We start from the raw sequence: 72,089 nt of genomic DNA on the forward strand, positions 1-72,089 counted from the left end.
TCTATCTGACATGGGTGGTGTTGAGAAGATTGCTAAGGCTGAGCAGGAGGCTCCATCAGCTGAAGATCGTCATCCCATTCAGGATCATTTGTAATCTCTTTAGTTCTCAGACCTGCAGTCCCAATTTGTTGATGACACTTAACCTATCACACAAGATGAAGATGTGACACTTCAACTTCTTCTAGGGGATGAATGCAAGAAAAAAAATATAGCAGCCTTCAAGAGGGACAAGGCGGCCCGCCTATAGAAAGGTTTTAATGTTTCTGAATCTAGTGATCTTGTAGAGCCCATGCTTGTGCATGTGTTTGGTGCTGAAGGTGATGTGGCGCGTGGCAGTGATAACTTGGTTGTCCCTGTCAAGAAGAAAATCAAGCGCACTATAATGAAGAAGCATATCCTTGGTGAAGTTACTCCTCGGAGGAGTCCACGTGTTTCTAAAGTTGCAGGTGCAAGTGTGGGTAAACTTCCTGAAACTAGTGGTCAAGCTGCTGGTGTTATCCCACGTCGTAGTCTTCCTGTTCTTGCATTTGTGAAGCCTTATTCTTCATTGTTGAACTTCTTGTATATGTAACCAGAAGTTATACATTATTGAAGTCCTGGATAGACATGATTGAACTACTTTGTTCTTCATTGTCGAACTTCTGGTATATTATTATTGTTAACATGGTTTGGTCCATAAAGAAAAAAGTGTAGGACTCATGGTGACACTTCATCATAGAAAAATTGAACTTCCGTATATTCAAGATTGAAATACCTTGTTATGCATTGACGAACATTTGGTATATGATTTGGTATACATGTATATTTTTTTGCCTTGCTCTATTTGTTTATGTAGTTCTTCCTTATTTATAATTTGTTGAACTTCTGGTTTATTTTAATTAACACATTTTCTGTCATTTGTTTGTTACTTTTTGCAATTTTTACAATATGTGCTTGTGAAAAGGCCTCTAGGGAGAAAAAGTAGAGCTACGACAATGGAAGGAGCTACTCAAGGAGAAGATGATGCAGAATGTTTTAACAAGACGGTTCTCTTCTTACAAAAAGAGGTGAAGGTGTGTGCAAATTTTCTATAGCCTAGGTACAAGGAGAGGGTTGACAAGTCTAGTTTTGGTTGTGTTTTTTATTTGAAGATTGATTCAAACATCTCTCGTCCTTTCATGGGCCACATTTACACCAAGATTGACCCTTCCACTATGATTCTAGACATTCGCAAGCCGAATAAGAAATTGCGCATTACAAGTTATGCTATCCACCATCTCTTTGTTTTCCGTCAAGGTGACCGTACCCCTCCTAGGACCTCAGAGGATGGATTCGATGATGTTGTTATGAGGTTGAAAGCCAAACTTGGCTATAAGAGTAGTGACGATATCAAGACAAAGGATCTACGGAATATCCTCAATGATCTTGTGAAGGTTGATAAGAAAGATGATTTAGATCTATAGGTGTTTTACGTGATTCTTTTCATGAAGGTTGTTATTCCTGGTACGTCTACACGGGTTTCCAGGGAGGGAGGAGTGGCTGAGAATCTTGTTTCTGAGGATATGGCAAAAATGGACTATTGCGAGTTGCTTGTTGATGATCATAAAAGCGTTGTAATTAGGTATCAACAAGGGATTACTAGCGGAAAGTTGTTAGACGATGTGGCATTTTGCCGCTTCTTATGTATGTGGACTACCTTATCCTTGGCAAGAAGGCTGTTGTTGATTTGAGAAATCCTTGCATCAATTTCATGGACCAACACAAGCTTGCTAATGCTGACTTGCTTAAGAAGGGTGATGATGACCTAGACAATTTAGTTTTTGGGAATATGCCTGTGAGTCTTATTATGCCTTATTGTTTTCCCTTGTAGTATAACTTGAACAACTAATATTATGTTCACTTTCGTTTATTGTCCCTTCATTATTTTTTTGACCCGTTTTACTTTTATTTTTGTGTAGTGGAAGACAGAGGTTGAGGTTGTGTTCTTTGTGCATATAGAACGATCTATTCTTACCATTCCCCGTGCCACCGGTCTTGCCAGTGAAGGTGACCCTAGAATCGAAACCTCCTAGGATGTTCACACTAGTGCTCCCCATGAAGTACATGGAGGTTCTTCTCCCATATGAATGCTTCAATTGTCATTTCTTTGGAGCCTGTGAAGGGTTTGTTCAACGTTGCTAGTGTTTCCGTTGGTAGGATCGATGGTCTTCTGAGCACTATTTATGGTTAGATTACTCGTGTTCCGACGGCGGTTGAGCGTCCTAGTCGTGTTAATGGGATTCTTCCACCCGGTCGTGGTTTTGATGTGGAGTGTTCGAAAGAGGCTTTGTCAATTGAAGCTGAAATTCTTGCGGAGATTCGTTAGAGCTTGGTCCAGCTCTGTACCAGCTTTGGATTGTTTAAGCAGTTGCAGGATGCTCATTGCAAGCCTTTTGAAGATGAGGCTAGTGTTGTTATCAGTTACATTGAAAGGCTTGATTCTGTTTATTTGCGTCATGATGGAGGCAACGAGGATCCTACTAAGAGGTTAGGTTTCTTGATATTGATAGTTCTTTGATTTAATGTTGATGTTAGTGTCTAGTTTCTAGTGCTTTTAATAGGTGGCCTTCATATTTTCATGTATTTCAACTTCTTTTTGGTAAGTATTAGTGTTAATATGTGACCTTGTTTGTTTACATTATCTAAACTTCTTCCTTGACAAGTAGTGTTAATAGTTGACCTTCTATATTTGATGTATTTGAAATTCCATGATATGTTTTGTTGTCAAACATTTACCTTCTTTATTTAGAGTATCTGAACTTATTTTTTAGTGTTATTACTCAAAGTTGACCATCTTTGTTTACTGTCTATGGACATTCTTCATATGTGAGTTGTTTAAAGCTGATTTCCCTTATTTAGAGAATCTAAACTTCCTCTAATTACACATTGTTCTACCTTGCCTTCTAGTGTTTTTATTTTTTATGTTCTGTATGGTATTTGTAGGCTGTTTAGGATGGTGTTAGAGACAATATTATTTTACCTAAAAGTGCAACTGCTCTTCTTCAAGAATCTGCTCCTCCAAGTGATTTCATTGTGGTTGGCATTGATGAGAATGTTCCTAAGGTAGCATCTTACTTGTTGATTTGTTTCCTTCCTTCTTTTTAGTTATTTTTTTGCTATGTGCCCACTTTTATTCATTTTTGTTGTTGTTGCAGTTTGACGATGTTATTGTTGATTCTGAAAAGCTTGCAAACAAAGGTGTGTCACGCATTGGTTGCTCTGATGTGTTGGATAGAACTGAACATAATTCGTCCATTGGTAATGGGTTTTTTTATGCTGAGCTTGGCAAGTCAACCAGAGGTGATACCATCGTCAATGCCAATAGTCCTGAGAAAGATTACACTGAAGCAGTTGTTGAGCCTCACAGTACTCAAGCGGTACCTCTGAAGCCTCTTGCAATAGAGCGATCGGTAGTTTTTGGTGCTGATTATCCATCTCATGTTGCTGCATCACAACCAACCATTTTTGTTGTTTCAGACTTGCCAGGAGCTACCGTTGCAAATGAAGATGATAATACAATGCATGTTGGAGCTGGTGATAATTCAGATACTGAAACTGATAGTTTCGGAAAGGAGGAAGATCTTTCAAGTTCTGGTACTTCTTTAGGCAAGAATCCATAGAAGATAGGAGCACACTTCTCTCTTCTTTCCCCATCCCCATGCTTTTTTTGACTTGTAGTATCCCTATGTATTGTTTGTGTGCAACAAGTTGAATTTCTGGTTTGTCATATAATGTGAAATTGTTTCATGTGAATGTGAATAAAGTGAAGTGCACTTGTTTCTATGTTGTGGAATTTGTGTATTGCATGGTGTTGTGATGTTTACAATCTTTGTGGTTTATCTTTAATGTAGCAGCTGAATTTGTTTGTGTTGTTTTTAGCTCCTCTTATGATCTGTGTTTGAAACTGACTTTTGTTAGTTGTGTGCATGGAAAGATCGCCATCTTAAGGTAACACTTATGTCTATTTGTTGTAATTTTTTCCCATACCTTTACCGGGAAATCATTTATATTTCTGTGTATACCTATGCCACAAATATTTTTTGTTGTATACCCAACCATTATTTCCTAAATCATGTGTATATTCAACCATTATTCCTGTGTGTATTCAATCTCTCTGTTTCCTTGTATGTATTTTAATTATGTTTGTATGTCGCTCTTATTCTATTGTTTGCTGAGCGGAGAATTAAATTGCGGCTTTCAAGAAGAAGGTTGATGACTTTATTTCAGTGTAACTAGGCTTAGGAATCATCATACTAAGAGATGAGTCCAGCCTTTTCGGAATTTCAAGGCATCTAACTTATGAACTGTCTGAGGTTTTATAGCTGAACTTCTTGACTTCTTACGTATGTACTATCTATTAGTTATTAAAGCACACTATGAATATAATAAGGGCATATAACTTATGAACTTCCTATGGTTTTATAGCTGAACTTCTTGACTTCTTACGTATGTACACTCTATTAGTTATTAAATCACACTTTGAATATAATAAGGGCATCTAACTTATGAACTACCTTAGGTTTTATAGCTGAAAGTTTTGACTTCTTACATATGTACGCTCTATTAGTTATTAAAGTACACTTTGAATATAATAAGAGCATCTAACTTTTGAACTTCGTGAGGTATTATAGTTGAACTTCTTCAATTCTTATGTATGTAGCTCTATTAGTTATTAAAGCAAACTTTGAATATAATAAGGGGAGCTTCATAGTTGAATGAATCCACATTTGATGTCATTTTTTTGTATTTAGATCAAAGGTTATGTTCTGAAATAGTGAGTGTGAAGCTACTATTGAAGATGTCACATCATCTTTGGTCCTCGTGGAATGCTTCGATCTACTGTCGTTGAGGTTTCCCTTTATTGGCTATATTGCAAATACCAGGGGTCAGACAACCTTATCGTGTCGTATTGGGTTTGTGTAAGTTAACCCTACAGTTTTCTATTTTCTCTTTTTATTTGCTAAATTAGTTTGTACTTGTCGGTCTCATTATATTTATATGCATCTCTTTTTATTGCCCCTTATGTTTTATTTTGTTATTATCTTTTTATTAGGACAATATTTTGAGAGCGCAATTTGATTCTCGTGTAAGGAAGGTTTTCAATGCTACAGGTCCTGATAGCATGGATGCTCATGATTTTGTAAGCAATATTATGTTGATGCTCTCTGGTTTTTTTTGTTTTTTGGTGCCCTTTATATTAATATTAGTTTTAATGATTGTTTGTGCGTTTATCTTGCTTTAGATTATTTTCCCTACTTTTGACCCACCTGATGTTCCTACTCACATGGGTGGTGTTGGGCTTTGGGTTTATATATTTCTTGACCTGAAGCATGAAAGGCTCTAGCTTCTAGACTCGCAATATGGACCAAGTGATGAATCTGTAGTGTGTCTGTTTCGGCAGATGAATGATAACATCAAGAACTTTGGAGCGATGCCAGCAATGACACGGATGCACCATTCAGTCCATTGTCTATTGACCACTTCCCCTTGGATTGGATTGATGTTCCCCAACAGCATAACAAGTATTCTTTCCACCTTATCTCTATCTCTATCTTTTGTTTATATGTGTGAGTATGTATGTTGCAACATTTTTTTATTGCTTGTATTTCTTTTCTTTTTACAATGTTGCTTTGTTTGATTGTAGTATCGACTGCTGCTTCTTCATGCTTACGTACGTTAACTCATTTCATGATGGGGTTCTTACGATCTATTCCCATGAGGATATCTCCTATATAAGGAAGGCATGGTTGTATGCAATTGCATCTTCTAACCTGTTTGAAACAAATTTCATGGATCTTTTTGGCTACTATACATGTAAGTCTTGAAACTTTTAGTTTTGGCTACTTTATGTCTCTTTTTATTATTTGTAACCTCATACATTGTCATTTACATATTTACCAGTGTATATTGTCTTAGTAGGTTTGCTTGTCAATATTTCCTTGAACTCTAGCTTTTATTACACTTGAAATTCATTGATGATACCTTGTGTTTTGGTCGACGAACTTGAATAATTTTCATGTCTTTAGTTTTTCTTGAACTGTACCTTGTGTTCCACCTAAACTTCATTAGTTTTTAAATGCAACACTTTCTTTTAGCTTTATTTTTAAATTTTTGTAGATAAACTTGAATAGCAATCTTGTCATATATATTTGTTAGACGGAAGCTTGTGTTGGGCCTGAACTTCATTTGATTTTTTAGTCTTTTTTGAAAGTGATGAGTTGGATGTGGCCGACTTCCATTACGGATACCTCATGGGACAATATTACCAGCCTAGATAGGAATTGATGCGTACAAGTCGAAAACATGATGCACGTGTGATACATCTCCAACGTATCTATAATTTTTGATGGTTTCATGCTATTATCTTGTCAAACTTTGGATGTTTTGCTTGCCTTTTATTTATTTTTTGGGACTAACTTATGAATTCAGTGCCAAGTGCCAGTTCCTGTTTTTTCCATGTTTTTGACCCCTTTCAGAGGAGATTTTGAAACGGAGTCCAAATGGAAGAAAATCCCCGAAAAGATTTTTTCTCGAACGGAAGAAGATCGGGGGACTTGGGAGCCAAGCCAGAAGAGCCCCAGGGGCCCCACAAGCCCCCACCCCGCGGCCAGGGGGCCGCACCATGCAGGCTTGTGGTCCCCCTGGAGGTCCCCTGACCTAGATCTTGCGCCTATATATTCCCAAATATTCCCAAAAAAATCAGGGGAGCATCGTAATCACTTTTCCGCCGCCGCAAGCTTCTGTCTCCGCAAGATCCCATCTGCGGCACGTCCTGGTGCCCTGCCGGAAGGGGGATTCGGACACGGAAGGCTTCTCCATCAACACCATGACCTCTCCGATGATGCGTGAGTAGTTCACCATAGACCTACGGGTCCATAGCTAGTAACTAGATGGCTTCTTCTCTCTCTTGGATCTTCAATACAAAGTTCTCCATGATCTTCATGGAGAACTATCCGATGTAATCTTCTTTTGTAGTGTGTTTGTCGAGATCCGATGAATTGTGGATTTATGATCAGATTATCTATGAACCTTATTTGAGTTTCTTCTGATCTCTCTTATGCATGATTTCATATCCTTGTAATTCTCTACGAGTTGTGGGTTTTGTCTCGCCAACTAGATCTATGATTCTTGCAATGGGAGAAGTGCTTGGTTTTGGGTTCATACCATGCGGTGACCTCACCCAGTGACAGAAGGGGTAGCGAGGCACGTATCATGTTGTTGCCATCAAGGGTAAAAAGATGGGGGGTTCATCATTGGTTTGAGATTATCCCTCTACATCATGTCATCTTGCTTAAAGCGTTACTCTGTTCGTCATGAACTCAATACACTAGATGCATGGTGGATAGCGGTCGATGCGTGGAGTAATAGTAGTAGATGCAGAAAGTATCGGTCTACTTGTCTCGAACGTGATGCCTATATGTATGATCATTGCCTTAGATATCGTCATGACTTTGCGCAGTTCTATCAATTGCTCGACAGTAATTTGTTCACCCACCGTAATACTTGCTATTTTGAGAGAAGCCTGTAGTGAACACTATGGCCCCCAGGGTCTACTCCACACCATATTTTCAGCCTTACACTTTTTACTTCGTTGCACTTTCCGCCTTCAGATCTCACTTCGCAAACAATCTTGAAGGGATTGACAACCCCTTTGAAGCGTTGGGTGCAAGCTTGTTTGTGTTTGCGCAGGTACTCTAGACTTGACGAGACCCTCCTTCTGGATCGATACCTTGGTTCTCAAACCGAGGGAAATACTTACTGCTCCTGTGCTGCATCACCCTTTCCTCTTCAAGGGAAAAACCAACGCAAGCCCAATCTCCGTCAACGTGTCAATTTCTGGCGCTGTTGTTTGAGAAGTAGCAGAAGGATTTCTCTCGTCGTTGCCGGGGAGGAAGATCAAGTCAAGAACTCATCCAAGTAAGTGTCACAAACTCATCTCTTGCATTTACTTTGTTTGCCAGTTGCCTCTCGTTTTCCTCTCACCCAGTTCACCAATTTGCCTTTTTCGGTTGCCTTTTTCGTTTGCCTTTCCTTGCTTGTGTGTTATGTGCCTTCAATATGCTTGCATCTTTGCTTGCTGAAAATCTAGTGATATGGATCCTCATCCACTTGCTAATCTCTTTAAGAGATCCAATTATGTTGATCCAATTGCTAGTGAGTTGAGTGCACTTGACTTTCTCCATGGAGTTTTGCTTGAGATGCGTGAATCTGAAAATCATGATGAAGAAATTTATGAAGTGATTCACGAGGGCTCCTTGAATGAAAAGCATGATTGCAATTGTTTCACTATAAATTATATTAGTGACAATCATGCTAAAAATATGCAAAACCTTAAGCTTGGGGATGCTAGTTTTGCTATGTCCACTACTTGTTGCAATGATCGTGATTGGGGTAATGATTTTTCTTATGATCTTGAAAATTTGTTTAAACCTCATGATGATTATGATATTTGCAATATTATTGAAAGTGGGTTGGGAGAAGTCATGACTTTAGTTGATGATAATCACACTATTTTTGAAGAGCGTCAACTTTGCATGCATGTGGATCATGAAAAGAATATCCTATGGGATAGCTATATTGTTGAATTTGAATATGATCCCACATGTAATTGCTATGAGAGAGGAAAATATTGTGGTAGAAACTTTCATGTTACCAAATTACCTCTCGTCATGTTGAGATTGATATTGTCTCTTTCTTCTTCCTTGCATATGGTAACTATTGGTTGTCTTGACAATCTGTTTTCCTATAAAATGCCTATGCATAGGAAGTATGTTAGATTTAGATGTAATTTTCACATGCTTCATGATGCTCTCGTTGTGCTTCAATTCTTGTCTTTTGTGTGAGCATCATTGAACTATCAATGCCTAGCTAAGGGCGTTAAACAATAGCGCTTGTTGGGAGGCAACCCAATGAATTTATTTATTTTTCTTTCTGTTTTGTTGCATCCACACTTTCATAATTCTGTTGTGATTGTGTTTTTTGTGTTTATTTTTGTGTTTGAGCCAAGCAAAGCCTTTATGATTAGTCTTGGTAATGGTTGTTTGATCCTGCTGGAAAAAGACAGAAACTTTTCGCTCACGAGATGATTTTTCATTTTTATTCAGAAAGAGATTTTGAGTTGATTTTTTTGCTGATGATTGATATGCTTTTTCCCCATACCGTCGTAATTGTTCAGTTTTTTGAGCTAACAGAAGTATACGAAGTATACAAATTGCTACAGACTGGTGTGTTTTTGACAGATTCTAATTTTGTTGAGTTGGTTGCTTGTTTTGATGAAACTATGGTTAGTATCGGGGGGGGGGGGGTACTAGCCATGGAAAAGTGAGAATACAGTATCCCATCATCAATATAGATGGAATTCAAGTTTGCTACAGTACCAAAAGAAGTGGTAGTTTGTTTTCTTGTACTAATGTTATCACAAGTTTCTATTTAAGTTTTGTGTTGTGAAGTTTTCAAGTTTTGGGTGATGCTCTCATGGACAAAGACACAAGGAGTGGAAAGAGATCAAGCTTGGGGATGCCCAAGGGACCCCAAGACAAATTCAAGGACACCAAAAAGCCTAAGCTTGGGGATGCCCCAGGAAGGCATCCCCTCTTTCGTCTTCAATCCATCGGTAACATTACTTGGAGCTATATTTTTATTCACCACATGATATGTGTTTTGCTTGGAGCGTCTTGTACCATACGAGTCTTTTCTTTTTGTTGTATCACAATCATCCTTGCTGCACACCTTTTTGAGAGAGAGAGACATGCACTCATCGTGATTTTGCTAGAATGCTCATTGTGCTTCACTTATATCTTTTGAGCTAGATACTTTTGCTCATTGTGCTTCACTTATATCTTTTGAGCTAGATACTTTTGCTCATTGTGCTTCACTTATATCTTTTGAGCACGGCGGTGCGTGATTTGGTAGTTGTCTTATGCTATGAAAGTAGTCCCATGTGCTAGGTACCCAAAGAGGATGCAAAAACGTCCATCTTCATGTGCATTGAGTAGAAAGAAAAGTTTTGATTCCTCTCAATTAGTTTTGAGACATGGATTCGGGAATATTAAAAGCTATGTTAGTAGGGTGTTGTGAATCTAGAAACACTTGTGTTGAAGTCAGTAATTCCCGTAGCATGCACGTATGGTGAACCGCTGTGTTAGGAAGTCGGAGCATAATTGATCTATTGATTGTCATCCTTTGTGTTGAGGTCGGGATCGCGCGATGGTTTACACCTACCAACCCTTCCCCTCGGAGTATGCGTTTAGCACTTTGTTTCGATTACTAATAAAAACTTTTGCAACAAGTATGTGAGTTCTTCATGACTAATGTTGAGTCCATGGATTATACGCACTTTCACCTTCCACCATTGCTAGCCTCTCTAGTGCCACGCAATTCTCGCCGGTGCACAAACCCACCAAAATTCCTTCCTCAAAACAGCCACCATACCTACCCACTATGGCATTTTCATAGCCATTCTGAGATATATTGCCATGCAACTACCACCGTTCCGTCTCATGACTTGTGTCGTCACTCTCATATTGCCATTGCATGATCATACTAGATCGTTGCACATCCCGGTACACTGTCGGAGGCATTTCCTATGGGGTCATCATCATTGTGATCTTTGAGCTGTGAGTAAATAAAAGTGTGATGATCATCATTATTAGAGCATTGTCCCATGTGAGGAAAAAAAAGAGAGGCCAAAGATCCGAAAAAGAAAAAAAAGAGAGAAAAGAAAAAAAAGAGGCCTAAGATCCCAAATAAAAAAAGGAGAGAAAAAGAGAGAAGGGACAATGCTACTATCTTTTTCCACACTTGTGCTTCATGTTAGCACCATGTTCTTCATGATTGAGAGCTTCTTGCTTTGTCACTACCATATGCTAGTGGGAATCTTCACTATATAACTTGGCTTGTATACTCCAATGATGGGCTTCCTCAAAATTGCCCTAGGTCTTCGTGAGCAAGCGAGTTGGATGCACACCCACTAGTGTTCCCTTTTGAGCTTTCATATACCTATAGCTCTAGTGCATCTCTTGTATGGCAATCCCTACTCATTCGCATTGATATCTATTAATGGGCATCTCCATAGCCTATTGATATGTCGAGTCAATGTGACCATCTCCTCCTTTTGTTGTCTCACAACCACTACCCCACTCTATTCCACCTATAGTGATATATCCATGCCTCACGCTCATGTATTGCGTGATAGTTATAAAAAGTTTGAGAAAGTAAGAGTGCGAAAACAATTACTTGGCCAATTCCGGGGTTGTGCATGATTTATATGAGTTGTGTGAGGATGATGGAGCATAGCCAGACTATATGATTTTGTAGGGATAACTTTCTTTGGCCTTGTTATTTCGAAAGTTCATGATTACTTTGCTAGTTTGCTTGAAGTATTACTGTTTTCATGTCAATAGCAAACTATAATTTTGAATCTTACGGATCTGAACATTCATGTCACGTGAAAGAAGTTGCAAAGGACAAGTATGCTAAGTAGCATTCCACATCAAAAATTCATTCTTTATCACTTCCCTACTTGAGGACGAGCACGAGTTAAGCTTGGGGATGTTTGATACGTCTCCAACGTATCTATAATTTTTGATGGTTTCATGCTATTATCTTGTCAAACTTTGGATGTTTTGCATGCCTTTTATTTACTTTTTGGGGCTAACTTATTAATTCAGTGCCAAGTGCGAGTTCCTGTTTTTCCATGTTTTTGACCCCTTTCAGAGGAGATTTTGAAACGGACTCCAAACGGAAGAAAATCCCCGAAAAGATTTTTTCTCGAACGGAAGAAGACCGGGGACTTGGGAGCCAAGCCAGAAGAGCCCTAGGGTCCCCACAAGCCCCCACCCTGCAGCCAGGGGGCGCGCCATGCAGGCTTGTGGGCCCCTGGAGGTCCCCTGACCGAGATCTTGCACCTGTATATTCCCAAATATTCCCAAAAAAGCAGGGGAGCATCGTAATCACTTTTACGCCGCCGCAAGCTTCTGTCTCCGCAAGATCCCATCTGCGGCACGTCCTGGTGCCTTGCCGGAGGGGGGATTCGGACACGGAAGGCTTCTCCATCAACACCATGACCTCTCCGATGATGCGTGAGTAGTTCACCATAGACCTACGGGTCCATAGCTAGTAACTAGATGGCTTCTTCTCTTTCTTGGATCTTCAATACAAAGTTCTCCATGATCTTCATGGAGAACTATCCGATGTAATCCTCTTTTGCGGTGTGTTTGTCGAGATCCGATGAATTGTGGATTTATGATCATATTATATATGAATCTTATTTGAGTTTCTTCTGATCTCTCTTATGCATGATTTCATATCCTTGTAATTCTCTTCGAGTTGTGGGTTTTGTCTGGCCAACTAGATCTATGATTCTTGCAATGGGAGAAGTGCTTGGTTTTGGGTTCATATCATGCGGTGACCTCACCCAGTGACAGAAGGGGTAGCGAGACACGTATCGTGTTGTTGCCATCAAGGGTAAAAAGATGTGGTTTTCATCATTGGTTTGAGATTATCCCTCTACATCATGTCATCTTGCTTAAAGCGTTACTATAGTCGTCATGAACTCAATACACTAGATGCATGCTGGATAGCGGTCGATGTAGATGCAGAAAGTATCGGTCTACTTGTCTCGGACGTGATGCCTATATGTATGATCATTGCCTTAGATATCGTCATGATTTTGCGCGGTTCTATCAATTGCTCGACAATAATTTGTTCACCCACCGTAATACTTGCTATTTTGGGAGAAGCCTCTAGTGAACACTATGGCCCCCAGGGTCTACTCCACACCATCTTTTCAACCTTACCCTTTTTACTTCGTTGCACTTTCCGCCTTCAGATCTCACTTTGCAAACAATCTTGACGGGATTGACAACCCCTTTGAAGCGTTGGGTGCAAGCTTGTTTGTGTTTGCGCACGTACTCTGGACTTGACGAGACCCTCCTTCTGGATCGATACCTTGGTTCTCCAACTGAGGGAAATACTTACTGCTCCTGTGCTGCATCACCCTTTCCTCTTCAAGGGAAAAACCAACGCAAGCCCAATCTCCGTCAACGTGTCAATTTGTGGCGCTGTTGTTTGACAAGTAGCAACGTGCTCCAACTCTTGTTACTTCCATGGTTGGCAAGAAGCCTATTGGTATGAGAGTGTCTTAAGCCCTAGGGACTGCAGCTCCAAAGACCCCTTGCACTAGGAAGGTGGATGTTGTCCAAGCTAAAGAGATTTCATCTGATTCTGATTACAAAAAGATTGTTAGCAAGAGGAAGGGTAAATCTGTTTTTGTTGCTGTTGCCGTGAGAGGTGGCAAGAATGATGTCATTGCTAGGAGGAACATGGTACTTGAGTCTGGAAACATAACCTCCTCAAAGAGAGCAGCAAGATTGCCTCTCAAGTGGCATTATCCTATATGTCCCCTAAAGAAATACACATTCCCTTATCTACCTGAGGCCCGGAAGTTGAAAGAGTTTCTGCTAAGTGAAAATGGTCCGAAGAAGTACATGAAGTGAGTTTTCTTCTTCCGTTTTGCTCGTTGATATGCTCCTGTGTGAACTTCTATTGTTATAATGCGTGAACTTCTGTTCATTTTTTAATCATGTTTATATGTAGTTGTGCTTCTAATATTCTCCCATCCTTTCTTTTGCAGGAGATACTGCATGTTTAGTGTCCCTAGTGACAACGTATTGGACCTTATTGGACGTATCCTTTTTAGCCTTTTTGTGAGGGGGGCACATGGAAGGAGACGTAACGGATTTACTCATAAACTAGTGGAAGGATATGCCGGAGATATTGGAGATCTTCTCTTGTAAAGACACGGTTCTTCTGAGTCCCTACTTCATACAGGTTTTTGATTTTGTAACCCTATCTCCCTATTTGGCACTAGTTTTGGTTAAGGGGTATTATGAGCTATTTTTATTTGTCGTGTTTTAATGTTCTTATTTTTTGTCGATGATGTGTTTGTAATGCAGTATTGCATGGATTACGATGTGTTATCTTCACCAATGCAAAAATTTGGTGCAAAAAATCGGCGGAGCTATGGCTGGGAATGTGCGTTCGTAAGAGGGTAGACCTTCTTAATTTAAAGCTGGTTAGGTTTTTATAACTATTGCGTTTTTATTATGTATATACTTTCCTGAGTTTTCCACAAATTTATTTTTCATCTGTGTTGTTCACTTCTTTATGGTTTATAGCTTTTTCTCGCCGTGTTTTGTAATGTTTGTAGGTTTTTTGCCATTTTTCAAGCTCATCGAGGAAGTAGGGCACTACAGCATGTATGTGCTGAATAGATATCGCGGGAGCATTGACATCCTTGACTCACTTTCTTACTCTAAGAAGGGCATCTCACGAACCCATTTCCATGAAGACTGCACACATATCATGAATTCTCATAACTGAACCACCCATCAGAGGCTTTTTTGTCATAAACTTCATTCTTCCTTCCTTTTACATACATTTTATGAATGCTTGGCAATACTGCATCAAACTTTGTGTGTTTGAACTGAGTATCATTTGACACGGAACTTCTGGTATCTTTTAGTTGGACTTCTATGCAAGTCTCAATACATGTACCCGAACTTAGCTATTTGTTCAATATGTTTATGATTTTAGTGTTCATATCATGTCTTGCAGTTCAAGAGATTTGTTGGGTTGCTGGAGGAGTTATACGGCAAGGTTGAGCACAAAATAGGAAGCAACCAAACTAGGTGTATATTGCAAAGAGACCGACATTTTTTGAAGTTCCAAAGCAACACGCAAATGAGTGCAGTTTCTTCTGCTTGAAGTTCTACTTTACATATGATGGCGATGACCTTACCAAAGAGTTTGGTGATGTGGACATATCTTTTCTACTCATTGTTTTCTTGTCATCTTTTCCTATTTTATTTGCTTGTTACCGCCCACATGGTCCTATTGTGTTTCAATTTGTGTTATTTTTATGCTTACACCTCTTTTCAGTCTTGATTCTTTAGTTTTGCAACCTCCCGTCTAGATGATTGGAAGGTTGAATACATGCTCAATATAGTATTCTTCCCAAAGATTGAAATTTTGCGTGAAGACCTTACAGCAGAGATACGAGAGTTGGCGCAATGAATTTCATATAGATTTGGCTTAGTATATACATTTGTTTTTGTAATTGTTGGAGCGACTTGTTTGCGTGAGCTATTGAAGATTGGTTTAGTAATTTGTATGTTTTATAACTACATTGTTTTTTTGTGATTGAGGACCAATGTATCTGGAATAAAAAATGTTTGGTTTGTTATTTTGTTGTTATCGTATGGGTTCATTACTATTTCCACACAATCTCGTGTGGTTTTCTTTGCCCCCTATGTGCATTTGAACTTCTGCCTACTATGTGGTTGGGCTACTGTTTTATCAAAGGGAGTATTTTGTGTGTTACAATGTAGCGTTCTCTCTTATATTGTTCTTCAAGTCATTCAAAATGTATATTTTTTGCATAGAAGCTATATGTCCTTTTGCAATACTTGAACTACATATAGTATTCATGTAGAACTTCACATAACAAATATTGTTATACACTCCTTTATGGATTAATATTTTAATTAATTTTTGTAGGTGTTCTAGTTGAACTTCTCCACGAGTCAAAATAGAACTTAATGACTCCATGCATGACATTATGTTTCCTAACTTATTTTAGTCGGCAGTGCCATTTTTTTGTGAAGCATATTTATTCTCTAAATCGACCTTTATAACACAACTTCTCTAGTAAGAATATTTGAACTTCATTGTTTTTTATTTTTTCCTACTTACTGTTTTTATGTAATATAGCACCTCGTGGTATACCATAACTTCTCCAATGGGAATATTTTGAACATCTACAATATTAGACTTTGATATTTGAAATTCTAAATGTTCTCTGGTTGGACTGCGGTTTTAGCCCACTCGAGAATTTTGTGTTGTAAGATGTAGTGCTCACTCTTTTATTGTTCTTCAACTCATTCAGGTTGTAGCCTTTTGCATACATTTTATATGTCCTTTTGTAATACTTGAACTGCATATAGTATTCAAGTAGAAATTCACATATAGATTTCTCTTGCATTCCTTTATGGTTTAATCTTACAATTAATTTTACGAGGATTCTAAATACGAGGAGTCCAAATAAAACTTCATAACTGCAAGTAGGACATTTGGCACTACCTTTTTGTGTCAAGCATATTTTTTCTCTACATCGACTATTATGCCAACATTTGTACAGTAAGAATATTTGAACTTCTGCAATATTAACAAATGAACTTCTCGAGACATACTATTCAGTAGTGAAATAACAGAACATGTGCTAACATGTGCTCCAGACATGTTAGTACTTGAACTTCTCCATATATACTATTCAATAGTGTAATAACATAAAACATGGTATATTGTCTAGTATAAGACTTTTTTTTGTTTCATGATGTTGTTTAATTGTTCATCAACCTTGCACTCCTCCTAGGTTTTGCTGCTTGCGGTTTATTTTTGGCATGTACCTATTCCTTTTACTCTTGCTCTTTATCTTCTTCTTTCACTTCTTCTCCTTCTTGTTCTTCTTCTATGATTAGGTCTTCGCTTTCTTCTTCAATGATGTCTTCACTTTCCTCTTCGTCGTATTCACATTCTTCTTTAAATCCATGCTCATCTTCATCTTCCACCACTTTCTTTGTGTTGGCTTTATGTTATGTTTTCCCTCTATTTTCTGGCTTTTGACTCCTCTTTTTAGCTTCTTCATTGCACTTAGGGCATGTTCGTGAACTTTGTGGGCTTTGTTTTGTTATCAAACAATACTCAGATGCAATTTAGTGTAAAAACTATGTGATTCCTTGATAAAAATACCAGGTTCACTTTCTATAGCGTTGCGGTTCACCTCTTGTAGTGTCGTGATTCAGTTATTCCCAAGTGTGAAGTGCAAGAAAATTGTTACGGAAATGACAAAAAATAAGCATTGTGGCTCACTTCCCTATAAAGTTGTGGTTCATTTATGCCCGATGTGAAGTGCACTCCACTTCCTCATTTGGGAAATTTACGTGTGAGATAATAAAACATGCAGTTTGCTTGCCCGTCTGACGCAGTTCATTTTTCGATTTGAAGTAGTGATGTCTTTCATCCGATGTGGTTCACACATCGACTTTGGTGCCACGAATAATAGAGTGTCCGCATTTGAGTAAACCCAAAACGGCTCTTAAACCGTAAGGAATTAGAGAGAGTGATCTATATGAAAAAGTTGCGCCTCGTTGATATCTTTCCAACACCGTATCTTTTGATCATTCCGATGAGCAGTTTGAATTTTTTTACAAAGATTTGCTCACTATCACTCGTAGGCAGCCACACCGTTTTCCAAATTCATTTAAAATCATGAAGAATCTCAACAAATGACCAACATATGAACGTTGTGCCTATTCCACCGCTTTCCAACAGCATGTCGCACGCGCAGTTCCAATGAACGGTTAAAAATACAACGAAAACCGTATCGAAAAAAATGAAAAAATTTAAAAAAAGAATTTCGCATTTCGGTAAATTTTAAAGTGCTCTTAAACAGTAAGGAATTAGAGAGCACAATCTACATGAAAACATTGCTCCTCGACGATATCTTTTCGATCCCATATTGTTTGATTCATTCTGACGGGTAGTTTGGAAATAATCATAAAAATATGTTCGCTGCCACCCGGCAGGCACCACTAGTAGAAAACGGGGCTATAGTCCCGGTTGGTAAGGGTCTATAGTCCCGGTTCTCCAACCGAGACTATTAACTTGGGACTAAAGACCCCCCCCCCACCTTTAGTCCTGGTTTGCCATGAATCAAGACTAATACCCTTCCACGTGGCGGGAAGCGTGTGAGGCGTGGCGAGGACCTTTAGTCCCGGTTGGTAACACCAACCGGGACTAGAGGCTTTGGTGATTTGGGGTTTTGGCATTTTGGGGTTTATTCTTTATTTTTTGCTTTTCATTTTCTGTTTTCCATTTAATTCTTTTTCATTTAGAACATATCTTATGCTATGTACTACATGTTGTACACGTTATGCATATATAAAAATAGAATTTATCGTAGAACCGATCATATATATATATATATCATCGAATTTCTCGCACGGACATTCACACACACACACACACACACACACACACACATATATATATATATATATAATTATTCCTACAATTTGCAGTTCATTACATGGAAGCATTACAACTTGTAATGGTATTCTCCTTTGGGATCTATGACCTAGTCAAGCAAAAATCCCGCTATTTCCTCTTGAATATTGCTCATACGCGTTCCATTGGTAGGAGCCGATCATGTCTTTCATCTTTATTAAAAAAGAAAATAATATGAATATATTAGTTGTGTGTATATATATTAGATCATGATAAAAAGAATTGTGAATAGTGTTTGGCAAACGTACCCAAAGTTGTCTATCACTTTTGGACCATTTGAATGTCATCATGCGAATGTTCTCGCAAACGTAGTATACACATAAATTATTCTTGCAAAAAATTGTATGCAAATTTAACATTTTTTAAATGTCTGGATTGTGATTTCTTATATACGAGGAACCTTTAGTCCCTGGCTAGGAACATGATTCAGAATCATAACGGATTATCTTAACCTTTAACGGATTTAACAAAATGGCAACATTCTGGATGTGTAGAAAATGGTCCATATTTTTTCCTGATCTCATCTACCCCTCTATATGTCACGTTATCTACTGTCAAAGGATTCAAGAAAACCATGACTTCATCATTAGCCAGAATTAACAGGCGCATGATGGTACGAAGCTCTTCGAAGTTGTTTTGGAACGGAGTCCCCCATAGGATAATTAGCTTTTTGGTACGAAGTTCAATAAGAGCCATCCAAATATCGCTATTTGGAAGGACTTTGTTGAACTTCGGACCAAAAAGCAAATTATCCTATCAGGAACTCCATTCCAAAACAACTTTCAAGAGCTTCATAGCACCATGCGCCTATTACTACCAGTTAATGATGAAGCCATGGATTTCTTCAATACTTTGACAGACAAAGTGACATATAGAAGCTAGCTAGCTAGGGTACATAGATGAGATCAGAAGATTTTTGGATCAACTTGTACACATGCATAATGCGGGCATTCTTGATAAATCCATTATTAAAGGACTAAGATAATCTATTGTCTACATATATATACTAATTAATTGCAAATACATAGCAAACTTTTGCAAATGTCAAAATTCATCAACATTTTTCTATACATTGTATTCATACATACCCCCTCCGTTCCTAAATATTGTATACATTTCTTAACTTTAGACAAGACAAAACAAAACTTAACTGTATTATTTTTTCAAATAGTCAAACTTGTTAAAATTTAATTGTAAATCATTATCTATTTTGCTATTATGTTGGTCAAACATAGACATGGTTTAACTTTTTTAGCCGAATATAAAAATTTCTCAAATGTCAAAATTCCTTAACTTTTCTCTATACATCTAATCATCTAGTGAAAAAAATGTCAATATTCTTCTGAAAAATGTCAACTAATTTTGTGTTCTTTCATTTATATTAAAATTGTCAACTACTATTTATTCTCTCAAAATAATATTATATGTGTATTAAATTTTTGTGATAAAATAAAGTATTTTTAAATTATTCCTAATGTATGATCATTTCGGCCTTTCTTTCTTCATGAAGTTTCAGATTTTATCATTCTATACAAAAAATACGTATAATTCATCTAACTTAAGAAAATATGTGTGTTCATGCATGTCTGTGTGTGTGTGGCCAAGGGAAGGGGCGGCGCCACACGGGCGTGGGAGAGGGGGAGAGGGGGATCTCACAATGGAGCAACGACGAGGTGAGGCGAGTCGGGGGTGGCGACGGCGTTGGCGGCGTGGCGAGGAGCTCAATCGGGCCCTAGGGAGCGAGCGTGGGCCGCGGTGTCCTAGGCGGCGTGTCGGGACGGGCTTAGGGAGGCGTGGGCGCGGGCAGCGTCGCGGATTGCATGAGGAGGTGAGGCCGGTCGGCGTCGGTGGCGGCGGCAAACTCCTCGGGAAGAGGCGAGACGGCGTCGGCGCGGCGAAAGGTCGAAGGAAGCAGAAAACTGAAAATGCAGGATTGTTTGGGTGAGTATATATACGAATAGACCTTTAGTCCCAGTTGGAGACACCAACTGGGACTGAAGGTCTATTTTTGTGAGGCGAAACGGTGGGAAGCGCGGGCCTTTAGTCCCGGTTGGTGGCACCAACTGGGACTAAAGGTCTATTTTAGTCGGCCGAATTTCCGCGCGGGAAGGGACCTTTAGTCCCAGTTGGTGCCATCAACCGGGACTAAAGACCTGTTATTCTTATAGAGAAAATTCACCTTTAATATTTATATGTTATTCTTATAGAAAAAAATCAACCTTTAGTCCCGTTCTTATAGAGAAAATTATACCTAAAAATTCAAAGTGCTAGTTGTGCGGTGCGGATGATGTACTGCACAACTAGCACTTTCAATTTAGGTTGAATTTTCTCTATAAGCGCATCTATTTTCACTTTTGCTATTTTTATATGTTATTTTTTGCATATTAAAAGTTTATAACAAAAAATACTTTAATATTAGTGTGTTTTATCATATATTAAATTTGGTATTAAAAATGAAATGTCATGTGGAACCGTGATACTTTGAAAGAGATAGTGCAGTTTGTACACGAAGTGCATCCTGCTTTTTTCGTAACCCTTCCAACTTTTTAGCACATGCCATGTGGGTGAAATGATGATACCATGCCAAGTTTCAGCCTTTTCCGAGTTGATATGTAGCGCTTTTCAATTTCAGGGTCATTTTGCTAAAAAAATCATTTAGTGCATGGAAAATAGCAAATGAAGTGAGAAAGGGTTGAAATTTATGAGGTGTCTTTGAGTGATGCATATTGAGGGCACAAAAAGTATGGAGTTGAAATAGAATTAAAAAAATGAAATGATTTTGTAAGAGATGATTATTCGTTCGGAACCGTGATACTTCGAAAAAGATTGTCTAGTCTGTACACGAAGTGCGTATTGTTTCTGCCGTAACCCTTCCAACTTTTTAGCACATGCCATGTGGGTGAAATGATGATACCATGCCAAGTTTTAGCCTCTTTCGAGTTGATTTATAGCACTTTTCAATTTCAGGGTCATTTAGCTCAAAACAAATCATTTAATGCATGGAAAATAGCAAGTGAGGTGAGAAAGGGTTAAAAATTTATGAGGTGTCTTTGAATGATGCATATTGAGGGCACAAAAAGTCTGGAGTTTAAATAAGACTGAAAAATGAAATGGCTTTGTAAGAGATGAGTATTCGGCTGGAACCGTGATACTTCGAAAGAGATAGTCCAGGTTGTACACGAAGTGCATCCTATTTTTGGGGTAACCCTTCCAACTTTTTAGCACATGCTATGTGGATGAAATGATATTACCATGCCAAGTTTTAGCCTTTTTTGAGTTGATTTGTAGCACTTTTCTATTTCAGGGCCATTTATCTTTAAAAAATCATTTAATGCGTGGAAAATAACAAATGAGGTGAGAAAGGGTTCAAATCTTACGAGGTGTCTTTGAATGATGCATATTGAGGGCACAAAAAGTCTGGAGTTGAAATAAGATTAAAATAATTAAATGGCTTTGTAAGATATGAGTATTTCATCGGAACCCTAATACTTTGAAAGAGATAGTCCAGTTTGTACACGAAGTGCATCCTGTTTTTGCCGTAACCATTCCAACTTTTTAGCACATGCCATGTGGGTGTAATGATGATACCATTCCAAGTTTGGCCTTTTCCGAGTTGATTTGTAGCGCTTTTTAATTTCAAGGTCATTTAGCTAAAAAAATATTTAATGCAAGGAAAATAGCAAATGAGGTGAGAAAGGGTTGAAAATTTATGAGGTGTCTTTGAATAATGCATATTGAGGGCAAAAAAAAAGTCTTGAGGTGCTCACATCATATTTACATAAGGACATAAATACAAAATACTCGTCCAAGCAGTACATAGTAATAGCTACAGATATAATTGTTCATAATTCACGTTGCGAACACTACTCGTCTGAATCAGAATATCGCCAAATTGGAGGTGGTGGTGGTGGTGCTTGATGTACCAGGTGACACTGGCCATAGTCCATGATTCGAATCCTGCGGTACAACTCATAGGCAACGTATGCATCTTTTGTTGTATATTCAATGTTGATATCATCAAGTGGGGTCGTCTCCCACTTTTTGTGCTGATCCGAGGGGAATTTGATCTTCATATCAGCGTACTCCTCGTCGATTAGGGTGACTGCCATATGAACCATCGAAGTCCTCGCATGTTCAAGCCTGAATATGTCTTGGGTATCAATGTGGTAGTCAGCTGGTATCTCAATACCGAAGTTGTGCCTCATCTTGAGCTTGTCGTTCCTTATATCAACGCTAGCAAAACGTATGCCGCTGCGAAGGAAGTCCATGAGTACTACACAATGCTTGTCACTTCTGCAACTACAACAAATTAAAATGGAACAAATGTTAGCAACAAGGAAAATTGTTTCACTACAACTAAAGAGAAATTGATCTTTAGGATTCAAATAAAACATATTGCTATCCTATGCAATTTTCATATCTTATGAATTGATGAAGAAACCCTAAATTAACTATGACACACACACGCACACACACACACACACACAAATATATATATATATATATATATATATATATATATATATATATATATATATATATATATATATATATATATATACAGGGTCGCGCTATTCGTCACCCTGGGTGAGGAACACCCCACCCATCTCCCATAGCCAGGTTTTTAGGACGTAAGAAACGATTTAATAGGAGGTAAGATTACCGTGGCAATTAGGAAAGGTAAGATTACAACACAAAAAGGAATCCTCTCTAGCCGTAAAATTACCATGCATGTCTACTGCATGTGTGGAACCTATATGGAGTCTCAAGTTGATGGTGCAGGAGAAGACTGCCATAATTTTAACAGAATGATTGTCGGTGATTTCTTGGTTTTTTTATGGATACTAGTGGGTTCCTATATTACAGATATGTCAGACTAGATCTATGAATATGTCATATTGACTCGGTACACCGGGCATTTAGTAGAAATGAAAGGCCAACCATGTTTTGGCTGTTTTGCATGTATCAAATTAATCTCGTCCGATGGTTTTGGCTAGTATATATAGAAGAGATAAGTGGTAGCATCTATAAGTTATTGACAATGGCCGACCATGAGCAAGAGAGAGTGTGCCAGGTGTGTAAATACTCCATGGGATTATGTGCTCGTGGTCTCGGTTTCGCCCAAATTTCGCTGCCAATATCGAGACAGTTCAAGTGTACAATGGTAAGCCATGCAAATTACTAATCAGTGCTTTTGTATTAGTCAAACTTTAATCATGTTTAACCTTTCATTCAATGGATAGGTGATTCCATGCAAACTTGGAGACCATTTGACTCGTTTCTGGAGAAGTGAGATGAAATTGCAGATGACGCCAACGGGTGAATGGTACGAGTTTGAAGTACGAAAGCGTGGACGAAAATACTACCTGAGTGGAGAATGGGAGATGTTTGCAAGTATATACAGAATCAATCATGGCGACACCCTACATTTTGATGTTGGTTCACTTGTACATGAACACCTGGTTGCTGGCCATATTCGTCGTCTGTCAGGTGATGTTGCAATGCCTAAATGTACAATCGATTGGTGCAAAATTCGTAGGAAAAGAAATAGAGAAAATAACATATGATTTTAGTTAATCTAACACAAAGAATATACTGTTATGCATAGGAATACGAGGCCGAACAACGAATGCACGGGGATGGAGTGTTTTACACATGAGGATGTTGCTCCCTCAGCTAGTGTTTTACACATGAGGATGTTTTACACATGACGAAATATTAATGTAGTTACATGTGTTTATAGTTGTTGAAATCTCCTGGAAATAAAATGTTTCTTTGCGTAAATTGTGGCAATAAAACTAGTCTAATTATTATGTTGCCCGTAGCGATTTGATTAGAATCGGATCCAACGACCATGTAGGCGACGGACGAACGCATGAGTTCTGTCGGATGATCCTAATCATTTCCCTTTATTTTGAGGGAACAAGAGATTTCAGTTATACATACATTTATAAGGAGGAAGTACATATAAAAAAGTAGCGTTCTGAATAAAATATAGACTCCTTCAAATATGATCCGATGCCTTTTTTCGGAAGTGCATGCAACTGGTATAGGAATCGTAATACAGTATTAAGTGGGCCTGCCATATCTGTACTATTAAAAGCACAAGAGGACAGATCCAACTACAGATATGAACCGTCTGATTGTGTTATCAAGGTCTAAAAACGTCATTAACGAAACTAATCTTTCGTTAAGGAAACCGACCACTCTATTTGTATCTGTACTATTAAAAGCACGAGAGGGCAGATCCAAGTACAGATCCGGACCGTCTGATTGTGTTATCATCTGTACTATTAAAAGCACGAGAGGGCAGATCCAATTACAGATCTAGACCGTCTGATTGTATTATCAAGGGTCTAAAACAGTCATTAACGAAACTAATCTTTTATTAACGAAACCGACCACTCTAATTCCCACCCCGTTCTGGAACCGCCCGCTCGGCCCCGCCCCCGCTCACCTCGCGCACCTGGCGCCGCCGCCCGCTCGGCCTCGCCCCCGCTCGCCTCGCGCACCTGGCGCCGCCGCCCGCTCGCCTCGCCCACCCGCCGTATCCGCCGTTTCAAGTCCCTCACCGCTCCTCCGCCTCGCCGCCACCTGCCCAAATCTCCGCCCTGGCCCCCGTCGTCGCCGGGCTCACCGGCCTCGGCCTGTCGCGTCCCGACATCGCCCGCTTCGTCTCGCTCGCCGACAGCCGCTTCCGCTACACATCCGTCGTCTCCAAGATGCACTACTACCTGCCCCTCTTCGGCTCCCTGGACAGCATCCGCCGCGCGCTCCGGCGCTCATCCTACCTTCTCTCGTCGGACCTGGACAAGGTGATCAATCCAAATGTCGTCTTCCTGCGGGAGTGCGGGCTAGGTGATTGCGATATCGCCAAGTTGTGAGTCTGCGAGCCGAGGTTGCTCGGCTACAAGCCGGAACGCGTCCGGGCAATGGTGGCGTGCGCCGAACGTCTGGGCGTGCCCCGTGGCTCCGGCATTTTCAGGGTCGCGCTGCAGGCCGTCGCATTCCTCAGCTAGGAGTAGATCACCGCCAAAGTGGACCACCTGAAGAAGGCGTTCAGTTGGTCGGATGCCGAGGTGGTCGCTGCTTTGTCTATGGCTCCAATGCTGCTCAATAGGTCAAAGGACACCCTGCGGTGCAGGTTCGAGTTCCTGGTCTCTGAGGTGGGCTTGGAACCGGGGTACATTGCTCATCGCCCGGTAATGCTCTATTACAGCCTGGAGGGCCGGCTCAAGCCCCGGTACTATGTTCTGAAGTTTCTCAAGGAAAATGGATTGCTCGATTGCGACTGGAGCTTCTATACTGCAGTCACGAGGTCCGACAAGTATTTCATGAAGAAGTGCATATGCCCTCACCAGGAAGCTGCTCCACACCTTGCTGAAGACTATGCGGCAGCTTGCAGAGGGGAAATGCCAAGTAATTTCAGATTTACTTGAACCAGAAAAGGGCTAAGGGCCAGGTTGGTAGTTCGTTTTGGTGTTCTATGCCAAACTAGATGCTGGTTATTTTCCTGTAGTATGCATGTTACTTGCCGCCGGTTTGGTCATTGCTGAATGCTAACTTCTATGAAACTCATAATTTTATTCCTGAATGCTGATATGTTGATGTTGTCATTCCTTAGAGAAGATCGCTGAAAATGAGAAGTCCATGGGTAATTTGTGCTTCTGAAATCCATGGAAGATCATGAAAACCAGAAAACAAAAGAATATTCCTGTGTCGTTGTCCACCTAAATGTATCAGTATGATCTGCTTTCATGCCAAAATTTATGCGCCGCTTGCAGAGGGGAAATGCCAACTAATTTCAGATTTGCTTGAACCAAAAGCGGGCTAAGGAAATTATTGGTTACTGCGTACGGGGCAACAAAGTTTCCACTCTGTAGTAAGTGGTAGTTCCGGTTTTGGTGTTCTTTGCCAAAGTAGATGTCGATTTTTTTTTCTGTAGTATGCCTGTTACATGCCGCCTTGGTCATTGTTGAATGCTAACTCCTATGGAACTGATAATTCTATTCTTGATCCCTTAGAGAAAATCGCTGAAAATGATAAGTCCAGGTATATGTTTGCGTTTATGACTTCTGTGGAAGATCATTATAACCACAAAAACAAAGAATAATGCTTTGCCGTTTTCCACCCAAATGTATCAGTGCTTTCATGCCAAAAGTTATTTATCATGCATGTTCTATTTTCATTTCATTATGTTTTAGGTTCCATCATACTATTATGTTACTTAGAAATAAATTTCTAATGCGTGTCTTTTTTCTTCTTTTGATTTCTTTACCTTTTTTCCTAAGGATCTATTGTCTCTGTTTCTAAATGACATAGTTGACCTTACTCTAGCTATGAACGTTCAAGTTGGAAAAGATAACCTATCTGGGACACTAAAGCAGGATCTACAAATGAATTGGCCTTGTCATATACATCTGTCAGTAGTCATTGGAACTTAACCAATGGAGGTCCCATAAATAACAAGCAAATCCAATGAAGGATGGATTTATATTTGTTGAGGGAAGGTTCCGAACAAAAGAACATGAGAATTGCCCACTGCAAGCTGCAGCTTGGCTAAGGAAAAAATTCTTTGTTCTTATCTGTCTGCTATTCAGTGTCTAAATATGTGAAATCATATCCATTCACAAAACCACATACATATGTTTTGGCAGCAAAACCAGCCAATGTGAAACTGTAGATTTCAGAATCGCAAAGCCACAAAATTCAGCTAATTCTCAAAATTGTGTCAAGATGGTGCTCGGTGAGATCAAACTCCTTCCACATGAGAGCATATGGCATAAACTCTGCTCTTTTCTTTTTTTCTTTCTGAGAATTACTCCTCAATTTATCTGGTAGATATCCTTTTGTTAGTAAGAAATCCATCTAATTTAATGTGATTTAGATATGCTTCTTCCGGTCATTGGCTGATTTTGTTGCTGAAATCTGCGCTTACTTCTCTTTCTACCATTGCTTCATGTCATTAGTTGAATTCACGCCTTACAGTTAGCTGTTCGTAGCTGCAGAACCATAGGGAATTCGATCCAATGGTTTGTAAACTACTGGAACAATATCATGTGAAAAAATTAGTGTCCTGGTTATATTTTGCCTCTCTTTTATGTGGTGATGTTTTCTGCTTGCCGTCGTGTTTATGGATTATTTGTTAGTCTGCTTTGGTTGTCAGATTACCGCTGTTTGTGATCTTGTAACAGATTTCCATGGTGTTGCTTTTTTTGCCCGTGGTGCTTTCTGTTGTTTCCATACATGTTAAATCTGGAGTACGTACTTATAGAAATGAAAATACTGTTTTAATTCCTGCCACAGTGAAGTCGCTGTGTAGGTAATGTTCACAACAGATTTGAAGATCATAGTTTTTCTATTTGCACGATCTTACTTTTTTTAAAACTATTTGCACGATCTTACTTAGATGTAGTAGACCTGGAGATAGATAGCCTTGGGCACAAAATTGGGGAGTGGCTTAACCTAAACACACATGAGTTAGTGAGTCCCACGATCTTACTTTTCATCTGAATTTTAACCGGTGGTGTCGATATTTAAAGCTAGGCCCCGGCTTACTCAAATGGCAGCGAGGTTCGGTGATCCCTTGCATACCATCCAGATTTCTTAATTTGGTCCAACTTTTACACAAAAACTAACATTCCCAATAAGTTATTAATGGCGATAATTTTGTTGGTTCTGTGTCTTGATTCCTGTTTAGATTCCATACACAAAGCAAGGAAGTAAATAACTCCATTCTCTTATTTCTAGGTAGGATGTATAAGGTTTTACACATGCATGAAATATAAATCAAGAGGGTTGCGTGTTGAATGAGAGATATATGAGTTTGATTTTATTTTTCTAAGGTTTTAAATGCTTCTAGAATTTTAAAAATACGATTGCTTTGTAAGAGTGTTTGTCACACCAAAGTGTTATGTATTGATAACCAAGAAGAATGGGTGAAGAGGATGGAATAAGTGACTGTAACTACATTACATTTTTGACATATTAGGTGTGCATGGGCAAGTACTTAGATGATGCTAGACGGGTCCAATCGCAGCAATAAGAGCCAAATGTAAGTTAAGAGGCGGGCGGAGTGGGTATAGTAAGTGACACAAACCTTATCAAAGATTGTCTAATCAAGGTAGGGGAAGGTGCATAGATGATGGCAAAGCGATGGTGAGTACGATGATGATGGGGCTAAACAACCATTGTTGATCTAAAGGCACACCCGAAGGGGACGGTGGAGAGACCATCAATGTAACAGTACCTATAGTAAGACTAACCAATGTAGGGAAAGATACAAGCACAAGGACGAAGAAACAACGAGGCAACTGAATCACACGGTCACCTTTTTCCTAGAGATTTGTCAAGGGGTGATGAACCTTTTTGTATACTGAATTAATCACAATGATAAATATATGCACCTGAAATTTGAGTATGAGTCATGTGGGTTTTATTTAAAGTGTAGATATAATGTGACATTTGTCACAAGAATCATATGCTACGCGTGACATACATAACGTAAAATATAACAATATTAAGATCAATTTTTATCTATATATATTATTGATGTACGTGAATAACTCATACAAATTATTACTATCTAGAAAATAGAATAAGGTTTTTTTAATTTTATAAATAAATTTGATGCATCTGATGATACGTGCATTTGCACGTGCACCATTACTAGTATTAACAAGGGAAATCAAGTGGGCATGCCATATTAATCCCCTAATAACGAGGTAGTGGGGAGACGCCGTACGTGGGTTTACCAGCCGCCACGGTACGTGTGCTAACCGTTTAGGAGATAGATAGCTAGCGTTTCCGTGATTTTATGATCGGATTAGATCGGTTTCAGGTTACAAAAAATATCTGTTGTCGACGGCGAAGAGCGCGAGGTGAAACACGACGTGCTGACGGCGGGCTTTTCTCGATGGCAAGTGACCGGCGGTGCTCGCCGACGGTCGTCGTTCATACGGTCCACCTCCCCGTTTTATTCTCATCAGCAGGTACCCTAGGGATTAGACGAGCGTTGTGCCTGGTTGCTCGTGGTACAGCCGTGAGCGGTTGGTGGTCATCGCCGCGGTGCTGCATGCATTGGGTGATCGCCACCGGGTTGCTCCATTCTGACGGCGCCGTCCTCCCCTGGTTCTACTTTAGTCTCCAATTATCTACAAACATGTTCAAATAAGTTTACATTCTTAGAAACATTCTTCAATTCTTTCACAGTGACAGGTTATCGTCGATTTGCTGCAGAGTAAGCAGTGGTTGTTTCCTTTTTGATGCGGTCTGCATCTCCATCCACCACGTCAGACCGCAACCAGGCCTTCGCCCCTGGGGCTCTTCCGTATCGCCCCCTCTCCGTAAATTTGCATGTGTATGTCTCCAATTATTGTCCAGATATGGTTAGATGTAGTAAAGAATTTTAGTTACCTGAATTTCATCCTACAAAATGTATTTGGGTTCTGAACTGGAAATTTTAAGGTTCCCTTTGCTCTCATATCATCTACTGATTACATTACATACAATCAAAAATTTATGGTTACCTTTGTTCTTGTATTATCTGCTAATTTCGATCATTAAGTTAATTGTGTTATTATTTTCCTCTCTCTGTGTTACTACTTTATGACTCAGAAAATGCAGTGCTAAATCTGCCGCGCAGAATGATGCAGAAAACCATAACTGGTATATAACCTAATATATCCTGACCTACAATATGTAGTGTTAAATAGATTAGGTATGATTTGTTCTGTTTCCATAAACTTAATTAGACCGACATCCATACTTTGTCCTAACAGAATGTACATGTCTTTGAAGCATCTAATTTATCTTCCTTTTTCTGTGCATAGAGTGATGAAATCTACATGCACTACCAGAAGGTTACATGTCTGTACGGACAATATTGGGGCAATAGGTGGACATCAAGGTACTTATGCTAATGTTGATGGAGCTACCTCTTGTGCCAGTCAGCCTGCCATATCTTTCTCTGTCCCTCGTCGTCAAAACCTAAGAAGGTCCTCAAAAGATCATGTTGTTTTCAGACAAGAATGTGGCTATTAAAAGAAAGGAAAGGGCAGCCACACCGAGCGATGATGATTTTGTTCACCCGCCAGCCCGTGTGACCAAGGCCTCGAAAGCTGCTAATAGGAAGTCCAAAAAGGTAAAATGTTGTCAGGTCTGTTGTTTCTACTATGTTCATATTTGTGTTATGCCGTTGTAATGTCCCAACGATGTGGTGACTTCCAGCTGGTGGTCGAACCTTATTTTGTTATAATTTTTGTTTTGTGATCAGGATAATATTAATAGTTATAAAAAGATGTGCCCAAACTATAAGTGTGCTCCCAACCAGATTGTGTTGGCGAAGAAAAGCTTGTCTAAAGCTGCAAAAGATAAGCTAAAGGAATATGACTTTGGAGTTTTTTTAGACATGAAACTGAAAAGTCTTGAGAACACCAAGTTATTGATGTTCCTCATGGATAGGCTGGATCCAAGTACGTTAACCTTGGAAATTGCAATTGATAAGCGCCTGAAAATTACTACACACTCCATCCAATGTGTTCTTGGGTTGCCGGATAGAGGTACAAACATAGATGTACCCAGTAAACACATCCAAAAGAAAGCGTTATGCAAACTGGAGAGGAAGCTTGGCGTCGATAAAAGTGAAGATGTGAAGGTGCAAGATTTGATTGCGCAGATTGAGAAAGATGGAGAGGGTGATGATTTCACAATCAGGTGCTTCGTGATGATCCTCCTGAACAAGTTACTATTGCCAGGGACTTGTGATTACATCACAGGAAAGGAGGCTGCATTAACGGAGGACATCAGTAAGCTGCGCTTGATAAATTGGGCTCAATTAATCTTTGATGGCATTGTGAATGCCTGTAAATCATGGCACTCGAAGAAGACCAATACCACCAGCCCCTCTATTCATGGTTGTGTGTTGTTCTTAGTTGTGAGTATTGTTAGGAATAAGCAACTTGTATTCCCATGAGGCCATAGGCCGATATATATACATGTACAGGTTATGGACTATATGCAGGAAAACCCCTTATATATTGGGATAAATACAAAAGGGTACATGACTTGTATTATAACTCTAACACCCCCCCCCCCTCAAACTCATGGTGGATGAACAACACTGAGTTTGGAGAGATAAAAACCATGTTGTGCTCTAGTCTGAGCCTTTGTCAGGAAATCCGCCAACTGTAACTCGGAAGGCACATACTGAAGAGCAACAACCTGATCCTGCACAGCAGCGCGCACATAGAAAGCATCAACACCAATATGCTTGGTGAGCTCATGCTTCACAGGATCGCGCGTAATGCTAATAGCACCTGTACTATCAGATAAGAGCAGAGTCGGTGTAGTGACAGAAACACCAAAATCCTGAAGTAACCACCGTAACCAAGTCACCTCTGCCGTCAAAAGAGCCATCGCTCGCAACTCAGCCTCTGCACTCGAACGGGAAACTGCAATCTGTTTCTTCGTCTTCCAAGCAATGAGAGAACCACCAAAAAAAACACAGTAAGCAGAAAGTGAACGGCGATCTGAAGGATCACTAGCCCACGTAGCATCCGAATAGGCCTGAAGCTGTAAAGAACTGGAGCGAGGAAAGAATAAACGGTGAGAGATTGTGCCCCGAAGATATCGGAGAACACGGAGGAGATGACTATAGTGAACCGATGTGGGAGTAGAGACAAACTGACTCAGAATATGAACCGGTTAAGAAATATCCGGACGAGTGACAGCTAGATAAACAAGACTGCCAACAAGATGACGATAGCGCGTCGGGTCAGGCAGGGGATCACCATCAGTAGCAGAGAGGTGAACATTGAGCTCCATAGGAGTCTCAACAATGCGCTCATCAGTAAGAGCAGCACGAGCAAGAAGATCCTGGATATACTTTTCTTGGGATATAAAAAAGCCATCAGAGGTAGAAGAGACTTCAATCCCAAGAAAGTAGCGAAGAGGTCCAAGATCAGACATAAGGAACTGCTCACTAAGACGAGCCTTGACAAAGGCAATATACTCAGGGTCATCCCCAGTGATGACCATGTCATCAACATAAAGAAGAAGAAGAGTCCGACCACGAGGAGAAAGGTGAATAAACAATGCTGGATCATGAACACTGGGTGAAAAACCAGCGGCAGTCACCACAGAGGCAAAACGCTCAAACCAGGCTCGGGGGGCTTGCTTAAGGCCATAGAGAGAGCGACGAAGACGGCATACCATGCCATCAGGAACAGAATACCCAGGTGGAGGCTGCATGTACACCTCCTCACACAGCTCACCATTAAGAAAAGCATTCTTAACATCAAGCTGAGAGATAGACCAGTGGCGTGTAGAGGCCACGGCAAGAAGTGTACGAACAGTGGTCATATGAGCCACAGGAGCAAAAGTCTCGTCATAATCACGACCATGCTCCTGCTGAAAACCACGAGCCACAAGACGAGCTTTGTGACGCTCAAGAGAACCATCGGAGCGAGTCTTTACCTTGTAGACCCACTTACAAGTGATGGGACGGACTCCAGGAGGAAGGGAAACAAGATCCCACGTACCTGTGCGTTCAAGAGCAGCAATCTCCTCAGCCATCGCAAACTGCCATTCAGGATGAACAACAACCTGATGATAAGTAGTCGGCTCAAGAACAGTAGCTCCAGCGGTGGAAAATCCTAAGCGATCAACAGGCGGACGAGGACGAGAATGCAAGCCATAAGTAGGCTGAGACAAGGATGACGACACATCCAAAGAGGCATCCACAGAATGTGAACGACGAGTGTAACACTGAGGAAAAGATGGAACAATGGAAGGAGGAATCGCTAAAGTAGAATCGGAGAGTGGCGACGAAGAAGTCACCGGAGATGAAGGTGTAGAATCCGGTGACATGCTAGACAAGGAGACCGTGGAAGATGGTGGCGACAAATCGACTGGAGGTGGAGAAGCAGAGGGAGCGGAATGAGTAGGCAAAGGCTCGACGAGTGTGATAGGCGTGTCAGGAAAAGTGAGAAAAGAGATATCCTCCACTGAAAAAGTCGACGAAGATGGGCGTGGGTAGAAGGGACGAGACTCATCAAAAGTCACATCCCGAGAGATACGTATCCGACGACCGATAGGATCCCAACAACGATAGCCCTTATGCTCATCACTATAGTCTAAGAAGACACACTCAACAGACTGAGCGGTCAGTTTGGTGCGTTCGCGGGGGGCAAGAAGAACATAGCAAACACAACCAAACAAGCGAAGCGTCGAATAATCGGGAGACCGATCAAAAAGACGCTCGAAAGGAACACCACCCTGTAGAGCAGCGGAAGGCTGGAAATTGATGAGATAGGTGGAGGTGGAGACGGCCTCAGCCCAAAAATGAGGCGGGAGAGAGGTAGCAATCATCAATGCACGAGCCGTCTCAAGAAGATGACGATGCTTGCGCTCAGCCACGCCATTCTGAGCATGAGCACCAGGACAAGAGAATTGAGAGAGAGTCCCTTGCTCAGCAAGAACACCACGCAACATCTTAGAGATATACTCGCCAGCAGAGTCAGCACGAAACAGACGAATGGGAGAAGAGAACTGAGTATGAACCATGGCAGCAAAACGCTTATAAATGGACAACACCTCACTATGAGAAGTCATGAAATAAAGCCATGTGTAACGAGAGAAGTCATCTATGAAAATAATATAGTATTTATGACCCCCTTTCGAAGCGAAGGGAGCCGGACCCCATACATCGGAATGGACTAAATCAAAAGGACGCTTAGACACTGACTCACTATGTGGATATGGTAACTGAATCTGCTTGCCAAGACGACAACCCTGACACTCTAATGAGGCATCTCCTGAGACAGACCCCAGAAGACCTCGACGAACTAACGACGACAAGCGAGAACCACACAGATGACCAAGTCGATGATGCCACTGCTGGAAAGAACCAGTAGCCGAGGCGACCAAAGCGGAAGAACTGGCGATAGAATGGGCAGCGGAAGGAACATGAAGCCAGTCCAACTCCCAAAGACCCTCAGAATCACGGCGGCGAGGACCAGCCCCAACCAGAGTGTGCGTGCGACGGTCCTGGACAGAACAAGAGTCAAGATCAAGGATGACACGACAACCAGAATCAGCAAGTTGACCAGCGGAAAACAAATTCATGGTAAGTCGAGGAACATGAGCAACATCGGGAACAGAATAAGGAGTGGTAAGAGTGCCTCGACTAACGACAGGAAGGGGAGTACCATCAGCGGTGAGGACATGAACAGGAGAATCAAGCGAACGAAGAGAGGACAGAGTGGAAGAATTAGAAGTCATATGAAAGGAAGCTCCAGAGTCCAGAACCCATGGGGATGTATCTGACTGTGTAGAAGGTGGTTGCTCAGTGCGGGAAGCCTCAGTCACAGAACCAGCAGTACCCGTTGAGGAAGAACCTGAAGCAGCGAGCAGACGCTTAAGTCTCAGAATATCCTGCTCAGTCAAAGCGATGGCTGAAGCTGTCGAGGTAGATGACGAAGTCGCTGTAGATGATGACTGCGCCTTGCGCAAGTGTTTCTTCTTCGTGTAGCAGTGGGGCTCAATATGACCATCATTGTTGCAGTAGTTGCAATGTGGACGGGGGCGACCTGAGCCGCCAGAAGGAGTGGGCAAGAGCGGCGGAGCACTCGAGCGAGAAGGGGTCGGTGCAGCAGGTGGCGTAGAAAAAGTCCGAGCAGCGAGCACCGAGGGAACCTCCAGCAAACCAGCACCACGTAAGCGAGTCTCCTCAGCACGAATCTCAGAAAGCGCCTCCATGAGAGAAATACGGCCACGAGCAAACAACTGAGCACGCCGGGGCTCAAACTCCTTACGGAGCCGAGACAGGAACTCGTAGACGCGATGAAACTCCAAGTCGGCCTGGACAGCCTGGCAACAGGGGCAAGTACGACAACCAGCACTGCGGAGAGAATCAAGCTGGCGCCAGATAGCAGAACTCTGTGCATAGAAGTCATCAACAGTAGAGTCACCCTGCTGAAGAGCATGCTCCTGACAGACCACAGAGAGGTATAAGGCATCACCCGAGGGCTCATAGCGCTGACGAAGGCGAGTCCACATCTCAAACACAGTAGGAAGGCCCAGAAACTCAGAGGCAAACTGAGGCAGAACGCTAGCAGTGAGAACAGCTGCAGCACGAGCATCATCATCAAGCCACTGGGTGTAAGCAGACAGAGCACCATGATATGTCTGAAGAGCCTCCTCATAAGCCAAGACCTTCTCATCATAAGCACGGATAGCGTCCTCATCAGCAAGCTTAGCCGCATCCTTGGCAGCCTGAGTAGCATCCGCAGGAAAAGCCGGTGGGGTCGGCGGAGTGGGAGCCACGGGAGGAACCGGACATGGCGGACAACAGACCTCACCAGAAAGGAAACCCCATAGGCGGATGCCACGCATGTGAATGCGCATGAAGCCAATGAACTCGGTGTAATTAGTGCCATCAAAGATCACCGGACAACGAGGAACAACAACGTAGCCGGATGAAGCAGACATTTTTTTTTTAGAACTCACGGGAGTTGCAGATCAGAGAGGGCCGACGGGAGCAAAACAGACGACGAGGCAGCGACTTGCGTCCCGATCGAAGTCAAAGCAGGAGGAGACGCTCGATCTGGATCCCGTCTGGATTTGGATCTGCAGCAGGAATCCCGTCTGGATTTGGAGCAGCAGCAGGTGGAGGCACTCGATCTGGATCCCGTCTGGATTTGGATACGAGACGGCTTCTCGCTGGAGGGTGCCTTCACGTGAGATTGATTGCTCCAACGTGAGAGAGAGATTGATGGGATCCTGGTTCCTGTGCGTGCAAACAGCAACAGGAACACAGCAGACAGCGGCGTAGAGCAACAGGAACTAGTACTGCTCGAGCCTGGTGGCTTCACGTGGAGATTGACACGAGACGGAGCCTTCTCACCAGAAGCTAAAAAAGAGGGGCCAGCCTTCCCAGAGAGCGATCCGAGACGGCTTCTCGCTGGATCCTGGGGGATCGAGGCTGGGCGAGATCCAGGAGCGGATTGGCGCCTGAAGTCCGGGAACCGCCGCGAGAGCAGAGTCGGTTCTGGACGGGATCCGCCGGCGAGGATGATGAGGAGGAGCGGATCAACAGCACGAGTTGCGGCGTGCAAAAGTTAACCTAGCTCTAATACCATGTTAGGAATAAGCAACTTGTATTCCCATGAGGCCATAGGCCGATATATATACATGTACAGGTTATGGACTATATGCAGGAAAACCCCTTATATATTGGGATAAATACAAAAGGGTACATCACTTGTATTATAACTCTAACAAGTATCACATCCCTTCTTTGCACTCAACCATCAAAACAAATTTTATCATACCCTATTGGTAGTGTAGACATGAGTTTATTAAAGTATTTTATTTTATAGGTCTATTATTTGGATAATTTGTTGGGACAGCCTTGTACCAATAACATGATCACACCACGGATAAATAATATTACGAGGGAGGAAATGTTGAGTCTGATCGACCAAGATAAAAAAGTTCTTGACGGGGTTGAAACATTTGGTGTTTTGCCAGCGAATTTCTCAACCATTCCATTGTGCAATACATTTCATTGATGACATCTTCTAACATGTGTTTTTATATTACAACTTGTAGGAGTGAGGTGGGCAGTTGCTACATGGAGGGTGCAGACCCTCGAACTGGTGGCATTCCTCCAAGCAGTTCAGATATTCCATATGGGACCTATCCTTCTTGCCCTGCACCTATTCTTAGCATGCATCATCATCTCGCGGGTTTCTTTGATCATTTGTCTGAGGCACAACAGGTAGCGGCCATGTCGGCGTTGCGAAGGTGCGATGACGACATCCATAGGCTAGTCCTGAACATATGTGATCGACAGATGATGGTAGCTGAGGAAATCAAGAGCATAGTGCTGGATTCTCGATCGAACGCACCGCCACCACCACCACCACCAAGCAAAAAGGCTGCTCCGACTGGCGCTCAATTTCCCTTGTCAAGTGTGGAAACAGATTCAAATATGCATGAAGAAAGGCAGCACCCATGCCCCACAACTGATGTTGCTAACTCTGGAAATGTGATGCTTAATGAGGGGCGTGACAATGTTTTAGATACATGCAACCTTAGTTGCACTCAGATTCTTATGGCTGCTGGGTTTTTGAAATCTCGACAAGGTACCAAAATTAAGGTATTTTCACCATTTACAATTTATTTATCATTGTCCTATGTTTTTTAAACAGGTGGCCTTATCACACAGATGAAATTTTAGATGGAACATTTGGTAGTCAGTGGAATTCACAGTGTATCTATAATGATCCCAGCCACGAAGTTCTATGGAATGGCATGTGCAAAACTTGCTATGATAATGGTATGTTCTTCTTCATAAAATGTCGGTTTTTTTGTTTCATGCAGTTGTAACCATATCGTCTTCCTTATAGGTGAAATGGGCAACTTATATAATGAAGGACATTTCGCTGAAGAGCGTGTGGATTCCTCCACTAGTGCTGACGAAGGTGATCTTGTGCATCTTCCATCAAGTAGTCAATTCTTTTTACATTGCCGCACTCTCTTTGCATGACTAATGGACTACACTCGATGGTACCTCAAACTCCCTATGCAAATACCACCGAGTATGAAACTGAGCCCAGTAACGAAATCTTTTCAGAGTTTACTGGACTCGGTGCTCCTATTTATGACGAGACACCAAAAGAACATGAGGTAGAGTGGTTTAATGTTATCGATTCATGTAAAATTCCTAGAATTATGTATGATTCGCGTGTTGTGTTACGTGCTTTCTGCCTTTTTGCAAATTCAGAATGTACCTCCTATTGTCTTTGACAAGACACCAGATGATGCGACTGGCTCGCTGACCCGATTAGCAAATATCACTGAAAATGTGATGGAACCATGGAAAGAGTCTCCTCAACTACGAGATGCTGCGATGAAAAAGATGGTTGGTCAGCACGAGGTACATTGGTGCATTTGTGGAAACAACAACATTCTTAAGAAATTATGTGTTTAAGAATCTTGTTACATGTTGTGCCTTTGAATTTTTGCGCTTTCAGTGTGTACACACCCCTACGTTTGATCAGACACCGGAGCACCTACGTCCGGAAACTCGATACAAGTATGGGAGCAGACTCCACAACATTTAGAAGTCAGTATCAAAAATGAAATTGATTTAATGTTTTCAACTCTTTTTTACTTGAAAGTCTTAAGTTTTTCTAAAATATGTTTGCTACGAAGTAATAAATAAAGTGGCTTCTTTTGGTTGATTTTAACGCTGATTACAAATGATTGTTTCTTGTTCCCGTGTTACTAGAATGACATTTGTCCACTAAAAAGATACATCAATCAGTTTTATGCTCCATTTATGTAGCTCACCCCGATTCCATCCAAAAAAATGTCTACGGCGAATAAAACGCAGAACAGTGTCGATGAATATCCTAGTGTTTTCTTAGGAAGAGAACCACTATGATGGCGAAGTTGGTCAACTGTGTTGTACCATTAATCCGGTATTTGTCGTCAATTCCCCTGTTATTGGATGATGTTATTCTGTTATTGTTTTGAGTTATAAATTATAATACATAATTTATCTCTTGTAGGAAAATGCTAGTCAGTACAGGGACGAAGTTATGTCCTAAATCTTGTTCCATGAGTTGAATGAAATCAATCCCTTACCTCAGTTACTAGAGAAGTTCAGGAAATGAAAAATTTGATGTAAATTAGGTAGCTCCTCGTATGTTTAGAACCAAAAGGGATATTACTTTCTTTCCGTGTTGTAATATACTCAGGAGTACTTGTGTATGCCTGGTTTGACGCTTGTTGTTATAATCAAATGAATGTATGTTACCAATGATAACGAAGTCACTTTTATGTGTTCCACCGCTGCAGCCGCACATCATGCACTCTCTCATTTACTCCCTCCATTCCTAAATATAAGCATTTTTAGATATGTCACTAGATGACTCCATACGGAGCAAAATGGATGAATCTACATTCTAAAAGATGTATATGTACATCTGTATGTAGTTTTCTAGTGAAAACTCTAAAAAGACTTATATTTAGGAACGGAGGGAGTATGTGACATGAAGTTCATAATGTGAACTTGTCGGGATTGACTACATTTTTCATCCAACATACAACCACTTAATATTATTCAGAAAATATTGCACAAAACCTTAAATTCATAAATTTTCTAGATGTCTACGAGTGGAAAATTAGATTATTCCGAAATATGGTTTTATAGATACCATAATTTTGCAGTATGATGTTCATGTTGGAGTACTAACTAGCTAGTATGTAAATCCGAAATATGGGTACTAACTAGCATACGCACGAAAACTTCATGTAACTACAGAAATTTTGATGTAATGTTTGTTTTTCAGCTGGTTATCTTAAAAAATGATAGTTCAAAATTAAAAATGTGCTGGAGAAATAGAAACACATGTCGGCAACTAATTAATGTTAACCAGCAACAATAGTATGTAGAAAAACTCATAAAGAATTGCCAGTAAGTCATTATCTAGCGAAGAGTGAACTGGGAAATTTCAAGACTTTTCAACCAATTTTTGTAGAGACCAAGGTTTTCCCAGCTGGACGATGAAATTGAGAGTTTGAAATTCCAATAATTCAGGAAAAAGTAAGATGATTCCAGCAAATTATACATGTCCCCATCACTGCACACGTCAAATATGAAATAAATGTCAGAACAGTGATTTTTGAGATAACGACATTCTCACATCTTTTTAGACTACTAGGGATACATGAGTCGTAATGAATAGCACAACATAGTCATGACAATCATAGAAACCAGGACTAATTGCTATCATCTGAACCACAAGATGATTCACCATAAGGCAGATCATCTTGTTCCTGCTCATTTTCCTCATCTTCCACCTCGTCATGTATTAAACAGCGACGAGTTCCCCTGCCCCTTCCTCTTCCCCTCCCCCTGGCTGTTGTGGATCCACCAATTGCAAAGCTTTCTTTTCGGTTCGGGCATGACGCCCTATTGTGACCCATTTTAAGGCCACAATTGCTGCAAGCTCTTGTGCACAACTTTGGCCCTCGTGCGCCGATGATGGGTCTTGCTCCTGGTTCTGATCTAGAACCCTTCGCTTTGGAGATTGGCGGGGCTTTCTAATTATTTAGCTCGCTGGTAGCTGGGTCACTGCAACCTACATCATCAAAGACAGTCATGACATCAGGGGGCAATCCCCAAACCTGCACCTTAAGTTCCTTCAACACGGTCATGACTCTTTCATATCCAGCTTTTGATCCACCTTAAGTTCCTTCAACACGGCATAAGCCTCTCTGAGCATATTGAAGTGCCTCCCACTATTTGATGTCCCATCGGTGGAGTGTCATTCCTGTCATATGGAGGATCAATTCGTGCATTCCTTGTGTACCTTCTATACACATACTTGCTTGGAAGCCTCTGAATCTGCTCATTTGTCATCACTATGATAAGGTGTGGGCATAGCAGTCCTGTGCAATGACAGACATAGAAAACTAATGTGCATTATCCTAATATTTTTTGCGTTAGACAAATCGAGAAATCATACTCTACTTACCTGTGTGCTCCCACTGCTTGCACTCACATTTGTATTCTTCGTTTTCTTCATCAAAAACCACTTTGAACTCATGTTGGGACCATGAAAAAGTTGGCCTGTCTCTACCGTACGGCACAAGGAAACGACCCGTGCCAACTTTCTTTGTAAGAAAAGATGTTCCATAAACATATGCTTCTTTGTACTTCCTGAATACTGCACGGGTATAGACTCTGCTCAGCTGATGTTCCAGAGGGTAGTTGGTTATTGTTTTTCGTCGGGCCTACATCAATGAATATGTTTCGAAGAGTTTCATATTTATTCAAGAATGAGGCATACTAAAAGATGGTGCCAGATGAGACGTCATACCTGTGATTCAATGGTCTCTCGGGCTTCTGCTTCTTTTCTCCTTTGCAAAACTTGGAACATTTTTCTGGCAAACACATGCATAGGTGTTGTAGGGTCAACGTGGTTTCTTTTCACAATTCTGTTTGTGCTCTCACTGCGTTGCGTAGATGTCATTCTCCCACAATAAACATCCTTGAAGTATGCGGCGATCCATCTTGCACGCATATCATACAAACTGCCAATTGTAGGATCTGATTCGAGTCCATAATCATTCACCATGTCCCACCATGCCTTCTCAAACTCCACAGGGGTGAGAGGGTGATTTATTACTGTCAACAATTTCTCTTTCAAACCATCATGCAAGTTAAACAATGCCCTCAGTCCATCTTTGTGACTCTGCCAAACATGCCATCTGCATAGCCTACGAATAGTGTTTGGAAACACTACCGGAAGGGCATTTCCCATTGCTTGGTCTTGATCTGCAGGTGATGATGTTAGTCATTTAGCAATATTTACCGTGTTGTTTCAGTTGACATGTACGTAGCAACCAAAAGACCAAGTATACATGTAAGTATGCAATGAGGTTCCTTATATTCCATGCACGTTTTGAAAGTACGGAAAACCCAATCAAATGTATCCTCCTTCTCGTCACCGAGGAGTGCAAACCCAAAAATGACATTCTGCAAATGGTGGTTGCTCCCGACAAACATCGCTAACATCGCTAACGGCTTTTTGTAAAAAGTGCACTTATATGTTGTATCAAAAGTAACAACATCACCAAACTCAGCATAGTTAGCCTGGCAGCTAGCATGACTCCAAAATATATTCTTCGCAACGCCCTCGGAGTCATGATCTATGTCATAATAAAACTTATTGTTTTGTGCTCTACACTCACTGAAGAAAGCCTTTAGTTTTTTCACATCATCCGCTCGCTCCTTTCGCACATTTTCAGCTTTTCTAAAATTCATATTCACAGAAGCAACAAAATATGTTACAACCACACAGGCTTTACAGTATGTATTGCTGCATCACAGAATGAAAAGTCACACAATTACCTTTTTTGCAGGTCACGTTCACTCCGTGACATGTGGTCACGGTTGCCATGAAACCTGGTCAACACATTCATGGTGGCATTAGGAGAAACGTCGCAGGTCTCCAGGTCATCAATGAGCTCCATGATAACAGGGTCTTTGTTCTTGTGTGAACGAATGTGCTTCAACTCGCACGCATCAGGATTCAGAGTATGATTGTGCTCTAATAGTACTTTCTCATATATCCATTCTTTCCCTTTCTTCTTCATCTTAACCGCTGCCTTGCAGTTAACCCTCTTGGACATCTTCGCACGTTTCCGTTCCTCCCCGGGCTTGTAGAATGTAGAATTACCTTCCCGAGAGCATGCATAGAGACGCGGCATCGGCTTCCTCTTCAGCTTGGTAATACCAAAACCCGCTGCTCTTGCATATTGTCGATAAAAGTCATACCCTTCTTCATCTTAACCGCTGCCTTGCAGTTAACCCTCTTGGACATCTTCACACATTTCCGTTCCTCCCCGGGCTTGTAGAATGTAGAATTACCTTCCCGAGAGCATGCATAGAGACGCGACATCGACTTCCTCTTCAGCTTGGTAATACCAAAACCCGCTGCGCTTGCACATTGTCAATAAAAGTCATACCCTTCCTCTTCAGTAATGAAAACCATATTTGTTTTCGGCACAAAATCTTCACGAACTTGCCAATCCTGGTACCTCGATCATTTCCAGATTAGTCCCTACTTGTCATTGATCAGAAGAACAATTCATACGACTGTGTATGTACAATGAATAGGCATAACAATTGTCATATGTGGCACCTACAAATTTGGACAAGCTTTCGTAGTACTTCGTATTCAGGAACGAGATCGTCTGACTTAGATGAATGTACTGCATAGGGAAGTAGTATGCCGTGCGCCGTCCGTTGACGATCTAACGACATTCTCTCTGGGGTACAACCAAAGCGCTCAAGCGGCCCAATCCTATGGCACCCACTGATTTTTCGTTAGCCTGAGCTCTCGTCTCGCTTCTAACAAAACTCTCGCCTGGCCATAGGTTCGCCGGCGGGGGCGACAAGCTTCGGCAGGACGTGAGGCCGCCTAGCCGTGAAGGAGGCGGAGCCAGCCGCTACCCCGTCGAGGGTGTGACGCCGCCTAAACGTGGAGGCAACTAAGCCTCGGAGCCGTTAAGGCCGTGGAGTTGTAGATCCGACGCCGTCGAGCTGCGGAGCTGGCGCCTCGACGTCGCTGAGCTGTCGAGGCCACGAATGGTTTCGGAGGAACAAGAGAGAAGCTCTCTATAACTGAACTAGTGTTCTAGTTTATACTGCTACATGTGCAGAATTGATAAGATTTGAATGTCACTTGTACATGTGCAGAGTTGAACAGATTTGAATGGCAAATGCTCATGCTTTCTTGAATGTTTGTTATGACGAAATAATCACATGACAGGACAACAATGTATCTCTTGAAGCTACAGATTTCACTACTTTGCAGGGAATCTACAGATTTCACCACTATATCAAACTAGATCAAACTTCAGAAGGACAAGGAAAAAATCAGGAAAAATTACTTATTGAAATTAGAATCATGATGGGATGTGTTAGCCTCGTCTTCCACCTAGTTGCTTCTAGTTCTATCAGAAAAAGGGGTGCCTGATCAGATTCAGCAGGCTGCTCTTCCATAGCAAAAGGAAAACTGATCAAGTTCTAAAGTAATCAGATGGTGGCTTTGGGCCGCATGGGCCGGTAGTTTTGCTGACGAACTGGGCGACAGAGCTTGTTCTACATTCCAGCCATCGGATGGCCAACGGACGGCGCAGAGCGTACTACTTCCCTATGCAGTACATTCATCTAAGTCAGATGATCTCGTTGCCATATTCAGCACCAACATAGATGAAACAAGAAAATCACAAGAGTGTGCTACCAAAAAATACAACGAAATCACATCCTTATAATGTATAAAGCCAAGTCATCATATGACCAAAAAATGTTTTGATCAAAATCGAATCATGATGTGCTGTCTAGTTCATATAGAAAAATAATATAGGGCATTTCCCAATGTTTATCTGCATTCATCGAAAAAGAGATGACTACAGACAATTGCATGCATACACACCTTCAAATATTCCATCTCATTTTCAATGCTTACAGCAAGGTGTCTACCTACATAAACATTCAGATACACATGTTTGAGAGAGAACGTACATGTAAACCTAAAAATGGTTTCATACTTTAACCATATTTAAACTATACCCATTAATTTATCTCTCAAAACCATACTTGAACCATACCCATTTAGTGTCACTTTTAGCCCAACCAAAACCAAATCCACTATATTTTCACCCAAACCAATTTAAACCAAAAACATAATCATGGGTTTAAACCCAGTACATAACCATGAGTTTGCTTTAATGTACATATGATTGCACAAATTGACATGTTAAGAAACAAATAACATAGAAAAGTCATAAGTGCATCTACAAGAGTTTAGAAACAAATTAATCCTTGAGATACAGTCAACACACAGTAAGAGACAAAAAAAACATGCCCATGACTGATAAGCTCACTAACAAGTGTATTAAAACCAAATTGCTTAACGAAAGCACAAGAAAACAATTCCAATTTTCATCTGTTGTTTCCCCATAATACATAATTACATAGTGCATTACAACATGCACGCGGATCAAAGATACTCGTTCTCGGTCGTAGTTGATTATTGCATATAACCAATGCCTAAAAATCGGTTTGGACCCATAGTTTATAACCGTTAATAACCAAAATGTTTAGACCCATAACCAACTATACCCAAACTAGTTTCTCCACGTACCCAAACCAAAACTAAACTAAAAAAATCTCAGCCCAATAAAACCTAAACCAATCAAACCCAAAGTAAGAACCGAACCGTTACACCCGGTTTTTTAATAACCATTCTCACGTTTACGTACGTGTATGTATCTGGCGCTGGGATCTGGAGTCATCATCTCGATTGGTTGAACATTACACGGCGGCGTCAACAAGGATGGGTGCATTGCCGGATGACGCACCAATGAGTTACACCGGAGCCACAGCCGGCCGAAGTTCCAACGCCATGGTCTGACGTCGAGAAAGATGCCGGAGGAGGCACATTATCAGGAAGAACAAAGCTTACCGGAGAAGGCTCGTTGTCCTCGGATTCTCGCCGGCGGAAATTTGGAGAGGAGTCCAGAGGGAAACCGCCGGGTGCGCCTCCCCTCACACCCGTCCTGAAAAAAGAAACACTGTCATTGCACGATCCCAGCCACGAACTCTAAAACCGCAATACAGAGTCTGCCAATGGAATGTAAGTTTATGGGATACTCTTACAACTGAAACAAATTCAGTCAACACTAAATGGGCATGCAATTTCAGATTAAAAAAACACTGCTCCCAAAGAAAAATGATCCCCAACGAAATTCCTAGAACCACAAAATTTGTGGCGTTAAGAACAGGGGCAAAGCAGAGGCGGGGGGAGGGGGTATAAAATATGAGTTCAGAATACGAACTGAGGACCTCCATGCTGGCCGAGCATCATGCTCCGGTCAAGGCAACTCCATGCCGGGATGGTGGCTCCATCTCCAGCCGCCTTCTCCCGCCGGGATGGTGGCTCCATCTCCAGCCGCCTTCTCCCGCCGGGATGATCGAGGCGCCTCCATCCAGGACGACCACTCCCGCCGCCCGCCACGGCGATCTCTCCCGCTGCCAACCACGGCGACCCCTCGGCCCGCCCATCCGCATCCTCGCCTGGGCGGCTCTCCTATGGCTTCACTACGTCGCATCGCAGAGGGCAGCGGCCAACGGGCCAGCGGCGACTTGGTCAGGGGAACATAGAAACGACCAGTAACCACCACAGCGACTTGATCTATTGGATTGTAAGATTATCCGCTCACTCGAGAAAATATAAAAAAGGAAACACTTGTCGGTGGTGCGCGGCGGTTTGCTGACTTGGCATGCAACTTTTTTCTCTAAAATTGTTGTAACCGGCGTCATATTTGTTACAAGCGTTTTGTTTTTGCTACAACTGTCCGCTAAAAAAGTTGTATCCACGGTTGGTTGCAACTCCAGTTCGTCGGATTTTCGTTACAATCGCTGTTTTTTACTTTTGCTACAACCGTGTTAATTTTTGCTGCAACCGTTCACTAAAAAAGTTGCAACCACGTCACGTAGATATTTGCTACAATCGGCGTTTGACTTTTGCTACCACGCACCATCGGCTTCGTTCTTTTGCTACGATCACGTAGATATTTTTTGCTACAAATTTTGTTTTTTGTTGCAACCGTTGAAAAAATTGTTGCATCACGCCGAAATTTGCTACATCGAAGGGGAAAATGTTGCATGGAAGATCCAACGGTGCGAACGACGCGGGGTTGGTGGATCCTGCGTCTCGCGCGCGGCCGGCCGAAAGTCAGTCCCCGAAAAAACAGCTCGGGACCATAGAAACGACCAATAAAATTACTACGAGGATAGAACAAAACTTACGGCTCAGTGGACAACCCAATTCGGATCGGTCGATCGACCTGGGTGAGGATTGTCTAATAGAGTATATATATATATATATATATATATATATATATATATATATATATATATATATATATATATATATATATATATATATATATACATATAGGGTGGCGCTATTCGTCATTCTGGGTGAGAAATAGTTATTCTTCATCCCTCTGTTTTAATATCAATGCACCCTAATTTTACGTTTCGTAAAATTTATCTTATTTTATACGTAAAAGGAGACTGTAAAAAAATATAACCAATATAAAAATATTTTATATCATGTAAAATTACGAACATACAAAAATAATGCAAAAAATACAAAAAATTCAATTTTTTCTGGTATTATGAACTACATTTTTGTTTTCCTTTTGTCAAATTTTACGTATGATTCAATATAAATGAAAATATTTGTATTTAAAATTTAATTTATTTGTAAATTAATCGTAAGATTATCTCGGGTGAAGAATAAACTATTCTACACCCTGGGTGATGAATAGAGTTTCTAATATATATGTACCACCGATGGTAGTTACCACCACTTGTGTTTTGTATGTTGTATGTAGTATCTATCAAATCGGAGAGTATGTATGCGTAGTATGTAGTATATAATCATGTTTAGGTAGTATATATACTATTTTTGTGGTAGTATGTATCATTTTTTGTGTATGCTCTTTTTTACATACAAATATATACGTATTTTACAAATATAATAAAAAATATGGATCACCTTGTAATTTTTTCATGTAACTTACTTTAAAAAATCTTATATATAGTATATGAACATAATAAGAATGATAAATTAATATATATACTCCCGCGTGATAGTATATGAAACACGTGGGGTAACTACCCCTGGGTAGTAGAATGTATTTTTCCTATATGTGTGTGTGTGTGTTCTCCCACGGTTTTGCCAATATGCAACAGTGAAAATTATTTCACTACAACTAAAGAAAAATTGATCTTTGTAGGATTCAAAAATGCAACATATTGCTATCCTATGTAATTTTCATATCCTATAACCCTAAATTAACTATGACATATATATATATATATATATGTTCTCCCACGGTTTTGCTAATATGTAACAAGGAAAAATGTTTCACTACAACTAAAGAAAAATTGATCTTTAGGATTCAAATGAAACATATTGCTATCCTATGTAATTTTCATTTCCTATGAATTGATCAAGAAACCCTAAATTAAGTATGATATATATATATATACACGACTCCTTTTATATACTCCTGAGTGTATGTACTCCCAAATTTAATATACCTCACCTACGAGTGTATTATACCCCATTTTTATTTTTTATATACCTCATTAATTATTTTAAGATAACTTAGTACAAATAGTGTAAAAAGTATCAGTAGAATTATCAGTTATTTCAATATACCATTTTCACGTACAAAAACAGCAGTATATGTGCAAGTATTATAAAATATTGGTATTCAAATGAGATTTTTCACATAAGTCACTTCAGGGTATCTACTATTCAATAATGAAGTATATTAAAAATGATAAAGAGGTATAGTCGGTTAATCTATGTGGTATATTAAACGTGAGAGTACGTACACTCAGGAGTATGGAGCCATTTTCCTATATATATATATGTTCTCCCACGGTTTTGCCAATATGCAACAAGGAAAACGGTTTCACTACAACTAAAGTGAAGTTGATCTTCAGGATTCCAATGGAACATATTGCTATCCTATATGCAATTTTCGTAACCTTTGATCAAAGAAAAGCCTCAAAACATACCTCGTCCATTGGAAGACCATACATTTCTATTGAAACAAAGTTGGATGACGGCAACAACTTCTTGATTGGCCGTGTACTCGAGATCGAGCCCTATGAACTTGTCTTTCTCCTCCACCTCTTCAAGTCGTTCCTCGAAATAGGAAAGAAAACGCGGCACCATGGCGCTATCATGTGTGTAGACGACGTTGAGTTTAGTCGTGCCATGTGTGAACACCTCTCCGTAGCGAGTGATTGGATCATTCATGATGGAATAAGATAGGGAAAAAAGAGCGGGAGAGGGGACGAACATAGAAGAGGGAATACTCTTCCCTTGCGGTATGGTTCTGTTTTTCATCGCGTGAAACGACGCGGGATGCGAAAGGTTTGGACCTTTAGTCCCGGGTTAAGCCACGAACCGGGACTAACGTGGCTCCACCAGCAGGCGAACGGTCGCCACGACCCCTTAAGTCCCGGTTTGAGACTCGCATCAGGCGAACGGTTTCCACCAAACATTTAGTCCCAGTTCGTGGCTCAACCCGGGACTAACGGATCTTATCGAAACAGGACAAAAGCCTAGCTTCTCGAACCGGGACTAATGGTGACATTAGTCCCGGGCGAAAACCAAATCGGGACTAAAGGACTGAACATAAGACCAGTTTTCTACTAGTACCCAACGTTTTCAAAACTGCTCTTAAACCGCGAGGAATCCCAAAAGGTGTTGAACATGGTGAAGATGCGCATTTTCAACAGCTATCCAACACTATATTATACGCCTCATTCCTACAAACGGTCTAGAAACTGGAGCGAAAACAATGCAGAAAAAATGCTTGCAGTTTTTTCTACTCACATTGCACTACTTGTTCGATAGGGACGCAGTGCACTCGCGTTAACCATACAGTTTTGAAGTGATGTCAGAATAGTGGGTGCAAAATAACTACTCTGACATTGGATATATATATAGACCGTATGTTTTGAGATTCGGTGCAGAATAACTATTCTGACACCACTTCTGAACTGCATGGTTAACGTGACTGCATTGCACCCCCTATCAAATGAGCACTTCAAAGTGTGAAGAAGAAAGCTCCACGCGCATTTTTGGCACCATTTTCGCTCCACTTTCTAAACATTTTGTCGAAACAAGGCGTAGAATATACCATTGGCTAGCTATAGAATGTGCAACTTCTCCGTGTTGAACACTTTTCGAGATTCCTCACGGTTTAAGATAAGTTTCGAAAACTGTGGACACCCTACGACTTGTATTGATCGTATTTTCACTTTTTTCTAAATCGCTCGTGAGAATGAATCAAGTGATATGGCATTGGAATGATATTATCGAGGCACACGTTTTTCATGTAGATTACACTCTCTAATTATTTACGGTTTGAGAGAAGTTTCAAATTTACTCAAACGTGGAATTCTGTTTTTCAATTTTTTTGATTTTTTCGGTAGGATTTTCACTATCGTTTTTTAACCATTTGTCATAATGAGGAATGTGATACGACGTAGGAAATCTGTGTAATCGGGAGAGCTTTTATATGTTGGGCATTTCTTGATATTCCTCACGGTTTTAAATGAATTTTCAAAATGGTGTGGCTGCCTATGAGTGGCAGCAAGCGTAGTTTTGTAAATTCTTCCAAACCACTTGATGGAATGATGCAAATGATACAGTGTTGGAAAGATATCAAGGAGATGCATCTTTTTCATGTAGAACACTCTGTCTAATTAATTAATGTTTAAGAGCTGTTTTGAATTTCCCTAAATGCACACACTATTTTTCAGAACACAAAAATCGACAATTGAACCGCATCAAAAAGCAGAACGCACTACTTAAGACTGAAGACCGGACTGCATCCTACGGACAACCGAACCTCCTCATTTTTTGTCAGATGTGAATTTTCAAGATGAGGAAGTAGAGTGCACTTCACATCAGACGTTAGTGAACCGCGATGCTATAGAGAAGCGAACCTCATTACTTTTTTATCGTTTCCAAGAAAAACTTATGCACTTCACATTGAAAAAAGTGAACCCCGACACTACTCAAAGTGAGTTGCACGAGTTCTTGTTTTCTTTTTTCATACTTCTTATTTTTTATGCACGTAGATCAACTGAGTGAACCGCATGAGTGAGTAAGTGAACTACATCTAATAAAAAGAGAGCTTCTTCGAGACGTTTAGGTTTGTGTTCAATTTTTTTTTGTAAATTCATATGGACTACATAGTAAATGTTTAGTGAGATGCCTGACTAGGGGCAAGCGGTGTGCATAAATTATATTGCATCAAAAGACTGTTACCTCCGACCAACATCCTTTGAATAATTTAACAAACAATTGAAACACACAAACAAAATCAAAGTACTACAAAACTGAGCTAACCAAACTGCACACACAATTTTTGATTTGTGGCACTATCTATGTGTGAGATCGATAAAAGAGGTCTCTAGAGGGGGTGAATAGACTACTTGCCTGAATTAAAATCCTAGCCTTTTCCCAATTTAATGGTTGGTAGATTTTAGCAATTCTAACAAGTCTAGTGCATCCTACACATGCTAGTCAACAAATATGGCAGCGGAAAGTAAAGACTTTGCACATGTAGTAAGGAGTAGAGTTTAGGAAGATCAAACGCGAAGAAGTTGACACGACGATTTTTGGCATGGTTCTGGTAGGTGGTGCTATCGTACGTCCATGTTAGTGGAGACTTCAACCCACGGAGGGTAACGGCTGCGAGAGTCCATGGAGGGCTTCACCCACAAGGGGTCCATGAAGAAGCGGCCTTGTCTGTTCCACCATGGCTTCCATCCACACAAGACTAGCCTCACTCACAGTAGATCTCCAGGAACTAGGCGACCTCCTTACCATTACAAAAATCTTGGTTCAACTCCACAACACGAAGTAAGAGGCTTCCAAGCGACACCTAACCAATCTAGGAGGCACCCCCCAAAAGATAATAGATGTGGTAGAACGATGAACTCCTTTCTCTTGTGCTTCTAAAGATAGTCTCCTCAAAACTCAATCACTCTCTCTCAGATTTGGCAGGGGTAGGAGCGATTGATCTTGTGAAAAGCAACTTGGGGAGGCTATAAATCAAGGTTTAAATGATTATAATGTAATCTCTTGATGTCAACACATGAGTAGGTGGCTCTCTCTCAGAAAAATGGATCTCGCATGTGTAAGTGTGTTCTCAGTGCTTCCTTTGCGAATGAGAGGTAGGTGGAGGGGTTTATGTAGGCATCCCCCAAAATCCAACCGTTATAACATTATTGCCCAACTCGGTGAAAGTTGCACTAAATGTGTCAGCTTTTGAACTCTTGGTGATACCGATATAGGAATCTCGGTGGTACTCATACGATGAACTAGACTGGCTTCCAAAACTCGGTGAGACCGATTTAAAACTCGGAAATTCCAAAACTGAAAATCATCTCGACACAATGTTGATCACCAAATCTCGGTGGCACCGATAGGAATGTCGGTTGTACCGAGATGGTGGGTTTTCCATAGGATTTTACTAAGTGTAAAATCGGTATGGCCAAGTAGGAAATGTTGGTGGCATCGATTTTTCTTATGTGGTTTGGGACAGATATATTTTGTGGGAAGTGGCCGAGTAGTTATGGTGGCTATCTCTAAGCACTTGAGCACCCAATCTATCATAGTACCTCATCCCCTTTGAACAGTATTGGGTTTCCTATGGACTCAAAGGGATTTATCACAAATATAAAATATAGAGTCTTCTTGCTTGAAGCTTTAGCCAATCCTATTCCTTCCTTGCATGAAAGGGGCATCTCCTCATAATTCCTTGGCCAAAGCTCTGTGTGGACTATACCTGAAATATACTAGGTAAAAATGTTAGTCCAAGAGACAATCTATGTTGTCATGAATTATCAAAACCACCAAGGTAGAATATGTGCTTTCATTATGGCCGTTGATGATGCTCATGGACACAATACATCGATCTTTTATTTTAGACAACCACATACACAAACATACATACACACAAAATCAGCACTAGCACCTAGCAAAACTACAATTGAGGATCAACAGAACTGCATTTGGGGGCCAACCGAGCTACAGTAGACCAGAAACAAGGCAATGAACTATACCTGCACTGCACGCACGAGAGGAGGCAACATGACGTTTGACTCAAGGGGCCTTGATGCCGTGATGACCGCCCCCGCGAGTGGCTAGGCTCCCGATTAGACGAAAAAGGTATGGTGACAGGGTGTGGAGATGTATGGCCCGTATGCAGTCCTCTAGCCAGATCTGACGGAGTGGCGAGGGAAGGCCGAGGGATGGCGGTGCTTCTTTGATGCATGGCGAGCAGCAACGCCATGGATGGGGAGATGTGGCTGTCCCATGCATGCCTACAACCTATAGCTAACTCGATCGGTGAGGAGAGGAAGTAGGGGGAGGAGGAGGTCGTGAGATCAACAGGAGGCCATGGGACCCGCTCCTTCCTTTCTCCGTCACATTGGACCTCATCGGCCCTCCCATCCAACCACCCCATGCGGGAGGTTGCAGATCCATGGGGAACGTGATCGGCGGTAGTTTTTTTTCTAACAGCTGTAAGGAGTGCCACGTGGATGGAAGGAGGAGGTGCGCCATGACATCGAATCTCGCCCTAGGAGGAACTGAGGTGGTGGCCAGTGGTGAGGGAGATGTAGTCGGCCAAGGGTTTGGCCGGGGGCTGGGAGGGAGGTGGGAGCGCCGTGACGATCCGGCAGACCCGCTGGCCGGTAGCGGTGTGAGGTGGCAGGAGGCGATGTCGTGGGGCTAACGGGTGGAGGAAGTAGGTGGTGGTGTGGCGGGATGGGAGGGGATGTATAAGGTGTGGGACGTGGGTGGGGTGGGTTTTGTATTTCCTTAGGCGGTTCCTTTTGTGAGGTGGATGAAGTGGTGTGAGAATAAGACTCTTAAGGGGTGGTGTCAGAATACACACACATATATACACACATATACACATTAATTTGGTCAGACCATCACCTCTTGCTGTTAGTCAAGAGGGATGATATATTCCGTGCAGGCCCACGAGTTCGTGTGTCATGAAAGATTGGTTGAGAGGGACTAGAAGAACACCATCACGTTCATGTGGGAAGATGTATATATATATAAGAAAAGAGTGTGGTCCGGTGTTTAAATACACAATGCACAACACTATGATCCGGCATGCACGTGACTTAGAAAATGGGCATAGCCCCTTGGTTTTATATGTATGTATACTATACCTAGTTTATGGTCGTATGGTCTCCCATCCCCACCACCCACCCCAACACACATGAACACACACACACAACTAGGATGACGATCCAGCGCTGTCAGTTAAAGGTGCAGAATAGTTTATTCTTCACTCGAGATAATCTTACGATAAATTTACAAATAAATTTCATTTAAAATACTAATAGTTACATTTATATTGAATCACTACGTAAAATTTGACAAAAGAAAAACAATAATATATGTCAAAAGATCAAAAAAATTGAATTTTTTTGCATTCTTTGCACTATTTTTGTATGTTCTTAATTTTACTTGACATACAATATTTTTATGGTTATTTTATCCTTTTACGGTCTCTTTTTACATATAAAATAAGGCAAAATTTACGGAATGTAAAATTACAATGCAAGTTGTTAAAATACAGGATGGTGAAAAATAACTATTCCTCATCCAGGATGACGAATAGTGCGACTCGTCACGCTGAATGAGAAATAGTTATTCTTCACCCCCTCTATTTTTACATCAATACACCGTAATTTTACGTTTCTGAAATTTTAATCTTATCTCATACGTAAAAAAAGATCGTAAAAAAAGTACATAGTCATCGTACAAAATATTTTATGTCACGTAAAATTACAAACATAAAAACATAGTGTAAATTATACATAAAATGTGATTTTTCTGGTCTTATGACCTATATTTTTGTTTTCTTATGTCAAATTTTTCATAGTGAATCAATATAAACGTATGTATTTGCATTTCAAATTTAATTTATTTATAAAATGATCGTAAAATTACCTCGGGTGAGGAATAATTTAATCCGCACCATGGATGATGAATAGAGTTTATATATATACCCCCTAAGGGGCACCAATAGGTGTGTCATCATGGCAAACTACACAACACAAGCATGCTCAACACACACACACATACACAGAGAGAGGAGAAAGACACAAATAGAAACACGTGCACACACACAGAAGCCACACACGCACACACATGCACACACACACGTAGTGTGGCATTCTAGCTTTGTCTGCAAAAGGCACTACAGGAACAACTATTTTGCCATCTGCAAGTGTTTTTGCCATCAGCTTTTAGTTGGAGTAGACGGCAAAAATAGTTTTGTTGTCAGGCTTTCGTTGGTGTAGACGAATTTTTTTGATTTTGTCGTCTCTCGACAGAATAACAGACAGCAAAACTTGAAAAAACATAATGGCAAAGATTTAAATGACAACAAAGTACAGCTTTGCCATCAGTTGTTTTTTGGCAGGCAAAGAAAGGTGTGTGTGCTGGTTAATGTGCGGTAATAGAGCCCTAGCTTTGCCGTCATGTTTTCCCTAAAGCTGATGACAAAGACAGATATTTTGCTGTCTGCATTTCCTACCACGAGACGACAAAGATTTGGAAGAAGAAAAAAGATGCTCATGGACGTGAGTGGATAGTTTGCCGTCTGCCGACCCTCTCAGAGACGGCATTGCTCCATAAAAAAAAAAAGAAAAAAGTACATCTCGATCTCTCTCCTACGTCTACATACATCCTACTTCCTAAATATAATTCTTTTAAACGGTTTCACTATATGTCTACATACGAAACAAAATGATTGAATGTATACTCTAAAATATGTCTATATACATCCGTATGTAGTTCACTAGTAAAATTTCTACAAAGACTTATATTTAGGAACGGAGGGAGTATATCTCTCTCCCGCATCCCCACTCTCGACCCAGCACGCCGCCGAAACCCCAATCCGCTACCCCGGCTACTCCTCCACCGTGCCCCTTCTCCAATGGTTGCACCGCCACCAGCCGATCCTCCCAAGCCATGCCGTCGTGGCTGCCACCAGCCTGGCCTCCCATGCTCTAGAGTTACCGACCGTCCCCGACTTGCCCCGCAGGCCCTCCCATGTCGGCCCTCCCTCGCCGGATACCCCTCCATGTGTTGGTCCCCGATCCACCCCGAGCTGTCACCGGCCCATCCCACGGTAGCCTTCCTCCCCAGGGCCCTCCTCTCTTTGCACCGGACCTCCTCCCAGCGGCCCTCATCCAACCACCATAGGCCAACGCGAAGAAGGAGCATGAGCACCACCGCTGCCCCGCCTGCATCCGCCATCCCCATCCATCTCGAGCAGTAGCCCTTCATAGAGGCAAGATTTGCATTTCTATTTCCTATGAAAAGATCCAACTTAAAAAACCTATGTGCAGATTCATATCATGCATAACTTGTGTGTGTGTGGATGGATAAAAAAAATGGATTTATGGATGATTTGTTGATGGATGTTGTATGTATGAAAAACTCCTTGCTTTGCTATGTGGAGATTCATATGATGGATAACTTGTGGCGAAAGATGGATTGATGTTCTGTAGATGTATGTATGGGTAGATGGATGAATGCTATATAGATGTATGGGTGGATGTATGTATGGATTTTCATTAAAATACATTAGTTTATTTCTTGCTTAGTTTCTTTAGGTTAGATGTTGTTGAAGTGCGAGATGATGTTGATGTTTTGTTTGTTAGATTATTGTGCGAGTGCTTGTGCTAGTTGTGACGGTGCTTTTCATTTGCAGAGATCTTTTCTTCACCTCTAGGATCACCATCGTTCCTATGTTGCCTTGTTCAACTAGCTACTGCCTCTACAGTCTGGGGGTGAGCTCGAATGTCATCTCCCTACTCCCCTATTTGTTCTATACCGTTCGTCCTGCTGATGCCACTATATTTTATTTTCATGTCAAGTATGATAACCATGGCATCTCCCATTTGAAAGGGTGACATCTATAAATATGCATGTCTTTGCATATTTATAACCGTCGTCCTTTCAAATTGCCATGTTATCCATGGGGAGCCCGAGTACGTGTAGATTGGGTGTCGTTTCCCGTGCTCTACTTAGGTCCGAGGCAAAATTTCGTCAGTGCCACCCCGTTGTTCTCCGGGTGCACATTCTCTTGGCTTGTTGACGAGACGTGTATCTGAAGATCATTGGGGAGGTGCTGTCGAAATTTTGCCTCTTACCGGAGTAGAGAATAGGAAACAAATGAAATCTACACGTACTCGAGTGGGATTAGGATCCATCTTTACCTATTAGAGATGGATTCAATCCATGAATGCATGTTTCCCTTTTGTAAGGTAAAAAATAAAACAGTGGCATAAATAATATAACAGAAGCAATTAGTTCTCTATCTATTCACGATTAAACTCTACATTGCTTGATGAATATGAATTTGGAGCACGTACTACGAGTGCAAGTACCAGCAAGGGTGATCGTGCGTGAAGGTACATCAATCATACTAGTCAGCAAGACATGACCAATGAATGGTTAACAAAAACCAAGCGGTTGTTGAAAGCCACATTTGCAAATGGCCAGAGAAAGCTGGTTCCCCTATCCTAGGCGTGACAACTTTTCAGAGAGGATAGAGGGTGAAATGGTTAAACACCTCCAGAAGTGGGGTTCTATACCTGATTATACGTGTGGACATTTCATGGTGAGCCTACCCAACATACGAGAACTAAGGTGGTTTGTCATTGCACCGACGAGCATGGTACCCGGATCAAAGACATGGTGTAATACTTTGATGATGCTCGGGATTCGGATGATAAGATGGAGGAATCTGCAAAGGCCTTCAATGAAATGTTGGAGTCTTCAAAACGTCATTTCCACAAGCACACTTAGCATTGTCAGGTGGATGTCATCACACAAGTAATGGCTCTGAAGGCTCAATTCAACTTGGGCAGAGAATTCTACGATACGTTGATCATACTATTTGGATGCTTTCTACCCAAAGGCCATGTAATGCCTGCAAAGCTGTATCCGTCCGACAAAATCCTAAGTGTACTTAAGATGTCCTATGAGAAGATAGATGACTGTGAGAAAGGATGTGACTTATTTAGTCTTGAGTATGCGGGCTTGAACTATTGTCCCATTTGCTAGTCTTCCAGGTATGTTGTGGTAGACAACGGTATGGGTGAGAAGAGGCAAACCAAAATCCCTGTTAATGTTCTTCGGTACATGGCAATCATACCAAGACTTAACCGTCTTTTCATGGTCGAAGAGACGGCCAGAAATATGACATGGCACAACTTGGGAAAAGGAACCAAACTAGATGCAAATGGGAATCATATGTTGGTACACACATTAGATGCTTTTGCATGGAAGCACTTCGATGCATTACATGAGGATAAAGCAGCAGATCCAAGGAATCCACGAGTCTGCATCAGCATGGATGGGTTCAAACTATTTGGTATGATGGCAACCCAATACAGTCGTGGGCCTGTATTTGTCATTCCACTCAATCTCCCACCACAGACAGATTATGCAAAGAAATAATATTTTCCTGATGTCGATAATTCTAGGGCCCAACTATCGGAGGAAAATATGAATGTGTAAATGGAGCCGCTTAAGTATGAATTGCAAGAAGCTTGGGATAATGGGTTCAAGACATACGATGCAGTTAGAAAAAAAACTTCACAATGCATGTGTGGAACATGTACTCGATGCATGACTTGCCGGCATGTATGCTATTCGTTAGCTGGTGTGTGCATGGAAGGTTGTCGTGCCCCACATGCATGGCAGCTCTTCAGTTTCATTAGCTGGAGGTGGGTCTCAAGTATTCTTGCTTACCCTTGCATACATAGTTCCTGGATCCTCGCCATAAGTTCAGAAAAGACAAGAACTTCATCAAAGGTAGAGTTGTCAAAAACTCTGCACCACCTGTGTTAACAGGCCAACAAATCATGGATCAGTTAAACGCTCTTGAGCCTCATTGAGAGTGTCCACGGTATTTGAAGGGGTATAATTCATAACACGCGTAGACTCACAAGTCATGCTTGTGGGATGTGTCTTACTTCAAATACCTCCTTGTTTCACACAACATGCACGTGATGCATACTGAAAAGAATATCGGCGAGGCCCTTTTTGGTACATTGTTTGGTACAGAGCAGAAGTCAAAGGATAATCCTAAGGCTAGAGTCGATCACCAGACTATATTTTATGGACTATTACAAAACATGCGAAAACCGAAAGGAAAGCAAAACTGGTCGAAGCCAAAGGCCTAGTTCAATCCTGTAAGGGGAGCTATGAGGGAAATTATCTTGTGGGTGAGAATGCACTTGAAGTTCCTCGATGGGTATGTAGCGAATCTAAAGAGGGGAGCGAGTCTTGAAAAATCGAAAATATTTGGTCTCAAGAGTCATGATTGGCACATATAGCTTGAGCGGGTAATGCGGTGATGCTGCATGGCTTTATCCCTGAGCATGAATGGCTAGTACCGGCACAACTTGCTTATTTCTTCCATGTTCTTTGTGCAAAAGAACTATCGCATGGCATGCTAGATGACATGGAAAAGATGGTGCCGGAGTTTCTCTGCAAGTTAGGGAAGAGCTTTCCATGGGACTTCTTTAATGCAATGTAGCATTTCATTTTACATCTACCGATTGTGGCAAGATTGGGGGTGTGCAAAATCGTTGGTGCTATGCTACTGAGAGGATGCAGAAGACCCTTCGAGCAAAATGTAAAAATAAATGTGGAATTCAAGCATCGATGGCCGAGGAATTCATTATTGAGGAGGCGGCAAATTCATGGCAACACACTACGAAGCCAAAAATCGTCATTTGCATAATTTTAATCCTCGGTATAATGCTGGCCACCCTAAAAGAGGTGGATCCAACCTCAGCCTATTCAAAGGGAAGATCACACCAGCGATGCTTCAAAATCAATAGGGTTGGATGTCGAAGAACGACAAACCATTTTGTTGTATATCTTTAACAACCTAACAAAAGTGCATCCGTACATCAAGTAAGTTCTGGTACATTGTTTCGCAACTTCTAATTCCTTTGAACTGCTCTTATTCCCGGATATTTGACAGAGTCAATACATTGCCAAATTCTTAGAGGGAGCGGTGACCCAAAAGGTTTCCATCAAAGAGTATGAGCTTCTGGCAAAGCATGGAGGCGACTATCCTGGTTTGATATCTTGGTTCAAACAAATGCTAATTACAGTTAATACAACATTTCATTTCTTGGTCTAATTTGCATCTAGTGCAAAAATCCTTTAGTATTAAACTTGTAGGACAATTTAGAGTCTATGGATGCCAAATTGACACAAGCCACTAATGGTTTTGACTATACGTTCCATTCTTTTGAGAAATACGACATCAACGGGCATCACTTTCGTACCTTTAGCAAAGTGCTATCTATGCCAGGCCAAAAATCTACAAATTTTGGTGTCTCTGTTAATGCCGAAGGAGGTGCCAAGTATTATGGAAGAGTTGAAGCAATTTTTGAACTTCTATTCTATGGTGAAAACCCACCGAACGTCATAGTCTTCAAATGTTATTGGTTCCAATCGAGGGAGACTTGAAGGACTCATGAACATATACGGCTATTCAAAATCAAACAAAGCACCCATTTAGATGTTCCTGATGTCTATATTATGGCTCAACAGGCGACCCAAGTTTTCTATCTACCATGGGCCTACCAAACTAATAGAAATATGAATGGTTGGGATGTCGTTTATGAAGTGCCGCCACGTGCTAGACCACCTCCCCCCAATGAAGAGGATTATGAACCTCACATTAGCGAGACACATATGAATGAAAATTCTTCCAAGAAACATGTCTTTGCAATAAACATTTCAACAACCGCTCTACTTCACCCTAGAACATGGAAGTAGACGGCGAGAGTGAATCTAACTTCACCCCTAAGCCAGAACAAGAAGAGCCGGAACAAGAAGAGGTTACTGTTGCGGATGACGTTCCAATTCTTGACCGATTATAGAAAGGCCTTCCACATGTTGATGCCACTGAACCCGATGAGCACGTCATTCATGACGACATGCAGGATAGTGATGATGATGATGCATTTATTGATCGAGTAGCATATATATACATTCCATACTATTATTAATTTGTCTGCATCCCAACTTAAATTATATACATATTATTACGCATGTCAGGTATTCAATTTTTTATGTTGTACTAGTTTTGTTTACACTTTGTCATGGCAGTTGTTGAAAGATGCTGGGCGCGGGTCCATAGCGCTCCGCGGGTACTTCTTTGTCTACGGCCCGCAGGAGGGCTACTTCCACCCCCTATCTCTCCGGAAAGCGTTGATAGACAGTATAGGGACACAGACAGGTGCTTGTTCATGGACATTGTTGCCCACCAGGAGAGGAGGTTGGGAAGGGAAGAAGAGAGATAGAGGATGTGGCCGCGGGAAAGGTAGGCAGACTGCTACGCCTTCCCCGTGTCCAAATCCGGCTCATTCACCCGAGCACATGACTACTAGGGTGGACCCGTCTAAGGTGGATGCTACGGGGACTCCGGACCACAAGCCTCGGGTCGACGGGCCTTCTGCCCACGAGACTCTGGTCCCAGAGGCTTCGACCCATGAGACTTCGGCCCATGAGCCTCCGGACGAGGATGGGGATCGGGCTACATCCTAGGAGATATCCTGATGGGGTAACTAGCCAGATCCGCCTTAAGGGCCGAGTCGCCATGTTGATGGTAGCGGCGATTAGCTTACTAATAGTAAGGGCGAGGTGGTTGAGGGGTTCACCATGTACCAGCATTGTGGTACACGGCTCCCGCACCTATCGGCAACCCACGATTAGAGGCCGATGATTACACCTCATGGGGAGAAGAAAGTGCAATTACTTTTTTTGTACCTTTTGCCTTAACATTCCTTCAAATATCTAATGTGTTGGCCTTGTCATACTACAGGGGTTGGTGACACACCAGTGGAGTCCATAGGCCTAACAACGTCCTTGGTGTTCTTTGCTGGCAAAATTTCCCGGGGTTTGTCACGTTGCCCGGTGAGGGTTAGCTTCCACAGCTAGGATTGAGCTGGGAGAACTACTTGATGCCCAGGCCCCGCCGGAGGAGATGACCGACCGTGTCTTGTGCCACACGAGGGCCGAGATGGTGATGAGAAGCTTTTGGGTAATTTCTCCTTTAAACAATTAAAAATTAACAATAGCTAGTTATTGTACTAATCAGTGTTGTCTCGTTTTATCTATATCTTCTACAGATGTGAGGAGAGATACAAGGAGGACGTGAAAAAGGTTATCGATACCGAGGGCTCTATACTACTACGCCACGCGTGGTATTAAGAAGGACAAGCCGTTGTGTCGTGAAACGTTTCTAAAGAAGCATTAGTACATGAAGGTAATTACATATTCTTAAGGCCTTGTACTTAGTTTCCTTGATTTGGTTCGTAGGCATGGAGCTCAATTTTTTTACTAACTTAGGTGCCCCCGTGATGATGAGAGGATAAGACGAATTGTTGGGAGGCGTTGGTGGATGAGTGGTGCACATACCACTGGGGAGCCGTCCACAACAATGCCAAGGACCGGCGTGCCCAAATGCTTGTTGTGCCACAACATCAAGGCAGCGCCAACTTATTTCAGTACGGGCGAAACTAGGTGTGTGGTTCGCTTCATGATTCATGCAGTTCATTCTTCATGCTAGATTGAGCCCTTTACTAATACTGTATTCCTCTCTTATAGGTGTGACACAATAACATAGAGGTGCCAGAGGTGTACGACCTCTATGCCATGGACCATACTGCCTCGTACAAGAAGGCCAAGGCAATGTCCGAGTCTGGCCTCGATCATCCAGAAAAGTTCACCAACATCTCCTCCCACCACAATCTCATGATGTACAACAAGGAGGCGAACGTGAGGAAAGGGGAGGACTATGCCCCGAGCCAGCATCAAATCGATCCAGAGCTCGTGATGATAGCTGGTGGCAGGAGGCCCCATGGCTCGATAGCCATTGGAGATGGACTGATACGTTGTCCTCTCACTCTCCCGGAGATCAAGGCACGCTGAACAAGCTCCTATCCTGAGATAAGGACTCGTCCATGGCTACTCAATCTCGCCATCGAGGTTAGTTATACAGACGCAAATATCTATCCTCCATTACATTGTGTGTGCAGCCAATGATGATTACAATGCCAACAAGGAGTGGTGTTGCAGGCTGCTCTTCAGAAACAGAGAGAAACAACCCATGCGTTGGGTGGGGACGGAGAAGGAACAGGTGGTAGAGGAGAAGACAACTAGGTTCTTGGAGGAGGAGAGGGCATGGAATGAGGTGGCGCACCAGGCCATGTAGGAGCTCCTCATCGCAAGTTTCTTACACATATTAGCCGAATCATGCATGTTATGTTCGTTTCAATACTAACTAATATGACTGACTCGTCAAAACCAAATGTGAATTCTATGTGCAAGAAGACCGGTCAGGCCCCTTCGCTGATGCCAGTCATTACTGTGATGGGAATGGTGACTTTCATTTGAATGGTCATTAGTTACTAGTCTTAACATTTGAGTGTCATCATGCTAACGAGACATTGCAAATGATCTTTGGTGCAACATAACTCCCGAGCCGCATCGCACAACCCTTCTCCAGGTGAAACCAGCCCGAGCAACCCCAGTGATTGACCTCCGTGATGACGACGACGGTAAGCTTCTCTATGGTTTTGATTGATAAATGCATACTTAGCTTTGTACATGCTAGTTAGCCCTAATATTCCACATACGTAGCTTATTTCCCCGAAAAAATACATACATAGCTAATTATCCTTCAAAATGACAGAACTAGCTTATTTAGTTCATTTATGACATAATTAGTTTAGTTAGGTCAAAACTGGCATCATAACCTTGGTTATCTCATAAATGCCATATACTTAGCTTATTTTCCTCCAAAATGATGTAATAAGCTAAGTTAGATCAATAATGACCTATACTTAGCTAAGTTAGCTCAATAATGACGCATACTTAGCTTCGTTTCCTCCAAAATGACACAATAAGCTTAGTTGGCTCAAAAATGGCATAATTACCTAGGTTAGCTCAATAAAGACCTATACTTACCTTATTTTCCTCCAAAATGACATAATAAGCTTAGTTAGCTCCAAAATGACATAATTACCTAAGTTAGCTCAATAATAACATATACTGAACTTCTTTTCATCCAAAATGACATAATAAGATTCGTTAGCTCAAAAAGGGCATAATTACCTAAGTTAGCTCAATAATGACCTATACTTACCTTATTTTCCTCCAGATGACATATTAAGTTTAGTTAGCTCCAAAACGGCATAATTACCTATGTTAGCTCAATAATGACCTATACCTTCTTTTCCTCCAAAATTTCATAATACGCTTAGTAAGCTCATAAATGGCTTAATTACCTAAGTTAGCACAAAAATGATCTATACTTACCTTATTTTCCTAAAAATTGGCATAATAATCTAAGTTAGCTCAACAATGGCATAATTACCTAAGTAAGCTCGATAATGACCTATACTTACCTTATTTTCCTCCAAAATGACACAGAGCTTAGTTAGCTCTAAAATGGCATAATTACCTAAGTTAGCTCAATAATGACCTATACTTACCTTGTTTTCCTCCAAAATGACATAATAAGCTTAATTAGCTCTAAAATGGCATGATTACCTAAGTCAGATCTAAAATGAGACAAATAAGGAATAAGAATAAGAAAAACAAGGAAGAGGAGAAAAAGATAGAATAGAAGAAGAAAGAGAATAGAAAGAAAGAATAAAAGAATAAGAATGATAAGGAAAAGGATAAAAAGATAGAAGAGAAGAAGAAAAATGAGAAAAATAAAGAAGAAGAAGAAAATGTATTCTTATTCTTCCTTTTTTTTCTTATTTCTTTTTCTCCATCTTCTACTCCTTATTCTTATTCTTCTTCTTTATTATTTCTTGTTTCTTTCTTCATATTATTTTTCTTCTCTTACTTCTTCGTCTTCATCTTGTAGTCTTGTTCTTGTTCTTGTTCTTCTTCTTTTTTCTTCTAACTTTCGTATTCCCATTTTGCAGATTTGATTCACTTCATGGAAGCTGCCATTGATGGACGCTAGTGTTTATTTCTTGTTTTGATTTGTATTGATGAACAATGTGAAACTAAGTATGTATTTATGGAAGAATAGTGTGAAACTATGTATGTATTGGTTCTTTTAATAGCCTATGTGTTCTCTTGTTCAATATTTTCAGATGATGTTTTGATAGTACAAAATATTTGTTGGAATACATGGACTATGCTTTAGCTTGAAGCTATATATATCATATATGTCTTGTGAAAATGAAGGGAAATAACAGATAACTGATAAAAAGTGGTAATACACGCACTTTGTCGTCGGTAGGCACACGACAAAGGTGCCATGTGGAAGCAACCTGTGCAACTTGGGAGCACCATGTTTGACCCATTTGGTCATTCTGCCATTAGCTGGCAGACGACAAATACCTTCCTAGAATATAGCAAATACAAGGCAGGAGTGACGTGCAGCCACAGGCCAGCTCACATCAAAGGGCCAACGACAAAGGCACGTGTTTGTTTGCCCTCTGCAAACTAATGCCAATGTCTGCCGTTAGACACCTAACGGGGCTAATAGCTATACTTTGCCGTCTAGGACCTTTACCATCAGCTAGGCTAGGAAGGCATACGGCAGAAGTCTTTCCCGTCCGCTGTGCTTCTGCACACGACAAAGACTATGGTTACTATGACTCTGAATGCTGAAAGTGGGGCCATCAGCAAGCAGACGACAAAGACTATGTTTACCGTGACTTTGAATGCTAAAAGTGGGGCCATCAGCGAGTAGACGACAAAGCTCTTTGTCATCCGTGGCCCGGTCCTTTGTCGCCTGCTATGGAAGACGACAAAGTAACTGATTATTTTAGCGAGGGATCGCATGCATATAGACCTTAGGGGCCCACCGATAGGAGTATCATCGAAAACCGCACAATGGAAGCATGGTCGACACACATGCACGCACACCGCACAACGGGGGCTTGGACATCACACACATGAGCACGCACACACACACACACACACACACACACACACACACACACACCGTGTGTAGGGTTGGTGTTCCAGCATTGTCAGTCAAAGGGATGACATACCCCACGAGCCGACCGATAGGTGTGTCATCGAAAACCGCACAAGAGATGCATGGTTGACACACACATGTACACACACGCACTATTGGAGATACGCCCTAGAGGCAATCATGCTATGATTTCATTTCCTATGTATTCATGAGTATTTTGTATTGTCCTTGAACATCATTAGTGATATGTATCAATAAGTATGTGACTTATCTGTGAGACGATATATTGTATGATGATTGTTCTAATAGTCCCTAGTTTTTAAGGTTCTGCATTCACATATCCTTTACTAGTATACATTTCAGTTGATGACTATGTTTCACAAGTCATGTGCATAGAGATGCTAAACTGATAGTAAGGACTCGGAGATTGAGCTCACCGAGTCGAACACACACACTTTGAGACACAGCGGAATATTGTCATCTCTTATTCTGAGGTAAAAAGTGTATGCCATGTCCTAGACCACAGTTCCTCGCATGTTCGTGGGATGAGGATCGACTCACTTAGGGTCTACCAAATTCTACTCGGTAATTGGGTAGTTATAAAGGTAGCTTTCGGGTGAGCTGTGAGACATGCCGCCAGACATGGTTCACAAAGATGGGATTTGTGGCTCCATAAGGATAGGTATTTTGTGCGCCCTCTCGAGTTATCAGATTCAACAAGCATGGCCCTGCGACATGGGTTAAGTGTTAATCCGGTTCGGCTATCTGCATCACAGTTTCGTAAAGAGATATCGATCAACCACAAGGTGATAGCATAACTTGCCCCTATGTGCTTTTGGTAATTAAGAAGAATATATACTTCATTAGACAAATGATTCTACCAAGTATATTTCAAAAAAAGTTCAATGAATGGACTGGCTAAGGATTGTGAGGATATCCTCTAGATGCAAGGAACATTTATTGGCAACACGCTTCAAGACTCTACATTATGCATTTTTTGAGAAACCACACTTGAATCTATAGGAAAGCCAATAGTATTAAAAGGGTATGAGGTGTCTATGCTGATCTGGTTTCTCAAAGTGCTTAACGATTAGCCACCAAACATACTCATGAAATTCTCCCGCTAAAATTATGTACAAACCCCAAGTCCAAATTTAGTGCCACCAGCATTTCCAAATGGGCCCTACTAAGTTTGACCCTAGTCACATCCTATGCCAAACCCTAAGGTCTCGGTGACACCAAGTTCCATTTCAGTGAAACCAAAATCAGTGACCAACTTTCTGTTGTCCCATTTCTAAAAATAGGAATTTCTGAGTTTTAGGAATCGATGACACCAAAACACATAACTGCCTAGGCCAGCCAAAATTGGACCCACCAGGATTTATATATCGGTCAAATCGAAACGCCAAAAGTTGCCACATTTTGCACTAGTCGGTGCAACCGAGTTTTTTACTTTGGTTTCACCGAGTTGGGCAATAATATTGCAACGGTTGGATTTTTGGAGATGCATATATATACCCCTCCACCTGCCTCTCATTCGAAGAGGAAGCACTCAAAACGAACCAACACTTGCCCCATCCATTTTCTCAGAGATAGCCACCTACTCATGTGTTGAATCAAGATATTCCATTCCTACCATATGAATCTTGATTTCTAGCCTACCCAAGTTTCTTTCCACCCAATCAATCTTTTCTACCCAAGCCAAATATGTGAGGAAGCGACTGAGTGTTGACGAGAGTATCTTTTGAAGCACAAGATCAAGGAGTTCATCATACTACCACATCAATTACCTTGTGTAGAGTGGTATTTCCTAGATTGGTTAGGTGTCGCTTTAGAGCCTTCGACTTCGTGTGGAGTTGAACCAAGAAGTTTGTAAGTCCAAGGAGATCGCCTACTTCGTGAAAATCTACCTCAAGTGGGGTAGTCCTTCATGACGTAAGCCATGGGGGGAATAGTGATGGTTGCTTCTTCGTGGACCCTTCATGGGTGGAGCCCTCTGTGGACTCTTGCAGCTGTTACCCTTCGTGGGTTGAAGTTTCCATCAATATGGACATATGATAGGACCACCTACCGAAACCATGCCACAAATCATTGTGTCATCTTTTTGTTTGATCTTCCTATCCCTGCCATGTACTTACATGTGCATGTCTTTCCTTCCCACTGCACTCTTAGACATGCATGTGCAGGGTCTCCTTGACTTGCTACAATTGCAAAAACTTGCCCACAACTAAAATTGGGAAAAGGCTAAGGTTTAATTGGTCAAGTTGTCTAATCACCCCTCCCACTCTAGAGATACTTCCAATCCTACAAGTGTCATCACAACTTTGGTCTCCATTGCATTAGTTTTACAACCTAGGAGAGTATGGCGGCTAGTGAGGGAAATTACCACCATAGTGGTCCGTATTTTGATGGTATAAACTTTGCTAGTTGTAAGCATAAAATGAAAATGCGTATTATTGGTCATAACCCCACCGTTTTGGTTGTTGTTTGTGTTGGATTTCAAGGTGAATTCTTTGGTGATGGAAGGGAACAAGATCGTGAAGCGGCCGTGGAAGAATTGAAGATGTTGTAATACAACTCTAAAGCATGCGACATTCCATTCAACTGCCTATGCCCCGAAGAGTTGAACAATATTATCCCTCTTGAGAATGCAAAGGAAATTTGGGATATTTTGGTTGATATTCATGAAGGTACCGAATCCGTTAGGGAATCTAAGTTGGATGTGCTAGAGAGTCAACTTACAAGTTCAAGATGAAGGATAGTGAAGGAGTCACTGAAATATACTCTAGGCTCGCTCTCATCATAAATGAGATTGTCGGCCTAGGAAGCAAAGAGATGACCTACAAATTCATCATCAAGAAGATCCTTAGATCCTGGGATGGAAAGTACGACACCATGTGTACATTGATCCAAATGATGTCAAACAACAAATATCTCAAGCCGATGGAGGCCATTTGAAGGATTGTTGCTCATGATATGTCACTTAAAGACAAATAAGAGCTCCACAACAAGCCAAGGCGGTGCATACAAAGCTTCAATTGACACTCCCGCTACATGAAATGATAACCTTGATACAAATGAAGAGATAAGCCTCACGGTCAATAAATTGAACAAGTCCTACAAGAGCAAAGGCAAAGAGAGAAGCTCCAACTCAAGATATGAAGAGAAGTGTTCATCTAGTCATGACCGACATTGTTAAAATTGTGGAAGACCCATACACTACTCCAATGAGAGCACAACACCCCACAAAAGACGAGAAGAATAACCTATAAGAACAAGCTCAACAGATGAGTCACCTTTTAGAGAGAGAAGGAGTAGAGAAGATCGCTATGAACGAAGACCCTCCTGGAGAATCAAGGACTCGGAGAAGAAGAACAAGTACACCAAGAGACACTCAAAAAAAATCATCAAGCTCATGTTGGTTAATAGGTATCTGACTCCGAATCTGACAACCAGTCCGGGAGAAGTTACCACTCCAACTCCGACTATAGTCAAGATGAAGGTGTTGCCAGATTACTACTCGTATCATCCAATTCCTAAGACATATTTGATTCACCAAATGAAGGAATTGGAAGTTGCTTCATGGCTAAAGGCCCCAAGGTATCACACCTCCAATACTTTGACTCTAATAGTGATGAGATGACTTACTTGGATATGATGACTTGCTCTTTGATAAAAATAGTAATGTTAGTCAAAATGAACTTGATAATAATCATGTTATTCAAGATAAGTCGTGTGATGATGATATAAGGAGATTAAGCGTCTAACTAAAATATTAAACACTCTTAAGTTATCTCATGAACCTACTTTAGAAGATCATAGAGATATTGTAAGAACTCATAAGAATTTAAGCTTCGAGAAGCTAAATTTAGAGCAAGAGCATGAGTTTCTTAAATCTATCAATGCCGATATTCCATAAAAGAGTTCTCATTATCTAGCTAAACGATTAATCTTGTCTAGTTTTGTTCCACAAGTTAAATCTAAGCAAACTAGTAACAAAGGCAAGAAAGGTTCTTCATCTAGTAACAACAACACGAATGCTAAATCCAATGATGTTGTTTCTAGTAGCTCTATTGATTCGAGTAATGATTTTCTTAGCCAAGTTACACTTGTGCAAGAAAATGATTTATTGAAAGGAATTATAGAGAAATATATTGATACGTCTCCAACGTATATATAATTTTTGATGGTTTCATGCTATTATCTTGTCAAACTTTGGATGTTATGAATGCCTTTTATATATTTTTTGGGACTAACTTATTAGCTCAGTGCCAACTACCAGTTCCTGTTTTTCCATGTTTTTGACCCCTTTCAGAGGATATTTTGAAACGGAGTACAAACGGAAGAAAATCCCCGAAAAGATTTTTTCCAGAACGGAAGAAGATCGGGAAGCTTGAGAGCCAAGGGAGGGGAGCCACAGAGGCCCCACAAGCCCCCACACCGCGGCCAGGGGGGAGGCCGCGGCCCACAGGCTTGTGGGCCCCCTGGGCGCCCTCTGCCCTAGGGGTTGCGCCTATAAATTCCCTAAAAATCCCAAAATAATCAGGATATCGTCGAAAGTACTTTTCCGCCACCGCAAGCTTCTGTCTCCGCAAGATCCCATCTGGGGCACGTTCTGGTGCCCTGCCGGAGGGGAGATTAGGATACAGAGGGCTTCTTCATCAACACCATGACCTCTCCGATGATGCGTGAGTAGTTCACCATAGACCTACGGGTCCATAGCTAGTAACCAGATGGCTTCTTCTCTCTCTTGGATCTTCAATACAAAGTTCTCCATGCTTTTCTTTTGCGGTGTGTTTGTCGAGATCCGATGAATTGTGGATTTATGATCAGATTATCTATGAATCTTATTTGAGTTTCTTCTGATCTCTCTTATGCATGATTTCATATCCTTGTAATTCTCTCTGAGTTGTGGGTTTTGTCTGGCCAACTAGATCTATGATTCTTGCAATGGGAGAAGTGCTTGGTTTTGGGTTCATACCGTGCGGTGACCTCACCCAGTGACAGAAGGGGTAGCGAGGCACGCATCATGTTGTTGCCATCAAGGGTAAAATGATGGGGTTTTCATCATTGGTTTGAGATTATCCCTCTACATCATGTCATCTTGCTTAAGGCGTTACTCTGTTCGTCATGAACTCAGTACACTAGATGCATGCTGGATAGCGGTCGATGTGTGGAGTAATAGTAGTAGATGTAGAAAGTATCGATCTACTTGTCTCGAACGTGATGCCTATATGTATGATCATTGCCTTAGATATCGCCATGACTTTGCGCGATTCTATCAATTGCTCGACAGTAATTTGTTCACCCACCGTGATATTTGCTATTTTGACAGAAGCCTCTAGTGAACACTATGGCGCCCGGGTCTACTCCACACCATATTTTCAGCCTTACACTTTTTACTTCGTTGCACTTTCCGCCTTCAGATCTCACTTTGCAAACAATCTTGAAGGGATTGACAACCCCTTTGAAGTGTTGGGTGCAAGCTTGTTTGTGTTTGCGCAGGTACTCTGGACTTGACGAGACCCTCATTCTGGATCGATACATTGGTTCTCAAGCTGAGACAAATACTTACTGCTCCTATGCTGCATCACCCTTTCCTCTTCAAGGGAAAAACCAATGCAAGCCCTGTCTCCGTCAACGTGTCAATTTCTGACGCTGTTGTTTGAGAAGTATCAGAAGGATTTCTGGCGCCGTTGGCGGGGAGGAAGATCAAGTCAAGGACTCATCCAAGTAGGTGTCGCAAACTCATATCTTGCATTTACTTTGTTTGCTAGTTTCCTCTCGTTTTCCTCTCCCCCACTTCACCAACTTGCCTTTTCGTTTGCCTTTTTCGTTCGCCTTTTTCGTTCGCCCTTTTTCTCGCCTGTTCTTTGTTTGCTTGTGTGCTTGCTTGCTTGCTGAAGTCACCATGAACTAAAACACCAAACTTTGTGACTTCTCGAATACTAATAATAATGATTTTATTAGTACTCCAATTGCTCCCGCCACTAGTGCGGAGTCATACGAAATCAATGCCGCTTTGCTGAATCTTGTTATGAAAGAGAAATTCTCCGGCCTTCCTAGTGAAGATGCCGCACCCCATCTCAATACCTTCATTGAGCTTTGCGATATGCAAAAGAAAAAAGATGTGGATAATGAAGTGATTAAATTGAAGCTTTTTTCCTTTCTCGTTGCGAGATCGCGCAAAAACTTGGTTTTCTTCTTTGCCCAAAAATAGTATCGATTCTTGGGATAAGTGCAAAGATGCTTATATAACCAAGTATTTTCCGCCGGCTAAGATCATCTCTCTCTGTAATGATATCATGAATTTCAAGCAACTTGATCATGAACATGTTGCACAATATTGGGAGAGAATGAAATTAATGATTAGAAATTGTCCCGCTCATGGCTTGAGTCTTTGGATGATTATTCAAATATTTTACGTTGGCTTGAATTTCGCTTCTAGAAATATCTTGGACTCCGCCTCAGGTGGAACGTTCATGGAAATCACGTTAGGGGAAGCCACAAAGCTCTTAGACAACATCATGACAAACTACTCTCAGTGGCACACTGAAAGGTCACCTACTAGTAAGAAGGTACATGCTATAGAAGAAATTAACTAGTTGAGTGCTAAGATGGATGAGTTAATGAATTTGGTTGCTCGTAGAAGTGCTCCTTTGGATCCTAATGATATGCCTTTGTCTTCTTTGATTGAGAGTAGCAACGCTAGCTTGGACGTTAATTTTGTTGGT

General features: G+C 41.3%; 3 protein-coding genes across 14 annotated transcripts; 2 read left to right on the top strand and 1 right to left on the bottom strand.

Moving 5' to 3' along the window:
* Window positions 1-24,605: 24,605 nt before the first annotated feature.
* LOC123405336 lies at window positions 24,606-25,738 on the top strand (the record flags this gene model as incomplete). The annotated part of the gene is made up of 1 exon (XM_045099063.1): window positions 24,606-25,738. A coding segment is annotated over one exon (423 nt), but the record flags the coding sequence as incomplete, so codon positions are not given.
* A 104-nt stretch (window positions 25,739-25,842) lies between these two features.
* On the top strand, window positions 25,843-43,465 carry LOC123404253. 11 transcript variants are annotated; one of them, XR_006611699.1, is made up of 12 exons: window positions 25,843-29,274; window positions 29,383-29,503; window positions 29,976-30,052; window positions 30,168-30,286; window positions 36,757-37,292; window positions 37,376-37,486; window positions 37,557-37,631; window positions 37,784-37,836; window positions 37,934-38,086; window positions 38,184-38,245; window positions 38,498-38,633; window positions 38,724-38,980. XR_006611699.1 is itself a non-coding variant. In XM_045098170.1 (10 exons), exons 4-9 carry the CDS (start codon window positions 36,779-36,781, stop codon window positions 38,271-38,273), a joined length of 996 nt encoding a protein of 331 aa, XP_044954105.1. In that variant the 5' UTR covers window positions 25,843-29,503; window positions 29,976-30,052; window positions 30,168-30,286; window positions 36,757-36,778; the 3' UTR covers window positions 38,274-38,275; window positions 42,085-42,702. The 11 variants fall into 11 exon arrangements, 4 of the variants coding, with proteins under 4 accessions (XP_044954105.1, XP_044954104.1, XP_044954106.1 ...); XR_006611702.1 differs by lacking the exons at window positions 38,498-38,633; window positions 38,724-38,980 and adding exons at window positions 42,085-42,642; window positions 43,102-43,465 and having other exon boundaries at window positions 25,843-29,503; XR_006611704.1 differs by lacking the exons at window positions 38,498-38,633; window positions 38,724-38,980 and adding exons at window positions 42,085-42,451; window positions 42,529-42,702 and having other exon boundaries at window positions 25,843-29,503.
* Window positions 39,727-42,163, bottom strand: LOC123404255 (protein FAR1-RELATED SEQUENCE 5-like). Of its 2 annotated transcripts, XM_045098174.1 has the most exons (5): window positions 42,074-42,163; window positions 41,040-41,497; window positions 40,695-40,953; window positions 40,404-40,608; window positions 39,727-40,298 (listed from the first exon to the last, which is right to left on the bottom strand). In XM_045098174.1, the coding sequence occupies exons 1-4, from the start codon at window positions 42,120-42,122 to the stop codon at window positions 40,415-40,417; spliced, it is 960 nt and encodes a 319-aa protein (XP_044954109.1). In that variant the 5' UTR covers window positions 42,123-42,163; the 3' UTR covers window positions 39,727-40,298; window positions 40,404-40,414. The 2 variants fall into 2 exon arrangements, with proteins under 2 accessions (XP_044954109.1, XP_044954108.1); XM_045098173.1 differs by having other exon boundaries at window positions 39,727-40,608.
* Window positions 43,466-72,089: the final 28,624 nt, after the last annotated feature.

Source organism: Hordeum vulgare, chromosome 6H, assembly GCF_904849725.1.
Source record: "Hordeum vulgare subsp. vulgare chromosome 6H, MorexV3_pseudomolecules_assembly, whole genome shotgun sequence".
In the NCBI taxonomy this organism is placed as follows: domain Eukaryota; kingdom Viridiplantae; phylum Streptophyta; class Magnoliopsida; order Poales; family Poaceae; genus Hordeum; species Hordeum vulgare.

Excerpts from the sequence above, each read along its gene's own strand:
- LOC123404253 (XM_045098169.1), top strand. The coding sequence starts at position 36,779 with ATGGAGGGTGCAGACCCTCGAACTGGTGGCATTCCTCCAAGCAGTTCA. Across the intron at positions 37,632-37,783 it reads CTCCACTAGTGCTGACGAAG|AGTTTACTGGACTCGGTGCT; the intron begins GTGATCTTGTGC and ends AAATCTTTTCAG. Across the intron at positions 38,246-42,084 it reads CGTCCGGAAACTCGATACAA|GTCACGTTCACTCCGTGACA; the intron begins GTATGGGAGCAG and ends CCTTTTTTGCAG.
- LOC123404255 (XM_045098174.1), bottom strand. The coding sequence starts at position 42,122 with ATGGCAACCGTGACCACATGTCACGGAGTGAACGTGACCTGCAAAAAA. Across the intron at positions 41,498-42,073 it reads GAACGTGACCTGCAAAAAAG|ATCAAGACCAAGCAATGGGA; the intron begins GTAATTGTGTGA and ends CATCACCTGCAG. Across the intron at positions 40,954-41,039 it reads GAGAGACCATTGAATCACAG|GCCCGACGAAAAACAATAAC; the intron begins GTATGACGTCTC and ends TCATTGATGTAG.